The following is a 72,089-nucleotide window of genomic DNA, read 5'->3' as shown; positions in this document are numbered from 1 at the left end:
CTGGAGCGCACAGCTACGCAAATGCGCTAGTTTTGCACAGAGAGCGACGTTAAACGGCGCGCAAACACTGCTAAGTGCGCAGTTCCATTGCAAATGCATGTGAAAATAACGAGCGTACACGCTACGGCCGCACTTAGCGTTGACTTCTGGAAAAAAATGGCGGCTGACATCGGCTCGCGAAAGTGCCAGTTTTTAGTGAGGACATGTTTTCATAATCCACGAACATCGGAAAAACCGTGAAAAATACACTTTTTTAGACCCCTTGTTTCCTAACTACGATGTTAAAAATTACCGGTGGTGATATTTTTGACGCGAAATATGGTTATTTAGGTAAGAAAATTTCACCTTTTATTTGAGGTTTTGCCCATGTCGCCGGAAGATTTTGTAGTGTGGGAGTGAGTTAGTGAATGTGCAGTGTATGTCTAGTGTGTTTGGTGATTTCAGTGGTATATTGCTGAGCTTCTGCGCTGCCTAGCGCTGCATGCTGCAGCTGCCGAATGGCTGCACACCATACCCCCGCGCCGCCCGGCCAGCCGCGCACCGACGCTACTCTAAGTTAGATCTATCCCAACGCAATTTTAACATTGATCTATACTTTATTTTTTGAATAGTTGTCAAATTTTTGAGGAGGAAAGGAGATTATCAAATTTCGATCTCAAGTTGAGCCTTCGGAGCCGAACGCCAAATCTACTTGCTTCGCTTGCCTAAGCTCCCGGCGCCCGCCGAGTTGCTGCGCCTCAGCCTCTCCGTCTTAGCTCACCGGCGCACCGCAAGTGCGCAGTGCGGGTCGGGCGCATGCAGCCGTTTAGTTTCGGCTTTGTTTTCGTCATGGCTGAAAATCTGCTCTCTCATACCAACAAGCACTTATCCAATTTAGGTTTTGTCCTCAGTCAGTAACCCCTGTGCGGTGAAATAACATGAATATGATTGTCAATGTTTGGCTTATTTTCTCTTGATATAGGCTGGATAAATGTTTGATTTTTTGGCACGTCAGTTTTTCATACAGTAAGTTAGGCCCAACTTGGATCTAAATTCATCATAAAAATAGGCCTATGCCTTGGCCCATAACTCAATTGAATTAGTGAAATTAATTTTTTCTAATTAAAAAGAGAATCTGTGGAGATGAAGATCTGCATCAATCTCACTTTCCACCAATAGAGGGCTCTCAAAAATATATTCAAAATTAAAGTTCTTGAGAGCTCTGGTGAACAAGAAAAATTCATAGATTTAAATGAAAACAAATCACACCTGCATGAAACTGGGTGTTTTTTGTCACAAAAGTGATATTTAAAGACCTTCTTTTAATTGACAAATGATATTAAATTACATAAAGGTAGATTATGAGGGTATATTTGCTTTAAAAAGTGTAGGGAAATGCGCTACTCTTACATGCTGAAAATGCAAAGAGCCCCTAGGCCTACCGTTAAAACGGGCCGGACACCCACTCGGTGCCCTCGTAGTATTGATACTGATTTTTTATTAAAGGTTGGCAGGTATGACCGTATACTGTACATATACTGCGATCCCGTTCTGTTGACCCAGTTTTTCACACCACCCAGTATATACTAAGTTCCCAAGACCCTGTATTTTACCCATGTGATCTGTTCCTTTGACCCCCATTTCAGGGATTCGGGAGGCACACCCCCATCAAAATATAATTTTTGCCCCCCTCTGGGGGTATAACAGTCCTCGGTCTAACGTTAGCTGTTCTGTTTGATCTTACGAGTACATCTTATGTAGACTATTTTTGAGACTTACAGTACATGTATTATTAATTTGGTTCATAAAAGATTTGCTTTGCTCTGATATTTGAGATACTGTATGGTTGTTTCTTTGGGCTCTAAAATACCGCACTGGCCAGACCATGCATAGTACATGTAGCATTGCAGTCCCCTTGAGCCTCTAGAAAGTAGAAACAATCGTGCCTCTCATAGCAGTCCATATAGTTCACGAATGGTTTATTGGTAATAATTCACATGATTGGTAAGCAATGACTACAACATGTTTACAGGCAAGTTAAAAAAATGTCATCCTAAAAGACAAAATTTCATCTACCGGTATATTTTAATAAAATATATTTGTTGGCACAAGAAAGCCCAAATTTCAAAACTTCATTATGCAAAATCATGTTAATTTGGAGCACCTAAGGTCTGCGTAATTGGCAAAATGGGTGTTACATATGGGGCAATTAAAAAAACTCATACCACATGTGAGATTTAATCAAGGTGGGACATGGACCCCCACATCTTATTACTTTTCTTTTGATAAAAAAGTGGTTTAGGTCTTGTCAAAGGATTTAGTTATTTCTCAGAATACAATACTTGCATTGTAGCATCTCTAGGAAGTTAGTATGAAAATGTTACATAGTACCACAAAAGTTTCAAAAATATATCTTACCTTTTATTAGAAGGTTTATTTTTTTTAAAGTTACATATGGGACATGTTATGTATGGGACATTTGTACACAATGTCAATTGGGAGTGCTCCAAAAAAGTGATTTATTCACCTTTTCTTGAATTTCTAAATATTGCTTTGTTATAGATATTGAAAATAATTGAAGCAAAAAATAGTAAAAATGGAAAATATGATACATAAAATCATTACAAATGAGAAAACTGTTGAAATGGCTAATTTCCTTTTCAGTCATATCAAATGTGTCTCAATAGAATATTTTAAAAGAACAAAAAAATTCTTGTTATTTCTATATTCGAATTTTTTTTTTTTTAATTGTGGGGAAAATTGTGTACGTTCTCGATGGGGACGAAATGTCCCATACGTAACATGTCAGTTTGTTTAATTAGAGTCTGTAATGAGAGGTTTTTGCCTTTATTTTGCCTTTGATATACTGGAGTGTTCTGATTTTTACCATGTGCACTGCATTACAAGTTGTCAATGATTATACTTTCAGATAATTTCAACTTGAAAAAATGTCTAAATATTTTGTTTTTTATTTTGTGTCCCATATGTAATGGCACATCACTTTTCTCTAAAAGGTCAAGGTCATTGTCACTTTTTTAACATGATTATTCTCCTATATCAACCATCATGAGCATATTAAATCAAATCATATTCCCTTAACAACACTATTTTCAGGTCATTTATATACAGCCTCTGAAATTATTCAGCGTGTTACAGTGAAAGATGCCAGATATTTGATGTATATGAAAGAAAAGAAAAATATCTATTTTTTTATATGCCCATCCTACGGAATGTATTATGGTATCACGCTCAGTGTTCGTCCGTCTGTCTGTCCGTCCATCCATCCATCCGTCTGTCTGTCCATCCATTAACTTTTCTTTGCAAATGTGATAACTTTAGTTTACCTTAGCCTAGGCTCATATAATTTGGTGTGTATGATAGTAGCATGAATTCCAGGAGACCTATTGATTTTTAGGTTAAAAGTTCAAAGGTCAAGGTCACAGTGACATGCTTTCATCTTACCCTTTGAAGTCCTTGTAAGCACGATAACCTAGGCTCATATAATTTGGTGTGTATGATACTAGCACAGATCCGAGAAAGTGTTTTGATTTTGAGGTAAAAAAGTCAAAGGTTATTAAAGGTCACAGTGACATGTTTTCATCTTACCCTTCTGAAGTCCGTGTAAACGCGATAACTTCAGTTTAACTTAACCTAGGCTCATATAATTTAGTGTAGTACGATACTAGCATGGACTCCAGGAATTCTATTGATTTTGAGATCAAAAGGTCAAAGTTCAAGTTGCCACCTTCCACTTTTCTTGCTTGACCAATAACTCAATTTTCCGCATTATACAGGCGGTTGTATTATGTGCTCACCCACGTGACACTCTTGTTTATTTGATCTGTTCAGTTCGAAAGATATAATGAAAATACCCTCCCCCCCAAAAAAACAGGCGAAGATAGACATACATTACAGTCATAAAGACATGTTTTTCTTGTTTGTGTCTCTTCTTCAAAGTTAGAACATTGCTGACACAGATTTCAATAATGCCTTTTCTGAAGAGTTTTATGAATATCAAAGCAAAATTTCATGAATACAATGATATGATAAGGTATAAGGTACATAAGGTGATTTTATTGAATTTATAACCCTTGTCAATCAAGTAAACCATCACGTTGCTTCTAAAATATTCGACCCATCATAACTATCGCCTCCTAAATTTTCGCCACTAAAATCTTTTTAAATGAGCTAACAGTTTAGATTACCCATAACACTGTTCCCTGAATAACCAGTTCGCAATAAAATGAATGAGGTCTTTATCCATTTTTCATTCCCTGTTTTAAAATTGCTTTGTTACAATTTTAATTTTTTTTTAAATTTGAAATCCTTTGCCCAAGATCATTCTCATGCTGTTTTTTACTGCTTTTTTAAAGTGAAATGATAAAACTATCATGCACACTCACCTTGAAAAATCACTTTTTAATTCTTAACTACATGTATGCAAGAGCTTGTAACCCCAACGAGGGAGCCTTGGACTTCGGCAGTGACTTTGCTACCCTTGACTATTTTTCATATTTTTTTTTCAGAGGGGAATATCATGCATGGTTTTAGAGCACCCATACCCAGGTTGAGTAAAACATGTGATGTCTTGGGCATAATTTCTAGTTTGATTTCTGAAGTCGTACATGTATGTGAGCAGCATCCCCATATATCATGTAGTAAAAATCAATGAAATGTCATTTAAAAAAAAAAAATGAAGTGTTTTTTTTTCCTATCTTCATTATATTGACAAATTATTCACACCCTCTCCTGAAAGAAAAAGAAAATTGTTATGAACCAAGGAAAAATTGAAATAATTGCGTTTTATGTTTTATATTGGGCAGATGCTCATATATGACGTCACAAAAAAACAAAAATTCTGAAAACTTTCTGAATCATTGAATGAATTTTCCTCAAATTTTGACCAATATGTTTAATCTTTTCTGGTATTTTTACAGCAATCTTTTCTTCAGGGTGAACTTTCACTTTAAAAAGAGGTGTTATTGTGGTGTCAGTTGAAGCTGTAATTCATTTTCGAAAAAATGGCGAAGCAATGATCTTATAACAATTACATACATGTATGAAACTTAAATTTCAATATTGAAACTGTTATTAGAGATAAATTTTGTCTTGATTTGCTGAATAATTTAAGGAGTATCTAGTGGAGTACTGATGAGAGGGTGGGGCGTTTGCTCCCTCAAATATTTCACAACCAAGAAAAAAAAGAAGAGGAAAGAGAGGAGGGTGAATATGATGCTTTTTTCTGAATATTATGTCAAAATACTTCACTTCGCTCGCTTGCTCACTCACAATTGTTAAAATAAATTTTGCTCGATATGGCGTATCTGGCCCTTCAAAATCGTTGACTCGTTATTCCACTGGGAGTATTATTCTTTGTGCTGAAATTTAATTAGCATTTGATTCTTTATCATACATGTACGTATTGGTCCTTTGTTTATCAATGGTTCCCTACCTACTAGTGCATGCATGCTCATGGGCTTGAATGATTCAAGTGGGTCTGTTTTGGCTTGCATTTCATTGATTTATATCAAGGAAAATGTCATTATAATTTGTTAGAAATTTTCAGCATTACTCCTAGTTGTTTATGATCACTATGCTTGATCTGTAATGAAAATCATAAGTCAGAAAAATTGGAACCAGTGGGATTGGAACTTGCCATCTACTGCTTTCTGGGCAGCGACTTAACCACCAGGCTATTCTTGTTCAAGGCAAAGCCATGATGAACTAGAATTCAAATACCCTCATTCCTCTTTTTTCTGACTCATTGATATACAAATGCCGTCCGCCATGGACAATAGAAAGTAAAAAATGAGGTTTTTTAATAGGAGGAAATTATAAATAGTTAACAAATTTTCGGCATTACTTCTATTTGTTTACAGTAAACATTTTTCGTTGTAAAAACTATTCTCTTTCTTCTTATGTACACTCCCAATGTGACAATCTTAAGTAAGGGATACAATAAGAAGTTTTGTCAATCAAAGCAAGGTTTATTTTATGTTGATCGCGTCATGATTTTCCTTTCCATCCATTTCGATCTGGTTTAATTATTAAAGGCAAAATGCGCATGCGCGATCGATGATGATAAATTCCATTCATGAATTCATCATGCATTCCGGTAAATTATCTCATGAACAGACGAGTAAATACTTGAACTGGGATCAAAATAAACTTCAAATTAATGGCGAATAGGCACCATAATTACACAATAGGTTTCATTCTGGGGGAATATAATTCAAGTAATTAAGTTACACATTACTGTTCATTTTGATGATCAATGGTGTTTACTAAACGAAAAGGCCGTAGATTTAGTCCTTCACACTGTCTTTTTCTTTTTCTTTTGATGTACTGATTTTGCAAGATCTGCACCGGCGCTTGATGACATCGATGGAACACCAATTTTAAAATTGATTCGACTCAGGCTTAAAACATAAAATGGGCAATGTATTCTACATTGGAAACTGTGTTGTCCTGTACTGTATGACAAAGGGTGTGTTTATGCTTCCATTGCGAGGACAGAATCAGCGTTTTCAAACGTTGTTTCAAAACGCCGATCGTAAACGTGGTTCTGGGAATGCTGTTTATGCTTAACTTTTCAGAGGCGAAATCACAAACTCCAGCTGGCTTTGCATCGTAATTTTCATTGAGCAGGAAAGCGAGGTCAAATTGGGCGCGCCCTTTTTCGAAATTTTTTTTTCCGAGTGTTATGGGGAAGGTACGTCGACTAGTATATAAACATCAAACACTATCCGATATTTTAGTCATTGCATGGAGCCACTTGACATAGCCATATGATTTCCACCATGGTGAGGATAATATTAAAGTATACATAATAAAATGATAAAACATCTATTTGTTTATGCTACTGGGGCATCTGGCGATGTCTCATTATAACTCATGTTCCAGTTTGTTGTTGTTGTAAATCCCTCAACATTCTTCGTGATAACAAATTGGAAGAGTAATACTAGTGATAGTACTTAAATCAATTATCACACATGCAAATGTAACAAAGGAGATGAGAGGTAATTCCATGGAGGTAACGTGCGACCATGGTGCTATGTTAATGCATAATACCCCAGTAGCTGACTGTACCAGACTGGAAGAAGAAGAATGCGACTGCATTTGCCCGCGGATTTTCATCTCACCGGAAGCATGTATCAAATGACGTCATTTAAACATGTTTATGATCGTGGTTCTGTTTATACTTCCCCAGAAAGCCTGATTCTGGTCAAACGACGTTTACAAATGCACCTTATTGTGAGTTACGATCGGCGTTTTGAAACATCATTTAAATGAAAGTAAGCATGGACGCAACCTTGTATTGGACTAATCACGTATGGAAACGATGATTCTGGCCTGAAAAGTGGAAGCATAAACACTGCCAAAGTGTGATGGAATGGGTACCTGGTTCATATGAGTGCAGATAGAGAGAGAGAGGGAGAGAGAGACAGAGATAAAACTTTTGACACCATGCATGGTGATACCAGGTCCATGGTGATACTGTACATCTGTGAAAGCCCACTAAAACAGGAATACGCTTGAAACATGAAGGGAGACACATCATAGCCCTCCGCATGCACATCATTTAATATTATCTTTTCCTCTCATATCAAAAGTGTTCACTAGAGCTAGTCAGAATTGATGATGCAAGCTTAGCTCAGTTGAGTCATTTGAATGTGTTTCGAATTTCTTAAAATTCTATGTGACTCATCCACTTATTTGGCTTACATTCTGTAATGGTCATGTGTAAGATTGCTTTAAATAGGGGAAAGATGCTGTGCACTGCATCTTTTTGTCATCTTCATTCAAGCTACTGTATTTTGCTATATTGACATTGATATAAGATTGATTTGAGGATTGAATGTTTATCTCACTAATAATTTGTTCTATCTTGTAAGGGGAAAAAATGTTTTCTGTACATTACTTCTTTCACTCATGCATGTACATAGATACCATGTGTGAATTGTATCGAACATACCGATGGTCATTATGAACACGTTTCTAGTTGGGAAAGGGAATTTGGACAGCTATTTTATTATACGCCCGTCTCGACGGGACGTATTATGGTATCACGCTCGGTGTCCGTCCGTCCATTAACTTTTCCTTGTAAACGCGATAACTTCAGTTTAACTTAACCTATGCTCCTATAATTTGGTATGTATGATACTAGCATAAATCCCAGGAAGCCTATTGATTTTGAGGTCAAAAGGTCAAAGGTCAAGGTCACAGTGACGTATTTTCATCGTACCCTTCTGCAGTCCTTGTTAACGCGATAACTTCAGTTTAACTTAACCTAGGATCATATAATTAGGTGTGTATGATACTAGCATGGATCCCAGGAAGCCTTTTGATTTTGCGGTCAAAAGGTCAAAGGTCAAGGTCACAGTGACGTATTTTCATCGTACCCTTCTGCAGCCATTGCAAACGCGATAACTTCAGTTGAACTGAACCTAGGCTCATATAATTTGGTGTGTATGATACTAGCATAGATCTCAGAAAGCCTATCGATTTTGAGGTCCAAAGGTCAAGGTCACACTGACAAGTTTTCATCGTACCCTTCTGCAGTCCTTGTAAATGCGATAACTTCAGTTTAACTTAACCTAGGATCATATAATTTGGTGTGTATGATACTAGCATGGATCCCAGTAAGCCTATTGATTTTGAGGTCAAAAGGTCAAGGTCACAGTGACGTATTTTCATCGTAACCTTCTGCAGTCCTTGTAAACGCAATAACTTCAGTTTAACTTAACCCTAGGCTCATAAATTTGGTGTGTATGATACTAGCATAGATCCCAGGAAGCCTATTGATTTTGAGGTCAAAAGGTCAAGGTCACAGTGACATGTTGCCACCTTACCCTGCTGCAGTCCTTGTAAATGCAATAACTTCAGTTTAACTTAACCTAGGCTCATAAATTTGGTGTGTATGATACTAGCATAGATCCCAGGAAGCCTATTGATTTTGAGGTCAAAAGGTCAAGGTCACAGTGACATGTTGCCACCTTACCCTGCTGCAGTCCTTGTAAACGCGATAACTTCAGTTTAACTTAACCTTTAGGCTCATATAATTTGGTTCGTATGATATTAGCATAGATCTCAGGAATTCCATTGATATTGAGGTCAGACAGTCAAAGGTCAAGTCGCCACCTTCCACTTTTCTTGCTTGAACAATATCTCCATTTTCTGCTTTACAGGCGGGCGCCTTAGCGACACTCTTGTTGTATTCTGGTACAGTAGTTGAAACAATTCAGGGGATTTTTTTCGCATTTGGAAAGAACATGTTGATATTTCATTGATGTCCTTAAACAAGCATTTTTAATTTATAATATCAACACTTTTTTTTGTCTCGCCTGCAGCCAGGGTAATAATATCCAAGTCATTATTTACCTTTATTCTATTTCATTGAAAATCAGTATTATGGATGACATTATGACTGACTTTTTGTCTAAAACCAGTTTGGTCTAACCTTCAGATGGGCTAGCAACATTTGAGCTTAACCCAATCTGGTCTACATGCCTTTTTGTCTAATAGCCACTTGGTCTAATGACTACTTGGGCTAATCATCACTTGGTCTAATTTGCTTTTTGTCTTATGTATTTTATTCCCACTTGGTGTAATTGCATTTGGTCTAATGTATTTTGTCTAATTGTCAGTATTAGTCTATACTAGTTGATCTAATACAAGGTCGTCTCATCTCCACTTGGTCTATTATTCATTTGGTCCATATTTATTTGATGTAATGTACAGTTGGTCTAATTTCCAATTTGTTATCCCTTTGTATATTTTCCATTTAGTCTATAAAAAAAATTGCATTTGTCTGTTATCCCTTTGTCTATTTTCCATTTAGTCTAATAAAATAGCAAGTAAGTCTTTGCAAACTTGTCTAAATATCACATTTGTCTAATCATTATAGTCTTAATTTCCAATTGGGCTAATGGCCTGTTGTGCTGCATTTACTACTCCCATTAGGCCTTTTCATACAGTTCATTTTTGCTTTGTGGGCTGCCCAGCGTGCTGGAAGGCACACTTAACATTCGCTTTAATACATGTACATGGATGTCTCTCATCAACCATTTCACCACATAAAGGTGAAGGGCCATTCTTGGTCATGTGTAAAATTATGACCAGGGTTGGGCTCAATTGCAAGGTAATTGATCAATTGCGTAATTAATTACATTTTGTTTGGAGTAATTGTAATTGAAGTTTTGAGAGGGAAAGTAATCGTAATTGTAATTGAAAAAATGTACTTGACCTCAATTACTGTCATTAACGTTTAATTACATTGAATTACTTTACAGCATCAAAGAGAGTAACAGGCAGAATCCGTGCTCTTTAAACCTAAACATTCATCTTGTCAATTTCTCTGTAGCTTAGAATTATGTTGAAATAGGTGGTACTAATGTACAGAATAAAAATTTGTTTCATTTATGACTTTTCTAGAAAGTAATTGAAATTGTATTTGTAATTGAGAAAAGTAAATGGTAATTGTAATTAAAATTTTTAATTTAATTGAAATGTAATTGTAATTTAACATTTCTTCAATTTCATAGTTGTAATTGTAATTGAAGGAAGTAATGAGTCCAACGTTCTCGCCAGGTTCATTCTGACGCTTGGCGGCGCGAAGCGATGATACGCAAGCCGCGCAGCGGCCTTGGTGCGTGCGAAGCACGCACGGGGGGAGGGTTGCGGGAGGGGGGTGTCCCCCCTCCCTCGCGGAGCGCGGTAGCTATCGAAAATATCAATATCGACGAGCTTAGATTGCTGCTAAATGCACCACATTTTATGTCTATTTAATGCTTCTCCGGCCACACAGCCGTAACGGTTGCGCGAATTGCGATCGATTGAAGCAGAAAGGCAAGTACTGATGAAAAAGGTCAAAAGAAAAGATTTAAATTCAATCTCATTTTATACTTACAGTTTATAGATTTATTCACATCAATGACATCGATAATGTACTCCATACTTTCCAATGTCTAGATCGCTACGTCCTTAGAAAGTGCGATTCATTTTGTGAATGCGTGTCAATGACCGACTACATCTACGGACCGCATGCGCGCCGCGCCACGCCCTTACTCAATCCAAAGATTGTTCCGACTTTGTTTGGAAGCCTCGGAAGAAAACTTCCGAGGCTTCCAAATAATGGGCATCGGTATTCATGAGACGATATAATTTGCATGTTTGTTTTGTTTTCAGATACTCACTGAAACTATAACTCTCATAATTAAGACTTCTGCTGATGATGTAAAATACTAATAATATCCAATCAAGATTCGTTTATCACTGTCAATTATTGCTATGTTCATTTGTATTGTTCTATACTCGCCTATAAAATAATGAACGTGTCCATCACGAGCGGGAGAAATATTTTTAGTCATTCATCATACTTTAATATTACGATTTTGTTCTTATTATAATTAATTGCGATTTAAAATGTTTTAAAAGTAAAGCTTAATTGACAGGAAAGCAGATTTGTATTTTTGAATAATGCACTATGTAGGCCTACAAATACAGCGTGTGTGAAAGAGAGGAAGAGGGGGGGGGGGAGGGTTGTAGCTAGGATGGTCGAAGGGGGAGCGCGAAAGGGGAGGGGTCGTGGCGTGGACAATGACAAGGGGATGTTGAGATCGTACGTGTGTGTGGGATTGGTGAAGAAGTCAATATTCGAAGCGAATGCATATTTATAGACATGTCTATACTACTACTGATGATGACGGCTGAATAATCTTTCTTTACATGTATATTTTGGCGATTTTGAATTTTAAAAATATTTTCTTGCACCATGAGTGGGAAGATCGAGGTACGTGATTCAATAAATTGCATCAGTTTTCAAGTTACAGAAATTCACGAACAGATTATTAAAATTGAAAAAAAAAAAAGAGTCAGAAAGATCTTTTTATAGCCCCCATCCAGCGTAAACAACATGAAGAATATTTGAGGTCACGAAACCAGCTGATTCGCATTCATACAACAGGTTAACAGGTCACGCACATGGTACACAGTCATTCCAAGGGCGGGAATTCGGGGAAACCCGTTTTCAAGCACAATGATTGGCTCAACCCAGAAAGTGAATACTAATTAGATCACGTGCCATCGGCTTTGGGGCGTCTCGTTCACATTCCAACTCATTTCATAAATATAATCCACTCGCAGTAATTAGGCTAACGACGTTGTAAAGATAACTCTATATATAAAACACAATTCCGATATAAAACATATATAACGACATAAGTGAAATTGAAAAATTCATCCAGCGATATTCAAATTATACTAGCGACTCATGTGGGCGTGGGCAAACGAAATACATATCCTCTAAAACGTTCACACATATCAACTTCAATAATTCGTACTTGAAATGCAGGGGCCGCGGAAAGGTCTTGAAAGTGGGGGGGGGGGCTGACCATCATGCAAAAAACGCAATCAGGTGGTCCTGTTTTTGTACACGGTTTTGGAAAAAAAAGTGGGGGAGCTGAAGCCCACCCAGCCCCCCCCCCCTGTTTCCGCGGCCCTGAAATGAATATCTGTGAATTGTCAATTCCACTTTGTTGAATGTGTACTTTTATTGAAATCTATTGAATCACGTACCCCTCCCGACCAAGTCCAAGGGTTAATTTTCCACTCGCCATAAAGATTATGCAGCCACAATCACAGTAGACACATCCATAAAAGAATATTAATTTAATTCGCTCCGAACATTGACTTCTTTTCGCAAATCCCCTCCCCCACAAAGTCACAAACACCCCATCATTTTCATTTATATTGCCCACGACCACCTCCCATTATTCTCTTTCTCCTTTACACAAATTAATTTCAAATAATATTTTATTTTAAATCGTAGTTGTTACCGGGAGTTGTTAAGCAATTGTATAACAAATTCATGAAGCATTCACTGTAATGACTAAAAACATTTCTCAGGACGGTGACAGGTGCGTTCATTATTTAATTGGCAGGCAAAGAGTAATAAAGAACAATACAAATGAAAATACACTGTACGTATAACTCACATTAAAAAATGAGTCGTAATATGATAAAAAGCGTGAATAAAATTAATAAAGATTATTACTTATGAAGATTATAACAGATTCAATGAATATCTGAAGAAAAAAAAACATTCAAATCGGTTTTGGATCCCATCTAATTTTGGAAGACTCGGATAGATTTTGGTGCCATGTGCGATTTGTATTATGAATGTGGCCATGGCGAGCGCTAGTGCAGTGACACAGAACTTGGTAGACACACCGTCGCGAAATTAATCAACACTTTCAAAAGATCGATGTAGAGATCAAGACTTTGGAAATTATGGAGTAAAATTGGAATATAAATGTGAATAATCATTTTGCTGTAAGTAAATGAGTTGGACATTATATCAATCCATTCCTGTGGCTGTGGCTTTGTCATTATTAACGTGATCTTTTAATAATTTTCTCAATTCGTTCTACGGCAGTGTCATCAGAAATGCATTCAATGAATTCATGTAGATGTAGCTATAATAAGGCTGGGGCCTGGGACGAGATGAAACTAAATTTCGATCGAATTTTCATATTATTTTTTGACACACTTTACTTTTGACAAAATAAATGACAATATCAACTGAAATTCGTAACATCTAAATTACATTGCCCAACCCAGTAACCCACGGTACCCCTCTCTTCTCACTTTATTTTTGAGCGTATTTTACTACCATTTTAAAGACGTAAATAATGAGAGCAATGCGATACGCAAATGCGAGGTAAACATCTTCGCACTTCCCATATAAGAGAGAGAGAGAGTTAAATTGGGCCTCGAGTCGAAGTCGTATCGTATACAGCATAGTAGCGAAGCAAAGAAATCCCGGGAAGAAATCGTGGAAGAAATAATCGACAAGTTTATTTTAGGATCTGAAAAGCAGATTGTTTTTATTTTAAATATATTATTCAGTTTTTTGTGTGGATCTAGGCCTGTTTTACAGTTGTCGGCCACGGTTGTCGGGGAAGTTCACGGTTGGCGGATTTGCCCTGAAAATTTTCAGGGTTGTCGGCGCCCGCCAACCGTGACGCGTGGTAGCGAGAACGTTGAATGAGTCCAACCCTGATTATGACAAATTTTGACTTAAATTCTAAATCTAAACATTTTAGAGATGTGTAACTAATTGTGATGATTTTGAAAGTTTAATCATTTTTAAATTCCTGTGAATTTCAAAATGATTAAACTCATTTTTAAATTGATTAATCATTTCAAAATGATAAAACTCATTTTTAAATGATTAAACTCATTTTTAAATTCCTGTGAATTTCAAAATGATTAAACTTTCAAAATCATCAAACTTTGAAAATTATGCTTCTGTGTGAAGCAGGGTGACCAGGGCTCCGTAACATAAAGGTTTGCAATCAATCGCTAAATACCAATGACCAATCAAGATCATCATTGAATGTGCACACTGACCGGCAGCCAATGAGTGCGGTTCTTTCATATTTACAATTCATTGCATACCTTTGTGTTACAGAGCCCAGATTTTGGGCAGTCGAAATACAGGACACTTCATGATGTCAGATCAGTGGTGGAATAAGCCAAACATTTTTAGAGGGCAACATTTTTAAGAAGCTAAGAGTGAGCAACAATTTTTGGCCTTTTGAATACAAAAATCAAATTTTTAAAACAAATTCAACTTAATACTAGACAATCGTATCATATTTAATTTTTCCCTACTATACATTTGGATTTTTAAAAATGTTTTAATATTCTCCTACATGTATTAATGTGTTCAAAATGGTTAAATATGGGACAAAGCAGCATTACTGGTTGTAGACAAAATGGGTTTACAGACCTGCCAACCAGTACGTTTTTGCAACCAAAATACGGCAGTACGTTTAAAAAAAAAAAAAAAAAAAAAAATTGAGTTTTTTTTTTTTTTACAAAATCGTAATTTCTTGAAAAAAATCATCTCTATAATATATATGTCTCTATTTCATAAAACGTACACAAATATGGTTATTAGATCAATGTAATTTCAGGTAACTTGTTTTTTTTTCAATCATTTTGTAAAAACCAGGGTGAGATATACACAAGTTTCAATGTTTTTTTTTTTCATCTGCAAGAGCAGTGCGCATTTTAGCTTGCATGCAGCTTGAGCGCCGTGATGGGCGAGTGCGCCAAGCATTTTATTATGAAATACGCTTTTTTTGGGAAAAATACAAAATATTTATCTCACACGGTAAAAATACTGATTTTTTTGTCAAAATACTGATTTTGGGGGATAAGAATACTGAAAATGCAAAATACAACTTGGCAGCTCTGGGTTTAGACCATGTGAAAATGGACAAACTAAAAATTAGACCAAACTTGTGGTAATAGACCAACCGATAATTCACTGTCATATCATACACTAGTTGACTAGTACTTCATTAAATTGTGACAATCATAATTATGATATCTGGTGTTTTTTATTTGTCTTCCCCCTTTCTCTTTTCCATTCTCTGATACAGAGCCAGACGGGGTGGTATTCCTAGGGTGGATGAGGAAAACTTAGCTGGTTTACTTCACAATAGAATGGAAGCAACCTTGTTGTCGGATCAGGTATGAACGCTATTAAGATACACATTCTTGATTAATCATACATCCTGTATTGGAAACTAAATTTCTCTTGTATTGGGTTTGTGACATTTACCCCTCTTGTAATTTCTAAAGGGCACACCTACCAGAAGATTCATTTTTAATGGAAACACAGAAATTAAACAAGTGTGATGCTGAAAAATTCACTGAAATCTGATGTAAAATAAGAGAGTTATGACCTTTTTAATGTTATGCTTAATTTCACAAAAACTTATTTTCAAATCAAATGAGGGAGGAGGAGGGAGAGGGAGGAGGAGGAGGAGGAGGAGGAGGAGGAGGAGGAGGAGGAGGAGGAGGAGGAGGAGGAGGAGGAGGAGGAGGAGGAGGAGGAGGAGGAGGAGGAGGAGGAGGAGGAGGAGGAGGAGGAGGAGGAGGAGGAGGAGGAGGAGGAGGAGGAGGAGGAGGAGGAGGAGGAGGAGGAGGAGGAGGAGGAGGGGGGGGAGGAGAATAGAGAGAGAGAGAGAGAGAGAGGGAGGGAGGGAATAGAGAGGGAGAGAGGGAGGGAGGGGAGTGGCATTGCATTGCCTTTTTTAATATTATTTCGTCAAGGTTCCCCATTCACCAATAAGTTTTGGTCTTCCACGGAAGACCACTTCCATATGACTATAAATTTTCAAATATAATAGTTCAAGATAGACATGAGTTGTGATTGGCAACTATTAAAAATTATATCCAAATTCTAGTTACAAAATACTCTACTTTTACTTTTATTTTTGTCTCGCCTGAACGTAGTATAGACGAGACCTAGTGATCACTTTTCCTGTTAGTCTTTTTGCTCTGTTACATAAATGTTTTTTTCAACTTGCTCTCATGCATATATTATTCCTGTACCAATTATGTTCATGATCCTTGAGTAATACCACATGTGTGCTCATGAGTATGGTGGGGTCAAAGGTCATCTAGGGGTCAAAAGGTCAAATGATGTAAGGTCATGTCCATCCTTTTTTGAAGTTTTTGTTCAACCTACACTAATTTCTTTATTTCTTCATCAATTTCGATCACACTTAGCTCGAAGGATCCTTGGGTAATACCATATGTGTGCCCATTATGATGATGGGGTCAAAGGTCATTTAGGGGTCAAAAGGTCAAGTTATTCAACTATCCGTCAATTATGTTCACACTTGGTACATATGGTCCTTGGGTAAAACCACATGTGGGTCCATGAAGTTAATGGGGTCAAATGTCATCTTGGGGTCAAAAGGTCAAATAATAGGTCATGTCCATCCTTTTTTGAAATTTTTATTCAACTTACTCTCATTTCTTTATTTCATCAAGTTTGATCACACTTGGCTCAAAGGATCCTTTAGTATTACGACATGTGTGATGTTGACAATGATGGGCTTAAAGGTCATCTAAGGTTCAAAAGGTCAAGTTTTTGTTCAACTCGCTCTCATTTCTTTTTTTTTGGCATCAGTCATATTTTAGTGATCAAGTACCACTGATCTTGCACAAGTTTCAGGTCACATAATCAAGGTCAGAGGTCATTTAGGGTCAATGAACTTTGACTATACTATGGTATCAACAGTGAAATCTTATTAAACCAAAGTTAAGTTTTGAAATGATATTGAAATGACTTTGAATGTACTAGTAAATTGCATGAAACTTGGGCATATGGGTAATCAAGTATCACTGATTATATAGCACAAGTTGTTCAGTCACATGATCTGTTTCAAAGACAGCACTGCTGGTATTGTAATATCTAATTGTGTACATGTATTATGCAGGCGAGACTGCCAGAGACATTCCTCTTGTTTATTTAAACCCTGGGTTATTAGTCTTCAAACTATTTATAGGATAGCCTCAATCAAATGAATTAAAAGGAATTCTGAAGTAAAGTTTTGTTTTTAACTTTGTTCAGATTGTGGCTATTGCGCAGAGCTAATTTTCTTAATGATAAGACATTTGGCTTGTGGATTAAGTATTGTCTTAATCTAGAATTTTCTTTGTAAGTGGCACATGTACATGTGAGAAATATCAATCACTTAGAACAAGTGCCTATGATAATGTTAATACGATTCTCTTTGTGACAATATGAAATTACATTTTTTAAACAACTTTTCAAAGCACAGATAAGAATGTATTATGATTTCTCATAATTTCTGAAGAATAATTTTGGTGGTAGGTTAATAATCAATAACATTCAATAAGTTATTAGCTTTATTTAATCAACTATTTTTACGCTAAGTACCCCATATGAATTATGGTATATTAAGGGAAAAGTGGAATTTTGTTTATAATACCCTTGTACATGTATATAATGATATCACACACATAAACATATTGCATTGGAATCAACATTCTTTTGATTTGGCATGGAATTATGTTTAATTCTGACTCAGTTGAAATTGAATTATTTGGCTCTAACTGTATTGTATGCTATAATCCCTAACCTAAACATTTTGTCACATTTGCTTGCCTGTTCTCATGACTACCCACAAACAGGAGGTGAGTCTTTTCTACATGTATGTTATGCTATATTTCTTTCTTCTTGTCAGCTTTTATTGAATAGATTAAAAATGATTTGAAGGTGCTTTAAAACTGCTTTTTGTTATTGACTAATGAGTGTGTTTGGTGATGTGCTTATTAGTTGTGACCCTGTTTGATTAATATTTATGGGGAAATTGGGATCATACTAATTTGCTTAGAACTGTGTGTTATGTACGCTTTCATGTACAGAATGTAATTGACATGCTTGTGATGTTTTGTGTGGTTTGGGTGTGATAATTAACAATTTCACTGTAAAAGGCCTGTTCCGACATGATGCAACATAACTTTAAATCTCAGACCCACAAACTTTCACAGAGAAATTATTTTTGTCGCTAGGTTTCATAAACAATGTGGCTCAACTTACATGTAATTTGTGAAAAGGTAACATTACATGGTATTGACTTCTTTGTTTTTTTCTTTTTAACTTTTTATAGAAAATTTCCTTATTTGAAGTTGAGACATGTATGTATAATGCATGTTTACTCTCATATCTGTATCATGTATAAAAGAACAATGCTTTTTGCAACTTTTTGTTAGAGAACTCTGCTTTTCTTTGGTTTGATGATTTGTTATGATTTTATTAAGGGATCCAAATGTTGTCCGTCCGTCCGTCACAAACATTATCACACATAGTTCCGCAACCGTTAATCACTTTTCAACCAAACTTGGGTGGTAGATGTATTAACGGGACTTGCATGTAATGCTGCAGTTGGAGGTCACATGGTAAGGTCAAAGGTCATTTTCAGGTCAACATTAAACATTAAGTGCCAGACTCTCTTATGACATAGCTCGCAACCGTTAGTCACTTTTCAACCAAACTTGGATGGTAGATGTACTTTAATAGGGGACCTGCATGTTATTTTGCAGTCGGAGGTCACATGATAAGGTCAAAGGTCATTTTCAGGTCAATGTTAAAGTTTGCGTGCAAGACTCTCTTATGACACTTAACTCCACAACCGTAAGTCACTTTTCAGCCAAACTTGGATGGTAGATGTAGTTATTGAACGTGCATGCTATGCTGCAGTCAGAGGTCACCCGGTAAGGTCAAAGGTCATTTTCAGGTCAACATTAAAGTTCACGTGCAAGACCCTATAATGACACATAACTCCACAACCGTAATTCATTTTTCACCCAAACTGTGGTTTTAGATGTACTTAGGGGACCTGCATATCATGACGCAGTCAGAGGTCACATGGCAAGGTCAAAGGTCATTTTGAGATCATTGTTATGACATAACTCCGCAACTGTAAGTCACTTTTCACCCAAACTTGGGTTGTAGCTGTACTTAAGAGACCTGCATGTTATTTTGTTCAGAGGTCACATGGTAAGGTCAAGTCTCATTTTGAGGTCAACATTAAAGTTTGCGTGCAAGAATCTTATGACAAATGTTTTTCCATCCCACTTATTTTACAATGAACCTTTAATACAATTCTGTTGCATGCCCTTGCAAATCCCGATATTTCCGGTTACTTTCACAAGTGGGCGAGACACAACATCGCTTATGCCTTGTTTATCCATGGGTGCATCTTGGTTTAGTGACTGACTGTCGCCTTTCAAACAGAGGGTCACAGGCTCGAATCCTAGCCATGGCATGTTTTCCTTCAGCAAGAAAATTATGCACACTGTGCTGCACTTGATCCAGTTGAGGTACTAGTATATTGTAAATAGGTACCTGGCAGGATTAATTCCTTGAATGCACTGAGCGCTGTTGAAAAAGTGGTAGCTGGAGCTGAAGTCACGGTAATAATAGCAGTGCTTTGTATATTTCTCTGGCAAAAAATGCTGTATAAATTCAGCTATTCTTGCAAATCCCGATATTTCCATTTACTTTCACAAGTGGGCGAGACACAACATCGCTTATGCCTTGTTTATCCATGGGTGCATCTTGGTTTAGTGACTGACTGTCGCCTTTCAAACAGAGGGTCACAGGCTCGAATCCTAGCCATGGCATGTTTTCCTTCAGCAAGAAAATTATGCACACTGTGCTGCACTTGATCCAGTTGAGGTACTAGTATATTGTAAATAGGTACCTGGCAGGATTAATTCCTTGAATGCACTGAGCGCTGTTGAAAAAGTGGTAGCTGGAGCTGAAGTCACGGTAATAATAGCAGTGCTTTGTATATTTCTCTGGCAAAAAATGCTGTATAAATTCAGCTATTCTTATTATTTTTACTTTCTTTGTTTTCAAAGGGCAACAAGAATTACATGCAGATCAGATTTAGAAGTATGAATATTTATTTAAAATTAGCTTTGAATTGAAAATACCATGTCTCATCAAATTTCTTCAATTGCTTGTGCTTGCAAGTAATTGCTACAAGCATGAGCAGTTGCTAGCCAAGTAAAAAGATCATGACCTAGCCATTGCTTTATTTTGTATGCATAACACTTTGCTTGAACCCTTTTCTTGCCTTCAGAAAACAATTTGCTAGCGGTTTGAATAATTGCAACATCGCGCTGGTGCAAACATGCCTCACAGAACAAAGGCAGGACTCGAATGCAAAGGGGTGGCAGTCCAAAATCCTGCATCTCTCATGTACATCTAACATCTGTTCCTTACAGGTGGTGTCAAACTATTCCTTTAACTTGTTTTTAATTAATGAAATCATATACAATTGGCAATCGGTTTGTACTAGGAAGAAAACGTGCATGTAGGCTACTGTACACCTTGCATAAACACGATTAAACACGCGAATGCCCTTATCATTCAAGCAAACGCTCAAGCCGCTATAAAAACCCTGGGCTAATGCTTAAAAGCCCCAAAGAATGGTTTGCTTTATGCGTGCGCTGTTTAGCAAGAGGTTAATCATCAAGCAAATGCTAGCTGGCAGTTAGCATTGCTTGAGCTTACTAGCAAAAGAATTTGCTCTCTCATTTTTATGCATATGGAATCAAGCAAAAGCCAAGCAAAAGCCTAGCAAAAGTAGTTGCTACTTTTTATGCATATAATGGTAGTAATTAAATCTTAATCATTTTAGCACTCGTTTTCTGTTTTATTGTAATTGTACTGTTTGTTGTGATGTGTAGCTGTTATTGTCCTTGGTTAAGTTGTGTACATAGTATGTATATTCAAAACATACATTTGCTTTCTCATGTTGCAGAGGGTTGGGGGAAAAAGCTGGTTAGAAAAAAAAGATTTTTGTTCTTAATCAATTGCAGTTTTATGTGTAAATAGAACTAAATGCCTAATATAGAAGACATAATTTTTGGGTTGTTTACTCAGCTGCTTATCGCAGAACTTTGCTGGTAATTTTTAGAATTCCATATAGGCCTACTTTCCCCTTTTTTGTAGGATCTACAGCAAAAACAGCAGAAATGTATGTTGTGTTTGCAGTTAGAAATTTAATGTATGGCAGCGAGTCCAAACTTTGTGTGTGTCCATTCTTAGCAGATGGTCATCTAAAAAAAGGATTCAGTATCTTTAAAATCTGACATCATCAACTTGTAAAGTGACCAGGGTTCCCACAGTCATGGAAAATTTGTGAAAAGTCATGGAATTGCATTTCCCTCGTGGCTATGGCAGCTTTCCAGTTTGTCTCGTCTTGCTACTCTCATACTCTGTGATCATACTCTGCTAATTACAATCGGTGTACATGATTTCCATTTTTCCCAGTTTTGTGACATCCCAAATTTTACATACATGTAACTCCCAGGATGTCACGGGAAGTCATGGAAAGCAGCAATTTTGTCATGGAAAAGTCATGGAATTCAGTTTACAAATTTCTGTGGAAATCCTGGTGACCATATATTACCCTTTACTATAGCGTAACTTTCTTCAGGATGAGCTCAGTAGTCATGAATATGTTGAAAAAAAGATCAGCAGCAGATTGGTCACCGTAAGCGCCCTTTCCGAAAAAATCCGAACTTCTCAACAGCATCACGATATCATTTTGCAAGCAAATATCATCAAAAATGTGAGTAAAACCAAAGGTACTACAAGGGGAAGATCGGACACTTCGGCGATTTTTTGAAATGCTCGAATAATGCTTGTGGGGAAGGACGCCCACTAGCGTTGAGTAAGTAAACCTTCGCGCATAGGCATGCAGCTGTGTATAAAAAATATGGGGAAAATGAGAGAAGGGATTTGGGAGAGGGCACAAGGGCGGCTTATGGGAATAATTCCACCTCTTATTACCCAGAAAACTCTGAAACATATTCATCTCTAATTTAAGAAAAAAAATGTAAAAATCGTCTATTCCTTCACCCCTTCACGATTTCTCTCTTATTTTTTGTGCACTACCAGATCGCGATATGCAAAGGTAAAAAAAAAGTTGTTACATACTCAACACTGTAGGGTGCTCTTCCCAAGCGTTTCATTGCATGCTCTATGTACTTTTGATTTCCCCTTGTAGTATCTTTGGTAAAACATGGTACTGACCGATTCTACAGTGCGTATAAAAAAAACCGGGACAGATTTGAAAAGTCTATAAAATTTTTGTTTCAAATTATGATGTCTATATTTTGGTGTTAATAGGTGCTCTAAGGTCTTATCTTTGAAATGCAATTAAAAAATAAATTTTGTACATGCGGGACGTTTTAGTTAGGGGTTCAAAAAGAGGTTTGCGCCAGAATTGCAGAATATGAGTAATATGATGATCAGACTTCTTGGAAATCAAAAGACTTCCTCTTGACTTTTTCATTATCTGTGCCACATTTTTTAAATTGTGCTGTCAAATTTTATTTACAAATTTATTTATTTCCGTGAATTATTTTGTTTTTTCATTTAAACTTGTCTTACCTTTTAATTTAACTTCATAAGTAACTGAGAAAAGAAGATTTTTTTGTCAACCCAAGCAAGAAGATTTGCATTATTAATTGGGAAAACTTGTGATTATTCAAATCCTTTTATTATGTGAAACAAATTATGTTATGTACCTTTTAAAGACATGAATCTATTTTTCAAGGGGTAATTGATTCCTTGACCAAGTTTAATTATATGCTTGACAGGACAAACGGAGGGATTCATGTTTTTCAATGGCAATGGTTTATTGAGTCAATTTTGTAGGAGCTAGATATGGCAGATCGGGTAAAATGTATTAAAAAGTTGTGAGCGAGCGAAGTGAGCACACAAATATTCCCACTTTTTTATTACAGTATCAAATTTTGTGATAGATTATGACATAATATTCAGAAAATAATATAATATTTTACTTTCTATCTTTCCTTTTATTTCCTGTCCACTTTTTTTCTTGGTCATGATTTGTTTAATTGAGGGGGAGCATCCCGAGCCCCCGCCCATCTGTGTGGCACTGTTCAAAAGGCACCATAACCTTTGTAGCACACAATGAAGGGATTTGAAAAAAATCCACGCTCTCCCATACTTCGGTTGAAACAAAATTGTTTTAGCTTGAAGAAGGAATATTCAAAGCTAACAGAGAGCATATTAAAAAGAAACAACAATAGAACAATTCAAGCAAATAAATAGATCTGAAAATGAATTTTGACTGCATGATTTGAAAATTATGGCAAAGATAATGAAAAGGTTAAGAGGAAGTCTACTAATTAGCAAGAAGTCCGATCATCATATTTATAATTTTGGCACAAGCCTCCTTTTTAATCCCAGACAAAAACATTCCGTGTTCGCTCAAGCATGAAGGAAAATTATTTTTTTTAAATAGCGTTTGAAAGATAAGACCTTAAGCCCCGGTCACATATAGATCCCGGACCACCTCGGACCATCCCGGATCTGATCCGGGGTGGTCCGGGGAGAGATCCGTGTTGGCGCCTTGGGCATCCTTGGAGGTCCGGGGTGGTCCGTGTTGGTCCTTGAACGTCCGGGAGGCCAACACGGCAGTTTTTGACTGTCAAAAACATCCGGCGTCATCCGGGACTGCCGGGTTGGCAAAGCCATCCGGGATGGTCCGTATGGCTGCCGTGTAGCTGCCGTGAGGCTGCCTGGAGTATCCTTGGCAGTCCGTGTTCTTTTTTCCCATCAAATCTTTACAACGCTATTTACTTTATGAACTTTTCAGGAGTTGTTAAACAGTTGACACAAACATGCTTAATTTATTTATGATTGAATGGATGATTTAACGATTCAGGATATTTTCTTACGCTTTGGAGATTGGCCCCAACCTAATATTTGTAAACTTAGTGCATGTATCAATAATTCTTTTTTTTAATTTTTTTATTTACCCCAACTTTGTCTGTTATTACTATTTCACATTTCATTTTCTTAAAATAAATGTTATGTACCTGTTACATCAAAATTGTACATTAAGTTTTATACCACTGCCCTGCATCGACAGTTATATATGCGTCATGACCTGGGCCTATCTTAATTTTTATTATGTTTTCTATTGACTTTGTAAATTTCTTTCCTTTACTGTGATTTCAATAAAGTGATATCAAATCAAAACGAAATTAAATTTGTCGTTCAATATTTAAAGTACTTAACAACTACTGTTATAACAGTAAACTGCGTTGTATAAAAAACAGCGTTTTTACTGGTTAAGGAAGTTTTAAGTTTTGATATCTTTTTTAAAAAACAACATAATAAAATGTTGCGACAAGGATGAGAAAATTAAATAAATATCAGCTCATTATTATGAGCAGATTTTCATTTGCCGTGCTGGTCAATATAGCTGCCGTGTTGGTCCTTGAGCTGACGTGTTGGTCCGTGTAGCTGACGTGTTGGTCCGTGTTAGTCCTTGTAGCTGACGGGTTGGTCCGTGTTGCTGACGTGTTGGTCCGTGTAGCTGACGTGTTGGTCCGTGTTGCTGACGTGTAGGTCCGTGTTGACGACGTGCTCTGCCGGCATGGTCCGTGTAGATCCGTGTGAAGATGCCGTGTAGATACCGTGTTTACAGTCATCAACGCTTAATCCGGGGCAAAACAATCCCGGACCTCCCCGGATCATGCCGGCGTTGCCGTGTTGATCCGTGAGGATCCGTGTCTATATGTGACTGGGGCTTTAGAGCATCTATTAACACCAAAATATAGACATCATAATTTGAAACAAAATTTTATAGACTTTTCAAATCTGTCCCATTTTTTTTTATACGCACTGTATAGCATTTTGCCTCCCATCCGATATAAATATCTCGCCTTTTGAGCTTGAGGTTTTGTTTAAATCTCCACAAAACTTTGGTCCACGAAGTCAGATCACACTTTTTCAGAACAGTTTACCAGCACAGCGCAAATACATTTTTGGAATAGAATTTTCAGATCGTGATACTGGCAAAACCCCTTGACCTACTTTACATTTTTCATCAATAATTTTATAGATTACGATCTTGCCGTCAATTTAGTAGCTACTATTTTAATTGTTTTTGCATAAAATGTGAATATTTTGTGAATGAAATTTAGCCTGATGATTATTTTTTAAATGTCCGCAAAGTTTGGACTCCCCATCATAAATCTGGCTTTCATCCAGTTCAGGGCAAGTCAACCCCAGTAAAAGGTTGACTTGAATGAAAAGATATAATCAAACCAGCAGAACACTGAAATTTCATCAGAATCTGATGTACATTTGAAATTAGAAAATTATGACTTTTTGATATTTGGCTAATTTCGCAACAAAAGTCATACAAATGCATGCACATCCTAGTTGCTATGAAAATGAGGGAAGTGATGATGTCACCCACTCATTATGTCTTTCCTTGATATGAAATATCTTAAATTTTTCCTCATAATATGAATACGCCATTTGATATCATATGCTAGAATACATAATAAATATCGGGTGTCATCATCGAATCTCTAATATGCATATCCTAAGTTGTGCATGTATACATGTAATTGTTTTTTTTAAATATAAGTGATAATTCATATTACTTTCTTTGACTAACTCTCAGTATATAGTGGGTACCGGTTCAGTAAACCAGTTCGGAAGATCGCTTTGCTAGCATTCCCATCTGATCACCCAAGAGTGGTTTTCAAAACCACATCTTGTAAAGCAGTCTTGTTGCTACGGTACATCCTCAGTGGGGTGACATGTTTCACACAATATCTTCCAAGACCGCTGTGTGTTTTCCCATTACATGTTTTAGGACTGTAATGAAAACAGGGTCTAATTAGGTGATCTGTCAATCGACAGATCAACTATTAATTTTGTACGAATTTTCTTTTTTATTTCTTTATTTATTCATTTATTATTTATTTTTATTTTTTCGCCCTTGTTAGCACAAAATCTCCATATCTACATCATCAATTATCTTCAAAATATTATCAGATATGGGGACTTATCATGTCACGTGTATAAAACAAGTTCAAGGTCAAAAGGTCATCATGACGTCATCTAGACGCCATTTTGTAAAATCACATTATCAATCATCTTCATTATCAATTATCAAAAATTAACAATATTTACATCACATTAACTTCAGGTCAAGGGTCAACTGTCCATGTCATCAAAGGTCAGTTAAACGTCATGATGCGGGCGTCAAACTTTTAAAATGCTCAAAATCACTTTTTGACCAAAGTGGAGTATGAATCAGGTCATTTTAAGCATTTCAAAAATTTGCGCGCGTGCACGGTTACTTGCGCGTTCTCGCGCGTAACAGCACTATACAACAAAGGATTGCCACTTTTTTCATATCAATGGATTGATAATATAATTCTGAGTAATTTGATACCTTGATCAACCTTCTACGACAAGTAATAACGGAATTAGCCTCCATCAAAGTTTGCAGCACACGCGCGCGCGCACTAACCGTAGACAATATATGTGCAAAAACATGCCTAAACAACATTCATTATACAGGGACTCGATTTTAAGGCGCGCGAGAGCGATCGCGCGCTACATGCGCGCCTTAATCCATTTTTGGTAGCGCGATTAATAGCGCGCCTCGCGATAGCTGACCTGCGCGAAAATGCCTAAAGTCGCCCTCGAAATCACCAAAAATCATGCTTTCGGGGGCGACATAAAATCTGAATGTCGCCCCCGAAATTATTGCCGAGTGATAACAACTCAACGGCCCACTAGTGCCATATGCTCGAGCTCCGCTTACCATTTAAAAACCATCCAAAATCCACACTCAAAATCACGAATAAGCCTTAAAAGTAGCGAGTAGCGCAGTTTCAAATTCCGAAGTTGCGTTATTTTTTCTGTACCACGTACCGGTATTTCCATACACATGGTACCAGGTATGGAAAAAAAATCAACGCAACGGTCGGGAAAGAGTTGCATGTATAGGGGTCCATTATGACTACCACCGTGTGCCATTTCGAATGCACATGTTTCCCCTACAGATATCACAATTCTGTGATAAAATAATTCGAATTACACAGGAAATAAATCCCAGAGTCTAGTAACCTAGCATTGGTGAGTTGTCATTCGGCTTTGCTTTTCAAAACGGCTTATTAACTTCCAAAATAAGTTATCTAATTTATCAATTATAACTAAAAAATCATTTGTTTTCTTTTTCTAGGGGATGAGGTATTATATCAGACAATAAATCATCAAACAAAGCTCCATCTTTTTTACAAGGACGGCGGCAGGCTCACGCATTGGCGCTTTTACTAGCTAGCCAGTTGGAGCTCTGTCTCTCTGCCAGAGCTCTGGGGGACAATTCGCTCAGTAAAGGCCTCAATGATGGTGATTTTCTGTTTCAGACAGAGTTTACATTTCAGGAATATTATTCAAAACTGCCAATAAAGTTTGATGATTTCTTCATTGTCATGTATATTTAAGTTCTTAATGAATACATTCTCACCAAATTTAGACTCCCCCATAGAGAAATTAAATTTTCATGGAGATCTGCGTTTTCAAAGAACTTCAGGAAAAGTTAGGGTAAGTGGGCCTTTATTACATGTACATGGCTGACTAGGGTATTGTACTGGAATAAATGGAGTAGAAATTAGATATTGAATTCATTTATATCCAAGTCCAACTCACAGTCACACACACCCACCCATCCACACACACCCACATCCAAGATTCTAAACATGATAAATAACTTTAAAAATCATACAATATTAAACAAAAAGTAATAATTCCTTAATTAGTGAACAGGTATTCCTCAAAATACAAAAAAGTAGCATTTAAAAAGAGCCCCCGAAATTTGACAAAAAAATTAAAATGGAGCCCCCGAAAAAAAAAAAAAATTGTCAGTGACTTAACTTTTAGCCAAAGTCAAAACCTAACTAAAACAGGTTTTACAACACACAATCTAATTACAATACATTGTAAAACAATTATAAATACTTTCTTTGGTTGTTGATTGTAATTTTATAGTACATACATTTCCTCCATCCATTTTGTTAATTGGGCAAAAAGCTCCCCTTGTATGTTGAAGAAGAGCTTTTTGAAGTGCTCCTCTACCGCTCTCCTTAACCACTTGACTGCTATAGGCTGTAATGCGCACTGACCCCCCTGGTGCTACTGAATGGGACTAACAAGTTAGATCTATTTGGGACTACAACCGACAGCAACTTGGGGGAAAAAAATTCTAAATAATCACATCACTTTCCTCATCACTATTTCCAACATCCATTAATAAAATCATCCTCCCCTTCTGACCCAGATCTTTCATTTAATTTATCACTCCTATTGTCAAAAGTTTCTTCAAAATCCTTCTGATTCACTTCTCCACTGCGAGTCGCCATTTTGAACTGAGCGTCGTACACTTTCACTATGGCAGAGTGAATACAAACATTTATAAATCACTGCAAAAGTTTCGATAACTTTTTTGGAATGGCGCCATCTGGTGTCCATAGTCAGAAATTTGATATACACACGCTGTTTTCATTGTAGGGGCTTTAACAGCGTGGTGCTGACGCCTCAAACAGAAGATAGGTCAAGCACGTAATATTACGTGCCTCGCACAGATCGTACGCTCGCCCAGCACGTAATATTACGTGCTACGCAGTCAAGTGGTTAAAAGTTCTAGGAGAGCATTTTATTGCTCCCCTTATAATTATAAAACTGAGTCCCTGCATTATAGCCCTTCAGTAAGTCCGTTGACCCCCATTTTTTTTTCTTACTCAAATAGAGTATGGATGGGAGATATGATTTCATGCTACATTTGACCCTAAATTTCATCATGACGTCATCAAAATGGCGTCGGAACTCAAATTTCCATTTTGCTACTTATGACGTCATCATAGTTATGCAAATTTGACTCTAACTCCGTAAATATAGGTCAATTTTCGCTCAGTTTTTTATATGTTGTAGCTGAGAACATACTCTTTCTAATGTGATGGCTATATTTACATTTAAAGTAACAGATCATCCTGAAAAATGGCAATTTATAGAGGCATGTCATTTTTGCTCATTTTGTGTGCAATCTCTATGGGTAATGACTTTTTCTCAAAACTGGATTTTACATTCCTCCATTTCGCGAGCCATATCTCCATTTCTTTTTGTTGGTTTTCTCTGAGCTTGGAGTATGTTGTAGCTGAGATTCTAAGCTATCGCAATGTGTTCTCCATTTTCCGACCAGATGCCGGGATCATGCCCGTATTTCTTTTGCAAAATTGGATTTGAGATCCTCTTAATTTGCTTATAAATGTGTAAAGTCTATGGGAAATAGTGTAGCTCAATTGGTAAGGCATCAGACTTGCGTCTCAAGGGTCCACGGTTCGAGCCCAGGGGTCAACATGAGATTTTTTTCTTTTCAACATTTCGCATATGGTCCTTTTATGACCATTGCAAGGTATATAAGTTAAAATATTGCATGATAAAAGAGATTAAAATTCCTTTTAATACATTTAGGCCTATAACATGTACATGTACCATGTGTATCGCCTACACCCATTTCACATAACTTCTCAATTTCCCTCTTTTCAAGAGTGTTCTTTTCGTAATAAAAGTTCAATTTTGATCATGATTCATGATCATATTGATCTCAATAAACATGGTGATTGTATTCGTGATCATGAGAATCAGAGACAGCTCACCTAATTCGTCCTCATGACGAATTAAAATTCTAGTTTTATTATAATTTCAACATTATGCTTGTTTTATTCCGATCCACTTTTTGTTTTTATTCTAATCCACTTATTTTGGTTGCTTGCCCTTTAGAAATATTGTTTCTAAATATATTATTTGAATCTTTGGAAAAAGACTTTTAAGAAACCTTTTTAGGATAGATTACATAAAAAATAACTGTATAGAGTTTTTCAAATTCTGTTATGTACAATTTCTTGATAAAAAGAAAGAAAATTATGTTTTTTTTAACGTCACATGTAAAATATCATAAAACATCCTGTAGTCCAAATGCTTAAATATAATACTTGTGATACTGTTGAGTGTTCATGTGGTTTGAACACTTGTCTAGTCTTATACATCACTGCATCAATGATCATTCACTTGTATGCACTCTTAAGAATGCCCAACATGAATGTTCATTTCACTTGAAAAAGATAAATGACTGTGGATGGAACTCCTGATGTGCTTATTGTGTGCCTGAAAATGTGGCTATGAGCTACACATAGATTCTTAAAGGACAAGTCCACGGTCCACCCCAACAAAAAGTTGATTTGAATAAAAAGAGAAATCCTACCATTATAACACTGAAAATATCTTTGAAATCAGATGTGAAATAAGAAAGTTATGACATTTTAAGTTTTGCTTAATTTCACAAAATAGTTACATGCACATCCTGGTCAGTATGCAAATGAGACTGATGACATCATCCACTCTTTTCTTTTGTTTTTTATTTTGTGAAATATGATAATTTTCTCATTGTCAATTGAATCAATTAATTCTTTCCTGAAAATGTGGAATTTATGAGGAAAAATTAACTGTGTTTGATACTCTATGGTTCAGTCAAGTTGGCCCTTATTGTCAACTCTGTAAATAATGAAGTAATGTATAATTCAAACAATAACAAACAAAACAAATGGTGAGTGAGGGACTTAATCGACTGTCTCATTTGCATGTCATTGAGTTGTGCATATCACTTGTTTGTGAAAAATTAATGTTAAAGCTATGTATTCTGTACATGTTTCAAATTCTGTGTGCTAAACAAAAACAAAACAAAATTGCACACACACTCACCTGCGCGCATGCACACACAAAAAGAAATCCAATCATATTTAAGAAAACCCATTGTTTTGAAAACAAAACATTTTCAATGTGGCATTCTTTTTATTTTTAGACCAAAGAGTAAATAGGACTATATATATCGTAACACTTTTGGTGCAAATCGGTGTCCCTCCACCCAAAATGAATATAGTCAAGTTTGACTTAAGTCATTTTACTCTTTCTAGATGGGATTTAAAAAGATGAAAGTATAAAATTGGTGATCTGCGAATACTACTGCTGTACATTTACAGTAATGAGTTATGACCTTGGCTATCTTGATCTTTGATATAATTTGTAATAAAGTGATATCATATGAAAATCCACATAACTTTGTCTTAGTGAAAATAAAACACAGGCTTTGCAATCTGACATGAGAGTTGGTAAATGATGTAGCAAATTATTTGTATCCATATATGTATGCAAGCAATAAAATTTTAGGTCTCCATTCTCCGGTTTTATAAGGGAGGCGCAACAAAGTATAACTTCACTCTCACTTCGGAACAATGACCAGCAAATCTTAATCTACGTTTTATTACGATGGTAGAGATAGAAAGGTGGAAGAACTCCATAAATTTCAGCTTTTGTTATGTGATTTCGGACATGCATGTACTGTATGTGCCATCTAGTCTTTCTTTTTAGGACTTGATTGTCCATGTTTATGAACCATAGAAACGGATACTTTCTTACACATGCCTTAAACAGGGAGAATTTAATGCGCGAATTGTCTAAAACTTTCAATCAAATCGCGCGGATATTTATGGTATCCGCAATCACCGCAGAAAGCAACATTTTGCATGCAATCAAATGGGGATCTCAGCCAAATTTTGCTATGCCCGTAGTTAAGGGGCGGGTCAGGGGGCAACAGGCAGAAATCTTGTTAACTATGCCCGTTGCCCTTGGTTACCACCTTAGTTTGTTGTTTTGAAGGCATGGTCGTTTACATGACCTCAGTTTTGACCAATCAGAGGAACGGATTATTCGACATTCTTAAAGAGAGGTTTATAATATAGATATATGGACTGCTTTGAGAGGCATGGTTGTTTCTAGAGGCTCAAGGGGACTGCAACGCGACTATGCCCGAGGGCATGGTCTGGCCGGTGCGGTACCCGCGAGCCAAAAGAAACAACCATGTCTCGAATATAAAAGCAGTCCATACACATTTCATGAACCGAATTAAACATTAGATCTAGTTGAGGTCTAGATCTTAAACAAGTTAAGCCTAAAAGTCCTAGCCCAAGGCTAAGTTGGGGCCTAACGTTAAGTCGTTAGGCCCTAACTTAGCCCTGACGTAGCCCTGACGTAAGGTCTCGTTGTTGAACTCGAATATCAAATCAGTCTATTCCGGGCGTTATAGATCTAACGTTACTAGATATTTTAGGAACCAAATAAGAAGACCTATAACATAATCTAAAATCGAGATCTGGTCTAGATCTAGGCCTAATGTTGTTAGTATTAGGCCTCGATCACCCTAGATCTACCGTAAGTAACGGTGTATTAACCGCACCTTTTTCTCGGCGGGATATAATCAAAAGTCGGGGGTGCGGTTTATCCACGGTGACGGGTCTGAGCCCACCCGCGTAAACCCTCCCGAACATGTAAGAAGTCTGCCAGTTCACAACACATCGAGTGGCCGGGCGTAGCCGCCCAGGGCAATGTCGTTTAGAGGGGTATGAGCCGCGGGTAATGGGAAGCGATTATTACGATCTTAATCAAATAGTGTCCATAACAAATGCACCCACCTTCATGACACTAATTTCGACTTTATTCTCGATTCAAAGCAGCGAAGTTCCCTGTCTAAGTTCAAAGAGACGCCAAGCATTCTCAGTAATAATTTGTCACAGCTGAGCAAGAGCCGAGAGCTAGCTTGCGTTGTATTGTGGTTTTAGTGCGACTTAAGCTGGCGCTATTCATTTAACCCCTCAAAGTCCCGTTTCGCGGCAGCTTATTTTTTTCTTTCCTGTTTGCTTTTCATAAGATACCATGTACACCGTGCACCACGTATAGAGACGGCACGAAGCGGTAAAACAACTGGAAAAAATGCCAATTTCTTTATTTTGTAGATGAATTGATCAAGAACAGCAGATTTCCGCATACCGGTAATCTCTTTGAATACTTTGAAATCTTTGACTTAGTTTTTGTTTCTTCGTACCTCAAATATGCATGTAAATGTGAGAAGGATTTTTTTTTTTTTTTTTTTTTTTTTTTTTTTAGTCCAAAGTTGGGGGTGCGGTTAATACACAGGTGCGGTTAATACACCGTTACTTACGGTAGTTGTATTAAGATCTAATAAAAGTTTAGGGCCTAGGATCTAATTCTAACGTTAGAGTAGGTTCTAGATCTAGGTAGGCCTAACGCAGGCACGAGCAATGATATCTATAACGTTAGATCTAGATCTAGCCCAAGTAGCCCTAGAGCTCTTGATCTGAATGTAATACTCATCTAGATCTAGATCTCTAGATATCGAGATTCTAGACTCTACCCAGCAAAAAGGTTCTTTGAACGTCAAACGTAATTTTTTTTATCTAGGCCTAAGTGAGACTCTAGTCTAAGTGTAAGAGTAAGACAATTAAGACTATATCTAGAGCGAGGACTATTAGCCCGGCCTGTTATGAGTTCTAGGTCTAACAGTTAGATCTAGATTATATTCTAATAGCCCTGGACCAAAAGCTTCAGTCTCTGTAGGGCCGTCTGCACCATCCCGAGTTTTCAAATTAGCGCGCTATTTCTGATCCGGCAAATTATCCCGATCTGAAAAATCTCGAGATAGTTGGCGGTGGAGACGCAATTATCGCGCTAGTTCGTAGGATTAATCTCGAGATTGCAATCCCAAGTCAACTCGGGTTTATTTGCAAAATAGCGCGCTATTTTACGAATTATCCCGCTAATTCGTCGGTGCAGACGCACTCGAGATTGGACTCGGGGTAATTTATTCATGACGTCAGTCCATAATGCAATTCGCGTTCCACTTCCGCCTTGGTCAAAACATAAACACGTGCGAAAGTCAACTTTATACATGCGAATAGCGTTCATCAATTGCCTAATAAGCAACGATGGTGTCCCACCAGTGAATGGATTTTGGGAGAGACCAGGGGGGTGTTTCATGAAGGACTTGTTGGACGTTTTATCCGACAAGTCCCATTTTATCCGACAGTTACCATAGGAACAGTGCCTCTCAGCCAATCAAAATCATGGAAAGATGTCAGATCTGACAACTTGTCGGATGAAAATATTGATGAAACACTCCCCTGACCGAAGGGGGAGGCGCTCATCGACGATGGTCATATTCAATAACAACACTGACAGCAGTGTTTTCTTATTCCTTCGCAAAATGTGAGCAAATAGCATTTCTTTCCTCCTTCTCTCCCTCTCTCTCTCTCTCTGTCGTTGCCTCCTACTCCGCCATCATATTTAACGAAGAATACATCACTTCTTCACTCGCTGAGCTGAGAGGATTGTTGCATAACACCGGTCGAATTCGGCGAAAGTGCTAGTGAAAGGAGTACATTGCTTGCATATCGCGGGAAGTTATTAAAAAGCGCGGGCCGTTGAAACTCCAAGATCCGAAAGTGCGCATGCTCGAAATATCGGGTTTGTTGCCTCGCTCGAGCAGGAATCGCTGTCTTGCGATGGTGCAGACGGGGTTTCTTGAATCTCGAGATTAATCGCGAAGTGGGCCGATCGGGCTAAAATCTCGAGATTGAGCAAACTCGGGATGGTGCAGCACCACCTTGTTTCGTCAGTTGTTCCGCTGGACTACGTCTAGAATAGGTCTAGATCTAGATCCAGATTAGACTGTAGTCTAGATCTAGAAAAATAGGGCCTTAGAAGTCTGTTAGATCTAGACCTAGGCCTAGATCTAGATCTTCTGTGTCTTGCTTCAGTTCAGTAGATCAAAATCTAGACTAGACCTTGAGGATCTAGATCTACTTCTAGTAAGATCTAGACCTACTTCTAGTAAGATCTAGACCTAGATCAGTTATAGATTAGATCTATACGCCGTAGGAGAAAGTAAACAACAAGATCAAGTAAAAAATGAAATTAAATCTAAATCTCCTCCAAAGACCAAAGACAAGTGATGATTTGAGCTGTGTAACTTAATAGGGCCAGAGCAGAGGCAGAGTCACGTACGACTTATAATATACTAGAATATTGATTTGATTATTCTGTCTGATTTGCATTTTTGTCGCGTGCGAATCATACCCTGAATTATTTTTTTTCCTCTGGAAGAAGTGAAAGGACGACAGAAAGACTGGAAACAAAATTTTTAATAGGAATACGACTTATATACTCATAGATAAAATATTGGTCATTTATAACAAAGACAAACAGGGAAAGAAGTAAGCTACGTATTATTTACAACAAAGCGTAATATAGCGTATAGACTCTAATGTAAAAAGCATGCCTGCATGGCAAAAAAAGTAAACACGACTTGGACAAGAATCTTTTTAAGAATACGTAGACCTCAGAAGTTTGTGTGTTTGTGACCAATAGGCCCTTACTTCAGTTCAGTACCTTACGATCAAAATCGAGCGTGCGGAGAGAGAAGTACATGTTGGAGTAAATGGGAGATAATGATGTGGGATGTACACAAAATTCAACAGAAATCAGGTCAAATATGTGGAATGTGATTATGTTAAAACAGTCAAAATTCGCTTGTTATGTTAAAACAGTAGCTAGTTCATTTTATTTAAGGCACTTGCCGGCTTGAAACGAAACTCGAATTTCAATTTCATTTTATTTTCCTAGAGTGTTTGTCCCATTGAAGACAACGTAAAAAAAAAAAATCGCAAAAGACCGTATCTGAAACCCACAACCCGAGTGATTACGAACACGCACGCGACCCTAGTGAATAGCAGCATTGTGCGTGAGACTCATGCATCCAAAGTCCGTCTAACGATCTCACGCATGGCATCCATTTTTCTCACGCATCGGGACCCGACAGAAAAAAAGAGAGAAAAAGTAGCATTATTCGCTAGATTATACGCACTGGCCGACCGCCTTCGCACGCCATCGCGTCTACCCGGCATCGGAGACGAATCGAGAGTGCAGTCAGCTCACAGCTAGTACGTGATACGATGAATAGCGTGCGTGTATCGCATGGTTTTGTAGCATGGATTGATATCATGATGAAGCCCATATCTCAACGCGCGCGCGCCTTTGCGAAACGTTCAAGTGTAAGTACTGGCCGCGCGTGCGCAGAGACGCCGAGTCATGAAAATCTCACGCATGACATTTTGTTGAACTTGGCATCTCTGGAATAGTATAAGCCTTAGAATCCAGGGGTGGTATTCTGGAACACTGTCATAACTTTTGTCATAAATTTTGTCATTTCTCTCCGAGATGTGACACCTCTATGATTGTCACAAATCGGTATTCTGAACATTGTCTTTTCCCTGTCATATCTTTCAAAGTTCCCGCCCATCTTTTCGGAAGCAAACCAATCAAAGTCATCGTTAGATCCCAGTGAGAACATTTCTAGCCAATAGGAAGGCCCCGGTGCAGGTAGGGCGTATCCCCAATAAAGTTGCTGGCATTGCGCAACTACCCGTATATTGATGCGCTTAATTACAAAGAGAGACAGGGAGCTATGAAGGATTAAGAAGAGAAATAGAAAAAGAAGAAAAAACAGAGAAAAAAGGAGGAATTAATATGTAGGGCCTAACTTATTGTATTATGAAAAAATAATTTTGAAAATTGTCATGGATGATGAGTGAAACTAATACCATAATCTAATCTAAATAATATAATTATATGCTTGACCTTCAGTCGGCAAGGTATCGGGTTATTTGGTACAAAAAGATATGACAAAATTTATGACTGCTACCCCCTGTCATAACTTTTGTCATATCTTTTGCTTGTATACAAGGATTACGCGCATTTAAAGCCGCGTGTGTTTGTTGCGCGCTAAAGAGAAGAGACAAAATTTATGACATTTTTTGTGACAAAAGTAATGACCTCCACCAGAATACAGATTTTGTCATATCTCTGAGAAAAGACAAAATATGGAGAAAAGACAACGTTCAGAATACCGCCCCAGGTTTGAACCAACATATAGATTAAGAATACATGAACAGTCTAATATTATTGTACCCTGTGAGTAATCACTCTAACGAATGATAATTAAATATCTATTGGAAGTTATGTTCCAAAGAGTTACTCGTAAGATTTGTTGTTTCTCTATATTACAGAACTCAGTAGGCCTACTAATACACGATTAATTGATCATTTACAAATCTATATATACATGCATGATATTGCTGAATGTACGTGTAGGAATTTGTCATGTACAAGTCCCTTGTGTACATTGTTAAATAGTATCCAGAAGGCTTACCATGGAAGACTTCCTCTTTTGATCATGAGCCATGCATGCTCTGTGTTTCCAGTATAACTGTGATCACAGTGCTCTTAATATACATGCCTTATTTACAGTTACTTGGTTATACCAGCCTTCATTGAAGGTTGATTGAGCTGATGTTAAGACAATGACAATTTTTTTTGCAGTCAGATAGCCTTGCTGTCATATGTAATATAAACAAACATAATGTTATTAGCACATAGATATTTACTACAACTTTCCTGCAATAGTATGAACAATATATAGAAAATGAAGCAAAAACTGGGGAAAATTTGTAGATTAAATGTAAATATAGATTATCTCGTCAACATCCATATGATAAACATCACATGAAAAAGGTGGTACAAGGTTCATTGATATTATAGTCGTTGCTTAACCAAATCTTTTGAAATAAATTTGATTGAGTCTTGAATGTAAAAACATTTGCCATTTCAGCCCACGTAGCACTCATGTATGCAAAGCACCAGCCTTTCCTTTCCTAAATGTTCTGTGTTTTTTTGCATGTCAAAGTTGTCAAGTAGCTCCACGCAAATACATATCATACGATAGAACTCAATGTGCTCTGGTGGGTGGTTCATAAAGCTGTTCTTATAATTATTAAAGAGTGAAATTAAGAACGACTGGTGATCCTTTCTTGTGGTAAATGGTATACACCAAAATGTTCATTGGCGATGGTTTAGTGCCTGAGAAACCCGGGGGGGGGGGGGGGGGCACTTGCATTGACGAGTGGATACCATGTGTGACCCCCAAAACACGTAAAAAGGATGTCTTTTTCAAGATAGGGCACGTTATGTACGTAACGTAATATTTAGGGGTGTCAAAAACACTAAAATAATGAAAAAAAGGTATCTATTTTCACTAGGAAGGCTACATTGTATGTGTTTAGGGTCAAATTTGCGAGGGTATGAAAAATTAAGACTACATGTTTTATAAAGGATGTACTTTTTGCCCCAAGATTCAACACTACGTGTTAGAGTACGATTTGCGAGAGGTGTGGGAGTTCGGGCTGTACTAAACCCAATGATGTAGGTAAAGGTAAAACCGACGTCCGTGACATAACAATTGAAATATCGCTGTACTTGTTTAGGGGTTCAATTCAGGAAATACTTGCAAATAGTATCGTTTTGTTTACAATACTTGTTAAGGTAGGGTTTCACACGCCAATACTTAAAGGGTGCATTTTCAGAATATGGAAAATACGTGTTTAGGGTGTTTTTCGAGGCCCATGGTCGCGCATGTTATCCACTCGTCAATGGAAGTGGCCCCTACGGGCTAAGAAACGTTCACCAGTTGTTCTTAAAATCACTCTTAACTTACAAACAACTTTATAAAACTGCCCCCTAGTATGTTAGATGTAAATCCACTCATGTTAGCTGTAAACAAAAACAATTATCACCAATGTGTTTTCATTTAAATTCTTTGTGGTAGAAAAAGCATTTGCTGATCATAGGGATTAACAAGCATAACAAGCATAGCAATCTGTCATGTTAATTGATATATGCCCAAATGTTTTTTTTATCTGTGTTGGTGATTTTCACCGTACTCTTACCTCTCTCTAATATGTTTCCATTTTCTTTCTTTACTTTACTGTGCCATGAGCATCTTCTCTAACTTGGTGTATTTTATTCAGTCCTATTGTGCACTTTGAGAATATCCATTTGTAAATTAGCGTGTAAATGTTATAATTTAAATGGATTATTATCTTCTCTCCCTTGTCTCTCATAGTTGACCAAACAACTGACTGATCTTGTTGATAACTTTACCCTCCTTGATATACTGAGTAAGGAAGAACAAGAAGACGTTCTCAACCAAAAGATTGATGACATCAAGAAGAAAAATGAAGAGAGAGCTCGACGTCACCAGGTATTATTATTAACAACAACAATAAAAACACCAACAAGAAGATGATAAATGGATCCTAAGTTCCTGACTGAAGGTGCTAGGTGTCCTATTACCATGCGGAAACAACTACAGGGGTATAATGAAGCACAATATTCTTACTAAGTACCTGTACCCCAACAAACCATATATTTTTGGAAAGCTTATGAGCTGATCTACACAAATAATTGCTTTGTAGCATGTATGCTTTACGCATAAGCAAAATATGGTCATTCAAAATCAAGACTTAAAAATCATGATTTTTATACGCTCATCCTACGGGACGTATTTATTATCATGCTCGGTGTCCGTCCGTCTGTCTGTCTGTCTGTCCGTCCGTCCGTTAACTTTTCCTTGTAAACGCGATAACTTCAGTTTAACTTAACCTAAGCTCATATGATTTGGTGTGTATAATACTGGCATGGATCCCAGGAAGCCTATCGATTTTGAGGTCAAAAGGTCAAATGTCAGGATCCAGTGACAAGTTTTCATCTTACCCTTCTGCAGTCCTTGTCAATGCAATAACTTCAGTTCAACTTAACCTAGGCTGATATAATTTGGTCTTTATGATGCTATCATGGATCTCAGAAAGCCTATCGATTTTGAGGTCCAAAGGTCAAGGTCACACTGACAAGTTTTCATCTTACCCTTCTGCAGTCCTTGTAAACGCGATAACTTCAGTTTAACTTAACCTAGGCTCATATAATTTAGTGTGTATGATACTAGCATGGATCTCAGAAAGCCTATAGATTTTGAGGTCCATAGGTCAAGGTGACACTGACATGTTTTCATCTTACCCTTCTGCAGTCCTTGTAAACGCAATAACTTCAGTTTAACTTAACCTAGGCTCATATAATTTTAAGTGTGTATGATATAAGCATGGATCCCAGAAAGCTTATCGATTTTGAGGTCCAAAGGTCAAGGTCACAATGACATGTTTTCATCTTACCCTTCTGCAGTCCTTGTAAATGCGATAACTTCAGTTTAACTTAAGCTAGGCTCATATAATTTTTTGGATCCCAGGAATTCTATTGATTTTGAGCTCAGAAGGTCAAAGGTGAAGTCGCCACTTTCCACTTTTCTTGCTTGACCAATCTCCATTTTCTGTGTTACAGGTGGGCATATTATGTGCTCCCTTAGCGACACTCTTGGTTTAACTTAACCCTATCTAGGCCGGGGTATTCGGGGAGTTCATATGGCTGGGGGGGGGGGGGGGCCTCCCAGGCCCCCCTTGAGATATCGGCCGTCAACTGCGCGATCATGCCGAAAATTGGCACACGGGTTGTCTGGGACATAATCTACAAAATTGTATAGTAATTTATTTCATGGGAATTGCTATTGAGTGATTATGCTAATTTATGAATAATTAGTATGCAAAATCATACTTTTTCCTTTAACTCCCTATTAAAATAAAGCTCCAAATGTTCTAATTTTTGGTATAGAAACTCTTTGTGGTGTTCTTAGCAAGTGCACATGAACAAATTTGCGATATCAAATCATTTTCTTATGTATTATATTGTTTTTTGCAATTTCTTATGTATTTTTTTGTTGTTGACCTTTTGTTTTTCTTTGTTTTTTTAATGAAATTTGTTGGGGACTCTTCTGAGATCATAAAAAGCATGAAAAATGTACATTTAGACCAGCAACACTAAAAATAATACATTTATGATTTTTGGTTGAAAACACAATTTGCATTGACTTTGTACACAAAATCACGTTTTTGAGCAATTTTTGGTCTGACATGCACTTACATAATGTTGAGTAATTTTGAAATCACGTACCTGGGTTGGTCTCAAAAGTTGCGCAAGACTTGAAAGTAAAAAGTCAGCGAGCGACGCGGTCAAAAATTTCATGTGGCAAAGATATTGCGCGAATCGTTGAGGGGGGGGGGGGCCTCTGAGGCCCCCCACCCCCCGGCCTAGATAGGGTTAACCTAGGCTCATATAATTTGGTGAGTATGATACTAGCATGCCTATTGGAAGCCTATTGATTTCAAGGTCAAAAGGTCCAAGGTCAAGATCACAGTGACATATTTTTAACTTACCTTCTGAAGTCCTTTTTAACAGGATGGCTTAAGTTTAACTTAAAGGGGAATCCAACCCAAATAAAAACCCAAATAAAAACTTTGTATAAGGAAAAGAAAAATCAGACAAGTTGATAGGTGAAAGTTTGAATAATATTGGACAAACAACAAGAAAGTTATACATTTTTAAAAGTTGTAAATATTGGTAATCACTATACCCATGGAGACTTCAAATTGGCCGCATATGGGATGGCATAGTGATGTAAGGCAAGGACTACTCTTCCATGTACTCCAATACATATTATGGCTAAAATGTCATTTTTCCCAAATGTTTTATTTTAAAAATTATATTTTTCTTTCATGAGGACATAAAACAATATACTACCTGGGTTATATTTAGATTACTGCCCCAGGGGAATGGGTACTTAGGAGAAAACCACATATCCCTGATAATAAAGTACATGGCCTATGGGAAAGTTGTCCTTGCCCCTTGCCCCTTGTCATAATTTACTTACCCAGTTGCCAATTTGAAATGTACATAGTATTAGTGATCTCAATTTTAAAGCAGCTATAACTTTCTTATTGCTTGACCGATTTCTTTAAAACTTTCACCAATCTGTTTAATTTATTTTTCTCCTTCCCAACACAACATTTTATGGCCAAGGCTGGATTCCCCTTTAACCTAGGCTCATATAATTTGGTGTGTATGATACTAGCATAGATCCCAGGAATTATATTGATTTTGAGGTCAGAAGGTCAAAGGTGAAGTCACCACCTTCCACTTTTCTTGCTTGACCAGTAACTCCATTTTCCATGTTACAGGGGAGCGTAATATGTGCTCGCCTTAGGGACACTTTTGTTTAATGTAGTTTGCTTATAATTCCACAACACTGGTGGTTACATATGTTTTTATGTATTATTTGTAATTTTGATGGATTCTTTATAATGAATTAATGATGGCTTTAAGAAATATGCAGAGTATATAGAAATAATGGATTTAACAAGAGATCAGATAGTTGGAAATTCAGGAAAGCATTTTATACACTACTCCACCTGTGGGGCTATCATGCACAAAAACTATCATTATTTATTTTTTTTTACTCTTTTCAAGATACAGATTTCCTAAAAATTTCATGCAAATCCAATGATTAGAACTGAAGTTATTACATTTTTCATGGGGAAAAACCTCATTTTGTGCAATTAAATGATAAAGCAATGGCTATAATACTAATTATGACACTTATTTTAAAGTCCCATGTGTTTTACATAATAAAACTCCGTGGGCTGTTTTCAGATTATTTGATTATACGTTTTGAGTTGGAATGTTGAAATAAAACAAGTTGCATGATGAAGTACACACATGAAACTAGTTCAGAAGACAAAAAATAAAATCCTTACAAAAAAGTGTTTAGGGCACCTGGCACCATAAAGGGATGGTCCGGGCTGAAAATATTTATATCTAAATAAATAGAGTTAAATTCACAGAGCAAAATGCTGAAAATTTCATCAAAATCGGATAACAAATAGCAAAGTTAATGAATTAAAGTTTATCAATATTTTGTGAAAACATTTATGCACATCGTCATGAATATTCATTAGGTTGGCTGATGATGTCACATTTCCACTTTCCCTTTTCTTATGTTATTACATGAAATCATAAATGTTTCATTTTTTCATACATGTGTAATTGATGTTTCTCCATTATGATGAAATAAGTTGCGGCAATAAATAACTAATGCACTTAAACAGTTTTCAATCAATTATTTTAGTTCTTGGTAGAAAATTTTTGAATAAACCTAATTTCATGTAACAAAATACAAAAGGACAAGTGGGGATATGACATCATCAGCCCACCTAATGAATATTCATAAAGACATGCCTCGTAGAACTGTTTCACCGGAATATTGCAAATCTTTAAAATTCAATAACTTTGTTGTTTGTTATCCGATTTTGATCAAATTTTCAGCATTTTGCTTTGTGAATTTTTCTCTATTTATTGAGATAGAAATATCTCCAGCCTGGACCATCCCTTTAATGATTGGTTGTGCATGCACACATGACCTGACAATTATTTTGACCTATGCAAAATTATGACTGGCCGTGAATGGTTTTAAAAATATTAATAATTGAGTATCATTCAACTAACTCACCTCAGTCTAGATGTATTATTTTTTTTGGAATTGTCCTTTTCAATCAACAGGAAATAGAGGCAGACAAGAAACTAGCCAGTAGTACTGGATCTACTGTCACTAGTCCACCTTTGAGTACCTGTTCCTCAACATCTTCAACATCATCATTATCTCACCAATCGCCAACCCAAACCAACACCAATAGAAGTGCTAACTCATCTCCATCGCCAGCTTCTCAACAAAGATTGCAGGGGAGATCACAGCCTTCTCTCTCACATCAGGTAGGAAGTCACATTTACCATTCACAATGTTATTCTAGGGGAGGAGAAATTCCTGCTCCTTTAATAGAAGATTCTTGTTAATTGAATGATTAGAGAGTTTGCTCCTTTTTTTTCTATTGATTGGTTCAGAGAAAAAATTACACATACTTCTTTCAAAGTTAGCACTGCTGGGCCCCGTTGTATAAAAGTTACTATTGTAACTTTGCATAATACCAGTGAGATGCCAGAGACATTCTACTTGTTTACATGAATGGAGTTATTTGTTTTTTTTAATTTCCCCCTTGTTGAAACCTTTTATTAGAATTTGCCATCATCAGGTCCTAAGCAGCAGGGTCAAAGGAGTGATACCGCTTCACCTTTGACCTTTACCAACCAGTCAACATCACCTCCTGACATAGCAGCAAGGCAGCAGCAGCTTCTTGAACAAAGGAGCAACTCATCTTCACCATTCTCAGAAGCAGGCAGCATAGGAGAAAAGATGGCTGAACCCAAACGCACTGTAGTAGGTGTCTCATTAACTTAGAGCAGGGATTAAAATCCTCTAAGGGGTGGTATAATGAATTTTTTTACAGGTACTGGCTATCATGCATTATAATTGCATTGATAAGTAAATGAGTTACTGTATTTAAACCTTTAAAATGCTATCATATCTGTATTATGAGAAGCATTAATATTTGTGTTGAAATCATCAAACCACTACTATCACAAACATAATATACAGTTGGAAAACTTGTTAGAATTAACATCCTGAGGCTTCAACCAATGGGAGCACTCAGTAGGGGAAAGGCATGCAAAATGAGATTGACATATAAAAGGATTTTGTTGAAAGCACAATGTGTCTTGCAGTTACAAGCAGAAATGAACATAACCACATAACCTCAATCAATATGACATTGAAACGATCAAAAGATCTGTTTTCAGTGCATTCAAATTCAATATAGAAGAATAGACAAATGCTAATGAGTTTTATATCGCCTGTCAGCTATAAATAATACGCCACCATTCTAGACAGAGTGCCCATGAAACGAATACATTCTAAACAAATAGTCTAACTTTCAGGTTATTATAATAAAGGCAAAAGCTTTGCTCATAGTTATGATGAGAGGAGAGATTGTAGTTGTATTTGTTGTGCATGAATCATTTCATCTCATAATCTTGCCCTTATTTCTCTAGACAGAGGTAAAATTCTTATGAAACATCCATTTCTTCTTTGTATACTCCCATGGAGATTAGAATAAAAATATCCTGAGCAGTGCAATTGCTTCATCAACGTACGCCAAAGTTGAAACACCATCTTGCCTTTTTTCTTTCTGGACCATGATTTGTCAGGGTGAAAGTGTGAGATGACATGAAAGTTCAATCAGGACACATTTTATAATGATTATACTTTCAGAATACTAATTTGCCAAAATAGCATTATTACAGAGGTAACTTTTTATAGAATATCATTTGTGCCACCACGAATGTGTATCATTGCAAACTTTCATACACAATTATATTCTTTATGGTGTAAACATTTATAGCTGTTGTGATTTGTATTGAAGGAGGTGTATGATTATCAAAAACTGACTGAATAATAAATACTGACAAATCTCAGCACTTTACTGTAAACTGACTAAATAATAAACAGTGACAAATCTCAGCAGTTTTCTGTATGCTCTGCCTTATTATATTTAATTGAAACATTTTTTAATGTAACCTTTTGGTTCTGTCTCTTAATAGTCCAATCCATCTGCATCAGGTAGGGATCAGTCTAACTATGAATTCATCAACATTGAGCTTCAGAATACTGGTCGTGGTCTAGGTTTTGGTCTAGTAGGATCACATGGTATTGGAGTGGTTGTAAAGACCATTGTACCTGGAGGAGCAGCAGAACAGGTTAGCTTAGAGTCATTCAGTAACAGCCCAAACTTTGTTCAACCCTATTTAGTTTTTAGCTCATCCGGCCCGAAGGGCCTGATGAGCTTATGCCGTGGCGTCCGTAGTCTGTCCACAATTTCAAAATGCTTCTTCTTCGTCATTTCAAGTCCGATTTTAATTCTGTTTGCTTTATATGATAGCACTAGGTGGGGGATTCAAAACTTCTACACAGAATTTTGAAACTCATTAAATATGCTAATTTATGCACATTTTTAAAAATTCACAAAAAATGCTTTATTTATTGACCGATTTTGATATTTTTGCTTCCATCTGGTAGAGCTTCATGAGGTTCACCAAAGATCGGGCAGGATTTTTAAGGGAAAGAAATGAGTGCGCGTGTGGTGACACGAATCCTGCATTGTGGCATCACTGATTGTCAGCGCATACAGAAAAATTAGAGCTAGATAGAGACGTGGGGAGGGGTGATTGTGGCAATTAAGAATGGATTATTTCAGACAGCATAGGTACGAGATTATAACTGGTGACAGAGGCCTCGATCGATTGTGGAGGGGGCGATCACCCCATGAAAATATTGGGGGGGGGGGCATATCTATTTAACATGCGAATCAAAATTTAAAGCATGAAAAACACTCTAAGAATCATTAAACTTGACTTAGAAGTATTATCCAACATAGAGCTTTTTTTTTAACGATATGGTAAAAAGTAACCAAATAAATAATTCATGAGCATATATAAACAACGATTTTTAAATAATCCAAGTTGAAGATGCATATAAAGGGTATTTTTACAGGAAGATTATAGGAAGAAATTGTTGTTTAATCATTGTTAGTAGAGAGAAAGGTATAGTAGGAAACTAAAGCTGGAAAAATGAAAGAAAATTAGAGGAAGTTCTGCCAAACCCTGGGTGCCAGACGATAGCTATATGCCTGTATTTTTTACGTTTGTGTCAGCTAGAAGAAGTGCAGCCATTGCCTTCCCCAACTTAACCTCTCCTTAACGCAGTGTTAAATTTTTCGTGTTATCTGTGAATTTTTTTTTAGCCAACACCATTTTCAGAATACCAAATTTTTGTTATCTTCCACCTAACACCGCGTATAGGGGTTGCGCACTGCGTATTTCATGGTCATTTGCGGTGCTACCACTTAGGCCACATGTTTTTCATGCTAACATGATTTTCAGAATACCAATCGTGTAAGCTAACTCGGTATATGTGCTAGCACGGTTTTCAGAATACCGCCCCTGGTGTACTCCGCAAACTGAATTTTGTTTTACTTGGACATTTCATTCATTTTATTTATTTCCAGTTCTCATAAAAACATATAAATACAATCAATATACAACATATGACATAATATAAATACAAAGAATATGGGGGAGCCATCAGAGGCTATTGGCCTTTCATAGCCTGGGCTCAAATTCTTTCAATATGAAAATCTTGCCAAATTAGGTATTAAATAGCACACTGTGAATAGAACACTATGAATTTATAATTATTAAAGCAATATTGACTGGCCTCGGGGCGATACGACATATATCGCCCAAACTAGATTTATATCGCCCGAGTTGTAGACGAGGGTGATATCAATTTAGTGGGGGCGATATATGTCCTTTCGCCCCCAGGCCAGTCAATATTGCTATTATTAACCAAATCAGACATCTAGAGCAAAAATTGTTAAAATTTAGATATTGTAAAGTTTAAGAATGAGAATCTAGTTTGTCATGTTGAGCAGACTGGGCCTCTGAACTACCATTGTGACGTAATTGAAATGACGCGTCCCTGGCCTTGGGACGCAGTATCCAGCGTTGTCTCAACTTGATTACCATCGTGACATACAGCACTGCGCGGTTCAAGGACACGTACAATAACGCGTAGAATACCCAGATGTTAGCTCTGCTTTATTGCCCGCTACATTTTCCACGCATTTTCTCGTTGACTTTCCTGAGCGGGCAATAAATTGGGCCCGTGGATAAACGATTGGAAATTTATTGACCGGCCATTCGAGCCCAGTCTTAAGCAGGCAACAATGTATCAAAGTTGCCCTGCTCAGATGTCTGATATGGTTAATAAAATTTTTTTATTTGTTTGTTTGCATTAGTCCAGTGTCTTTGCACTGTATTTCAATGTTGTTATTTGTTGTTTACTTTTTCTGTATGTGTTATATTTATTTGTAATTAATTGTATCATGGTGGTGCCCCCACAAGTTTTTTTTTTTAGCTTTCAGGGGCTCCCAATTACATGTTTTTAGCAAGATTTGTATATATTGAATTGATATTGTAGCGCAGATCAATGATATTAATTGAGAAGGTAAACCCAGAAATGAGGTATGCAACATTCATTCAGTTAACCCTAACAGGACTGGGCTATTTGAGATGTATTGAGGATGGGGGGGGGGGGGGGCATGAAGGCCCTCCTTCTGATCTCGGGCGCCGTTCGGGTGATCGCGCCAAAATTTGGCACACATATTCTTTCTGAAAATTATTATTTACATGTATATGCATGTCTAGGTCCTAGATGGGACGTATTGTGGTATCACGCTCGGTGTCCGTCCGTTAACTTTTCCTTGTGAACGCGATAACTTCAGTTTGACTCAACCTAGGCTCATATAATTTGGTGTGTATGATACTAGCATGGATCCCAGGAAGTCTATTGATTTTGAGGTCAAAAGGTCTGAGGTCAAGGTCACAGTGACATGCTTTCATTTTACCCTTCTCAAGTCCTTGTAAACTTGATAACTTCAGTTTAACTTAACCAAGGCTCATATAATTTGGTGTGTATGATACTAGCATGGATCCCAGGAAGCCTTTTTGATTTTTAGGTCAAAAGGTCAAAGGTCCAGGTCACAGTGACATTTTTTCATCTTACCCTTCTGAAGTCCTTGTAAATGCGATAACTTCAGTTTAACTTAACCAAGGCTCATTATTTGATGTGTATGATACTAGCATGGATCCCAGGAAGCCTATTGATTTCTAGGTCAAAAGGTCAAAGGTCAAGTCGCTACCTATCACTTCAGTTGCTTGACCAGTAACTAGATTTTCCACGTTATAGGCGGGCGTATGTGCTCGCCCTAGCGACACTTGTTATTTATTATGAATAAAATATGCAAATATATTCCTGAAAAACATTTGCAAATTTAACATCCAATTTCACTTCAAATTTTTTTTTTCTCAGACGTCATCTTTTTGATCTAATTTAAAGGTTTCCATAATAAAGAAAAATTGCGAAAGCAAATTTTTTTTCTTTATGTATCTTTTGTTTTTCATTGTTTTTTCAATGGAAATTATTACAGACCATTCAGCAACTGAAATAAACCCTAAATTAAAGCAGACCAATTATAACGAAAAAAATTATCACCCTTTAATGAATTTGATCTCTCATAGTCTTTGTACACAAAGTATAAAATTGAGCCATTTTTGGCACGACATTGTCTCGTAAAAAGTCACGTATGTCGCGAATTTGGTCTCAAAAGTTGTGGGAGACTTCAAAGGAAAAAGTCCTAAAATTTTGCGGCACTATCTTTGTGCATTTGGGAAATATCGGGCAAAGCGTCGAGGGGGGCCATCATAGCCTCCAGTCCTTTTAGGATTAATACAGCTTGTTAAATTTCATTTTTCAGGACGGTCGACTTGACAGTGGTGATATTGTATCTCAGATCAATGATATCAATTTAGAAGGAAAGACACGGGATGAGGTCTACAACATTCTCAAAACCACCACAGGGATGGTACGCCTTAAAGTCAAGAGAAATTTAGCAAAGGTAAGTATAATTTCTTTGTAATGATAATAATAAGGATAGACATTTATATTGTGTCATCTATCTAGAAATAATCTATTCCGAGGCGCTTTGTTATTATTACTTTTACCTGGGCTATCCATTGTACAAGGAATTAAAACAGTGAGTTCTTTTTCTTCCTCCGCCCACCATAGGTGGTGCCGTATGCATTATGTTTCTGGGTCATTCTGTTTGTATTCGCGATAACTCAAGAACCGTTTTAGGGATTTTGATCATGTATCCATATTGGAGTGACAATGAACTGAACAATTTTGGGGTGTGAAGATCATAGGTTGAATTGAATAGAATATATTCATTGTCCTTTGAAGGTAATTTCTTCCACTTCGGGTTTACGAAATTACAAATAGATATACATATAGAAATGAGTGAAATAAACTTACAATACCATTGGGATTACAAACACAAATGCAGTTTACGTTATCTTTAAATAGAATATATACAATTGCAAATATAGCAATTTATTCATTATTCAATTATCTAAGTATTTATGGGTATGTTATTCCATCTCCAGCCAAAATAAAGAATAGGTCTGTACTAAGGCTAGGGATCAAATGAGTAAGTGAGGTAAATAGATATTTAGTGGGAAAAGGTATTAAAAAATAGGAGCTACAATACCATTCTTCATGGTAAGAAAAGTGCCCCCCTTCTCCCAGCCCGGGAGGGGGTATTTTGATTATGATTGGATGGGATGTGAGGCTCGGGGCTTGAAACCCTTACCCATTTCTAAGGGTCATTTGACCGTGGATAGGTACCCATGTCTAAGGATTTTTCTCACAATACAGACCCATGCCTAAGGATTTTCTTTAAAATATAGACCCATTTCCAGAAAAAAAATAGATCCCTACCCCAAAAAATTACATGTAAATATACTTGGATTCGAACTCACATCCCAAGAAAAGTGAACAGAGTGCGTATCACCGCACGCCGCCAATCCGTGGTAAATCTTCGGGTAATCATAAGAGATATATGGCAATGTACAGCAGTGCAACGCAAGTTGACGGAAGAGATATATTGCAATGTACAGCAGTGCAACGCAAGTTGACGTAAGAGATATATTGCAATGTACAGCAGTGCAACGCAAGTTGACGTAAGAGATCTATTACAATGTACAGCAGTGCAACGCAAGTTGACGTAAGAGATATATTGCAATGTACAGCAGTGCAACGCAAGTTGACGTAAGAGATATATTGCAATGTACAGCAGTGCAACGCAAGTTGACGTAAGAGATATATTGCAATGTACAGCAGTGCGACGCAAGTTGACGTAAGAGATATATTACAATGAACAGCAGTGCGATGCAAGTTGACCAATCAGAATGCTTGATTCTCACTTCAGCGATCGTGCCTATTTCCAATGGGGGTTTACACTAACTTTTCCTTTTGTATTTGCACTAAACCTTTCGGTGGCCACTAGCACAGACATTTCTGTGGCTTTTCCTGGGAATTCTTATAAGTACTAGTATATGTTTTTTTTTTCAGAAACGGACCCATGTCTAAGGATTATTTAGTTGAAAAATAGGACTCTTGTCTAAGGATTATTCAGTTGAAAAATAGGACCCTTGTCTAAGGATTTCTTGCAATAGCAAGACCCATGTCTAAGAATATTTTTGCAAAAAACGACCCACTGGAGCGGCATATCCCTGTATGCGATATACACGCGAGTATTCCTGCTCCCCCCCTGCCCCCGCCCCCGCCCCGGTCCCCCAGCCTATCTGGTAACTGTCTATTAAACACACATTGAGAATTGGGGAGGAATCATTGCCTAGAAATTGCTCTGTTAGTACGGGAGACACAGAGGCAGACTCCAGACCTATTGAAGTTATAAAAGCAGTGTAGAGGATGAGTTGTCTCTTTTAAAGGTCAAGTCCACCGCCACAAAATCTTGATTTGAATAAATAGAGACAAATCAAACGAGCATAACGCTGGAAAATTCATCAAAATCGGATGTAAAATAAGAAAGTTATGACATTTTGAAATTTCGCTTATTTTTAACAAAATAGTTAAATGCATAATTTAATCACATGCAAATGAGAGAATCGATGATGTCCCTCACTCACTATTTCTTTTGTTTTTTATTGTTCGAATTATACATTATTATTGAGGGCGCTCTGCAGAAGCCAGGTAGCTAATTTATTAACTCTGATGTTATGATTTGATTTTTGCCTTTTACTCGCTTATTGACTGTTATATTGTTTCTATCTTCATCTGTGAGTGTTTTTGTCAAACCTGTGATTGAACTGAGCACAAATTAGGATCTTAGCCATGCACAGTTATTGGAACTTGAATAGCTTATTTCTCCTGTTTTCTGCACTGCTGCGTTGGCTGTACATAGTAGCAATGTACGTACACACATTGTTGATTGCACCATCGGTGCTGGGGCCGGACCCCGTGACTTCGCTATTGCATTCCAGCTCCATATATTCACAGAGAATTGCGTACACCCGAGCCGAACTTTATAGACTACGGAATCTGAAATCTCACCTCTCTCCAGAAACCATTAGAACTTGTAAAGAAGGTGGTATTTTAAAGAAACGTGGATGCAGAGGTGGACGGAAAGTTCAATGCAGAATACAAGTATGTGTTACTACTAGCCATCAATGCTTACCTCATAACTTTAGAAGTAAACCTACCTATTAGAATTTGAGGCAAATCTCTAGATCAGAATCTTACTGTATTCCTTTACCCTCAATCTTACTTTCTAATTTGCGCTCAATGAAAAACAAATTTGAGGATTTACTTGGCACATTATCTGTCAATAAATGTGATATTGCTGTTATTACTGAAACCTGGCTTCAGGATAACATTCTATCAAGTTCACTCAGTATACCTGGCTATGACTTGTTCCGTAATGACCGCATTGGCCGTGTTGGTGGAGGTGTGGCGGCTTATGTTCGTTCTGACATTCAGACTGAGCGGATTGATAATCTTCATGAAGATGATTTTGAGATTTTATGGTTGAAGCTGATTGTGCCACTAAAACGTATAATTTTTGTGGCTGCTGTGTACTGCCCCCCCCCCCAACCTGGGCGTGATTTTGAACAACGTATATTAAACAAATTGATTTTTTCTTTTGATCAGCTCAGAGTACAACATCCCATCAGTAATTTTATTATTTTTGGTGATTTTAATGACTTAGATACATCCTCCCTGTGCAATGACCTATTACTAAAACAAATAGTTACATTGCCGACGAGAGGTGATAACATTCTCGACAAGATCTTTATGGATATGGCTGATTATTACTATGTTCCTGAAGTAATTAATCCAATCTCCAAAAGTGATCACAAAACAGTGATTATGAGAGTTCGAACAATCATACCCAAGAAGTCTTCAATAGAAATTGCCTTCAGACTTTTCCGGGAGTCTAACATCCGTGCTTTTGGTGAGGAGATCACGTCTACTAGCTGGAGTCACCTTCTCGAGCACCAGACTGTCGAGGATATGGCTTCTAATTTCCAGGATTCTCTTTCTCGGATGTTCCATCTACACTTCCCATTAGTTAATGTCAAACGCAGATCTCAGGATAAGCCGTGGATCACTAAACGCATCTTATCGCTAATTAATGAAAGGCAGTGTGCTTTCAAATCAAATAGGATGGCACACTATAGGAATCTTCGCAATCGAGTCAAACGTGAGGTACAAGTGCAAAAGGATCACTTCTATTCTCAGAAAGTCATGATTTTACGGAAATCCAACCGCAAAAGTTGGCATCAGCAAATTCGTAGCATCACTGGAATGAATAAAAGAGCTACATCCCTTCTTGGTTGTGAAATGCGCCCTATCGATCAAGCTAATCTTATTAATGACCATTTTGCTTGTATTTGTAGTCAACTACCTCCGCTTGACATCTGTACTCTACAGTCTTTCTTACCTGCATCACAACCACCCCCTAGAGTGGAAGCCTATCAGGTTCATCAAGAATTGCGCAATCTCAATGCTTCTAAATTCTGTCATCATGATGATGTACCTGTCAGACTCATTACGGAATTTGCCTAGGAATTAGCTGAACCATTGGCCATGATCTTCAATAGTAGTCTGGAGTCTGGCATCTTCCCTGATTGTTAAGAACTCTGACATTGTCCCTATTCCCAAGACTTTCCCCTGTAACTCTGTTGATCTTTTAAGACCCATATCTCTTACCCCCACCTTTGCTAAGGTTTTTGAGTCATTCTTAACCAAGTGGTTGTATCAGGATATCAGTAATAAGATAGATAAGCAACAGTTTGGTAATATTAAAGGATCATCAACCTCCCACTATCTGATAAGCTTGATTGATTCAATCCTCAAAGGTACTAATAAACCTGGTCATGTTGCCACTTTATGTACTATCGATTATGCTAAGGCGTTTGACCATATAAATCACAATGTATTAATTGAGAAACTGATTGACCTTGGCATTAATCCTAACCTTATTGTATTGCTATGTAGCTATCTAAGTAATAATCTCAAAGTGTTCGAGTTGGGTCTATTCATAGTAATTTAGCAAGAACTACCTGTGGCGTCCCGCAAGGGACAAAGCTCGGACCCATTATTTTCTTGATCATGATCAATGACGTTGCTACGTCTACTCCCCTAAGATAGAAATATGTGGATGATTTGAGTATTGCTGAAATCAGATACAAATCACAACCCTCTACCCTACAGGAACATATATCTTTGATTTCCAAATGTTCTTCTGATATGCAAATGACCCCAAAACCAGAGAAATGTAAAATAATGCATATATCCTTTTTAAGAAAACCTACTCCCATGCCGGAGATCAGTATTGGGGATGATGTTCTTCAGTCCATTGAGTCTGTTAAGCTACTTGGTGTCTACTTACAATCCGACATGAAATGGAATATACATGTAGCTTATGTCATCAAACAAGCATCAAAACGATTGTATATTCTTTGTGTACTTAAGAGATGCAGTGTCCCAATGAATGATTTGGTTGCTATTTATAGCATGTATATTAGGCCACTGGTCGATTATGCCTCACCAGTTTGGTCATCCTCCATAACTGCCCAGCAATCAGATAAGATTGAACGTGTACATAGGAGGGCCTGTCGTATAATGTTATGTTATGGTAACTACTGTACATGTATATTGATTATCTTCATGCCCTTGAGTGTTTGGACATCCCAAGCCTTGCTGATAGATGCTTACAATTACTTACAATGTTTGTCAGATCTTTTGTACAATCAAGGTATGTATGCATGCTTCCATAACGTAGAGACGCCTTGCCAAATTTCCGTCAGTTGAGGAATTCTGACCCTCTTTGCTGCATACCTTGCCGTACTTCTAGGTACCAAAATTCATTCCTACCTCAAGCAGTAAAGATAATCAATGATTTGAAGCTTGTTTGATTTGATTTCCTTTCTAACTTGTATCTTTTGTTGATGAACAGTACTTTTCCATTTTCTCTCTCCTCATTTGTCTTTTTTCTATTCTTTTCCCTTCTGTCTTCTGTTATTCTTTCTTTTCTCTCTCCTCTCTTGGAATTCTCTGCCCCTCCTCCTTGCTTCTCCCCCTTTCTTTTTCCTCTCTCTCCTCTCTCCCCTCTTCTTCCTGTCTCTCCCCTTTCCTCCCTCTCTTTCTCTTTCCTTTTTTCTTTTTTCCCTCTCCCCTCTCTCCCCTTCTTTTCTCTCTCCTCTCTTGGAATTCTCTGCCCCTCCTTGCTTCTTCCCCTTTCTCTTTCCTCTCTCTCCTTTCTCCCCTCTTCTCCTTCCTTTCTCTTTTTCCCTCTCTCACTCCCCTTTGTTTTTCTTTAACTGCTTCTTTCTTCTTTTTCTGCCTTTTCTCTCCTATCTTTCTTCAGGAATTATTTGTTGTTGTACTGTTTCAGGTTTTGAATTTAGATGGTTTGCAATTAATCTCCTCATGTGCAATATCAACACAGTGCTTGGACTTCTTTTGGGAGTATATTTCCTCAGCTCTACTTTTCCCTTTTTTGTGCTCGATTCGATTCAATTACTACTTTATTTACATGTTAGTGACCATTGTTAAATGTCTTGTATTGTATAATGAGTTTTTTATTCTTAAGGTTGCCTCTTATTCTCTTTTCAATTTCCACCTCTTGCTTTCCCTTCTCTTTTGTCTTATCCCTATTTCTTTCCCTTTTCTCATCTTTTTCCTCTCCTCTTCCTAATCTTTCATTCCCCCTATTCTTCATTGGTGACACTTTGTAGTAATTATGTTATGGCCTTTGGTATTTACTTATGATACATTTCTTTTTCATCTGTATGAATTTGTATTGTATTTAATTTCTGTCTCACCTGCATAGCAGTGTGAGACTATAGGCGCCGCTTTTCCGACGGCAGCGGCGACGGCGGCGGCGCCAACATCAAATCTTAACCTAAGGTTAAGTTTTTGAAATGACAGCATAACTTAGAAAGTATATGGACCTAGTTCATGAAACTTGGCCATAAGGTTAATCAAGTATTACTGAACATCCTGCATGAGTTTCGCGTCACATGACCAAGGTCAAAGGTCATTTAGGGTCAATGAACTTTGGCCAAATTGGGGGTATTTGTTGAATTACCATCATAACTTTGAAAGTATATTGGTCTAGTTCATTAAACTTGGACATAAGAGTAATCAAGTATCATTGATCATCCTGTGCGCATTTCAGGTCACATGACCAAGGTCAAAGGTCAATGAACTTTGGCCGAATGGGGGTATCTGTTGAATTACCATCATATCTCTGTAAGTGTATTGGTCTAGTTCATAAAACGTGGACATAAGAGTAACCAAGTATCACTGAACATCTTGTGCGAGTTATAGTAGGTTTCAAAGTCAGCACTGCTGCTATATTGAATCGCGTGATGCAGGTGAGACCGCCAGAGGCATTCCACTTGTTATTTATAATGTTTACTTTATATTTTGTTATATTTCTATTTGTACATGTAAACATTCACTCATTTCAGTCTTTGACTGCTTGTGATTGTATTTTGATAGTTTTTATTGCAATAAAATCCAATATATATAATTATTTCAATTTTTGCAGATTTGACAATGAGGACCAACTTGAATGAACCATAAAATGTTAAGCAATGGTAATTCATCATGTTCAGGGAGAAATAAAACTTTGTTTCACAGGACAATGAGAAATAGTGAGTGAGTGATGTCATCAGTTCCCTCATTTGCATACTGACCAGGATGTGCATATAACTGTTTTGTGAAATGAAGCGAAACTTTAAAATGTCATGACTTTCTTAATTTACGTCCGATTTTAATGAAATTTTCAGTGTTATGCTTGTTGGATTTTTCTCTTTTTATTCGAATAAACTTTTTGTTGGGGTGGACTTGTCCTTTAAGATAGCCTGGACTTAGCAAGTAATCTGTCATTGTACAGAGCTTCGATTGGGTAATTCATGACCGATTATTTTCTGGGAAATTTTCTGTGGATGTTCAAGCTTCTCTTTGTTATTACATTGAACATTACAACTGACTGGATAATAGACTTGTAAAACAGGAACAAGATCAACCTATCCAACAGTGGCGGATCTAGCTTTCGTTAGTTGGTTTGACTAGATAAAGATGAGCTGTGACGTAATGCGCCCCCCATCCCGATTTGCCAATGTCCAAATGAAGCTTTTTGAGTTGGCGAATGAAAAAAAGTCTTTGATTTGCCTTCTGAATTGAGATTGTGTTTACGGTCGAGTCAATAGTGTTTATGATTGTGGTACCATGTCATTGACCTATGAGAGCTGGACATTTATTGGTTAGTTAATGAATTCACTCGCATGTGAATGTCACTGTCATCTGAATAACATTCTCTTCATATTTATCTATTGTGATCCTATCATGGTCTCCGTCAATAAGGACATGAGTTTATAAAAGAAGCGTTCGTTATTAGACAAAAATATTACACAAATTGTATGCGCAGAAGATAATACAATAGACATAAGAAGACGATTACAAAAACTGAGATTTTCACATCAATACAAATATTTCACCCCTAGAATACCATCTACATGTAACTCCATCCAGGTAACAAAACAAAAAGAAAATACCGAATTTAACCAATGAAACGCCACCCAAATCTGAGAGCTGGAAACGCAATTTCACTCACGGAGAAAGGGCCCGTTCATGTAACGTCACGCAGTGGTATTGTGTTACTGGGTTTTGTACAAGCACAGTTCAAACCCACATACTCTCCCAACAGCGTGGTTATTTTTAAGATTTTTAATTTATTCAGAGAAAGAATAACGGAGCAATATCATGCAGTCGATATTTCTTTGTATTTCATCACAAAGATTACTAATGACTAGCTAATGGAATAAAATGTGGAACAAGGTTAGAAATGTGTACACAAAAGTACATACGGTGTATGAGGGATTTGGGAAGTGTCTAGTGAATTGATGACTGAACTGTGATCATATTGTTCTTTTCATCATGCTTGACTGCCTAAAATACTGTATCATGAAACAAGCTTCATACTCTGATATTTGTAAAATAAATCCTCCTAATAAGCCGATTAGCTCGAGTTTTAGCCAAGTTTCCCCGTCTGTTGGTTTTGTCTCGCCCACCAGAGGTGAAGGTGAGACTTAGGGATCCAAATGTCTGTCGTCTGTCGTCCGTCCGTCACAAACCTTATGACACATACATGTACCTCCGCAACCGTAAGTCACTTTTCAACCAAACTTGGATGGTAGATGGACTTGGGGGACCTGCATGTTATGCTGCAGTCAGAGGTCACATGGTAAGGTCAAAGGTCATTTTCAGGTCAACATTAAAGCTTACATGCAAGACTCTCTTATGACACTTTACTCCGCAACCGTAAGTCACTTTCCAACCAAACTTAGATGGTAGATGTAATTGGGGGACCTGCATGTTATGGTGCAGTCGGAGGTCACATGGTAAGGTCAAAGGTCATTTTCAGGTCAACGTTAAAGTTTAAATCCAAGACTCTCTTATGACACGTAATTCCGCAACCGTAAGTCACTTTTCAACCAAACTTGGATGGTATATGTACTTAGGCGACCTGCATGTTATGCTGCAGTCGGAGGTCACATGGTAAAGTGATAGGTCATTTTCAGGTCAACATTAAAGTTTACGTGCAAGACTTATGACAAGTGTTATTCCATCCCAGTCATTTCACAATGAAGTTTTGATACAATTCTGTTGCGTGCCCTCGCAAATCACGATATTTCTGGTTATTTTCATAAGTGGGCGAGACACAAAATCGCTTTTGCCTTGTTTCAAATAGATTCAATAATGCCTTGCCTGATTTGGAAAAAAAATTATCATAAAAAAGATCTGCAGTCATAGTGTTACAGCTCAAAATCAGGCAAGACATTGTTTGAAGTTGGCGCAAATGGGTTTTCAACTAGTCAACGTAATTCCCTCGTGTTTAGTCAACCATATACAAAGTATTACAAATTTGGTATTAAAAGAAGTGGGATAAAATACTCTATCTAAATCCCAAAAATATAAAAATGATAACCCATCTCCCCTTGTGAGTAAAGGGTCATGATAAAAGTGTAAAGGTTTTTTTTCTGACTCACTGTAGTGTTAAAACAGGACATTTGAAGTATCTCTTTTACATGTAGCACCAGAAAAGATCTCCAAGCAGCTTTATGAAATAGCCCTTATATAATGAAAACAAGCTATTGCTGATAAAGTTGAAATTCAAAGTCTTCCCTATCAATTGTTCACATTTTGTATTGATAGTACTTTCACAATTAATATTTTATTAACCTATTGACAGTCGTCAAGTGAATAGCACCTCATGGTGATTTATTATTTTGTCTTTTACTCTTTAGTCCGGCAAAGTTCAGATGAAGAGAGATGTCCAACAGGCAAGAAAAGATAAAAGACCAGTAAGTATGAACACTAATTTGTAAAGAGAACAAACTGAAATCATAACATATCTATCCATCTCACTGGACTTTAAACAAAATTTTGTTTTCCTCATTTTTTATTTATTTGTGATATAAACAAGTAAAACGATACTTTTTTTTCAAATTATGAAGCATAAGGTGACCCGCTTTTATTGTTTTAATGGGTTCAATCGTTTATGAGGTATTGTGTCAATTGCTTGATTTTTCAGGGAGAACACTGTTGAACTGAAATTAATTTACAACATTGGTTTGTGAACTGTCTGAAAATATTATAAGACATGGGCACAGTGAACATTCATTAAGTTGTTGCATATTACATTCTTCATCAAGTTATGCCTAAATATTTGTAAAAATAGTGAATTAGGAAAAGAGATGATTGGACAGGATTGGCACCTCACTTATTGTTAATAGTAAAAAAGTCAAATTATGGGAGCTTCAAGGATTTTCAGTTCAGAGCGAGACTAAAGGCGCCGCTTTTCCGATGGCGGCGGCGACGTTGTCAACATTGAAATCTTAACCAAGGTTAAGTTTTTGAAATGTTATCATAACTTTGAAAGTATTTTGACCTAGTTCATGAAACTTGGATATACGGGTAATCAAGTATTACTGAACATCATGCCTAAGTTTCAGGTCACATGATCAAGGTCAAAGATCAAATAGGGTCAACAAAATTTGGCCATGTTGGGGTTATTTAAGGAATTGTAACTTTAAAAGTTTATGGATCTAGTTCATTAAACTTGGACATAAGAGCAACCATGTATCCCTCAATATCATGTGCTAGTTTCAGGTCACATGACCAAGGTCATAAGGTCACTTAGGGTCAATGAACTTTGGCCATGTTGGGGGTATTTAACCCTATCCAGGCCGGGGGGGGGGGGGGGCCTCGGAGGCCCCCCCTAAACGAATCGCGCAATATTTTTGCCATGCGAAATCTTTTGACTGCGCCGCTCGCTGACTTTTTACTTTCAAGTCTTGCACAACTTTTGAGACCAGTTTTGTGTCACCCAGGTATGCGGTTCCGAAATTACGCAACATTATGTAAGTGCATGTCAGACCAAAAATTGCTCAAAAACGTGATTTCGTGTATAAAGTCAATACAAATTGTGTTTTCAACCAAAAATCATAAATGTATGATTATTTTTAGTTTTGCTGGTCCAAATGTATTTATTTTATGCTGTTTATGATCTCAGAAGAGTCCCCAACAAATTTCATTGAAAAAACAATGAAAAACAAAAGGTCAAAAAAACAAAGAAATACATAAGAAATTGTAAAAAACAATATAATACATAAGAAATTGATCTGATATCGCAATTTTTTTCATGTACACTTGCTAAGAACACAATAAAGAGTTTCCAAACCAAAAAATTAGAACATTTGGAGCTTTGAGGGAAAAGTATGATTTTGTATACTAATTATGCATAAATTAGCGTAATCACTTAATAGCAATTTGCATGAAATAAATTACTATACAATTTTGTAGATTATGTCCCAGACAACCTGTGTGCCAATTTTCGGCGCGATCGCGGGGCCAACGGCCGAGATCTCAATGGGGGGCCTGGGAGGGCCCCCCCCCCCCCAGCCATATGAACTCCCAAAATACCCCGGCCGAGATAGGGTTAAGGAATTGTCATCATTACTCTGAAATTTTATGGATCTAGTTCATGAAACTTGGACATAAGAGCAATCAAGTATCCTTGAACATTCTGTGCGAGTTTCAGGAACATGGCCAAGATCAAAGGTCATTTAAAGGTCAATGAACTCTGGCCATGTTGGGAGTATGTGTTGAATTGGCATCATAACTTAGAAAGTTCATGGATCTAGCTCACGAAACATCGACATAACAGCATAAGGGCAATCAAGTGTATGAATGATTGTTTTGCACATGTCTTAGGTCACATGGACATGGTCAGAGGTCATTTTTGGTCAATGGACATAAAATTAGCTGTTTTCAAAGGCAGCACTGCTGCTGTATCGGATTGCGTAATGCAGGCGAGACTGCCAGGGGTGTTCCACTTGTTAAACATTCACATTCATATCACTAATAATATTGTACAACGCCTACTTAGCTTGTTGTACATGAGCAAATGGGACACTGAATGTCAAACATTTGTACCGTTGCACACATACCGTCTATAATGTACCATTGCACGGTTATGTGACGTCACAATTAGAAATTATGATTCAATGCATTGCACTTCTACCTCAGTCACATTTCCCCCGTGGTACAGTGAGTTGAAAACGGCAGATTTAACGTTTTTTATACCAGCAACATATGGGTGGTCTGAATAAGATAAAATAAAATGGCTGTTTTCGACTCGCCGTACAGTAGCCGTAGAGGAAATGTGACTGAGGTATTGGTGAAGGCAGGTGCAATACGAGTAAGGCTTACTGGCTACATGTGCATTGCTACTTCAGATTAGATACATGTTTGAGGGATTTTGCTTTTCGCTGTCAATAATTCTTTATTTCATACATTGGCAAAGGAAAATATGGATTATTGTTTGTATTTTAATCCTTACTTCAGAGGCGTTGTACATCACAAATAGCGTATATTATTCCTGCAATGTTGCGACATTTTACATTCTGTGAAATAAAAAAGACACTCTATTCAACTCGGCGATGAAAGAGAGCTGCATGGTTCATGGAACGGTTGTTACTTATAAATAATAGTGTTCATTCTATATATTGTGACTTGAGTATACTATGTATTTCCACAGTATACACAAGTATACACAAGTATACAATTTGGAGATGCTGTTAGTTATTTCTAGACAAAATACTAAGGATACATGTTGTATGTGTTTATTAGAATTTTAAACCCTTTGGACTTATCCATAATAAACCTAGTTAATACATGTAGGATGTTTTTTAGGTGATCTGTCAATCGACAGATCAAATATTAATTTTGTACGAATTTTCTTTTTTATTTCTTTATTTTTATTTTTCCACCCTTGTTCCACCAAAATCAACAAAACTATCAATTTTCATCAAAATATCATCAGTTGTGGGGACTTATCATGTCATGTGTATAAAACAAGTTCAAGGACAAAAGGTCATGATGACGTCATCTAGACGCCATTTTGTAAAATCACATTATCAATCATATCTTCATTATCAATTATCAAAAATTAACCATATTTACATCACATTAACTTCAGGTCAAGGGTCAACTGTCCATGTCATCAAAGGTCGTGTAGAGGTCACAACGTGCGCGTAGAGTATGAATCAGGTAATTTTAAGCATTTCAGAAATTTGCGCGCTTGCACTATACAACATATGATCGCCATTTTTTTCATATCAATGCATCCGATAATATAATTCTGAGTAATTTGATACGTTGATCAACTTTCTACGAGAAGTAATAACGGAATTAGCCTCTATCAAAGTTTGCAGCACGCGCTAGACAATATATGTGCAAAAACATGCCTATACAAAATTCATTATAGCTCTTCAGGAAATCTGTTGACCCCCATTTTTTAAAAATATATTTGTATAGATTATGGATGGGAGATATGATTTCATGTCACGTTTGACCCTAAATTTTATCATGTCATCAAAATGGCGTCGGAACTCAAAATTTCCATTTTGATACTTATGACGTCATTATAGTTATGCAAATATGGTGTAGCTGAGGACTTGCTCTATCTGATGTGATGGCTATATTTTCATTTCAGGGAACGGATCATCCTAAAAAATGGCGATTTATAGAGGCATGTAATTTTCGCTCATTTTGCATGCAATCTCTATGGGAAATGACTTTTTCTCCAAACTGGATTCTACATTCCTCTATTTCGCGAGCCATATCTCCACTATTTGTTTTCGGTTTTCTCTGAACTTTAAGTATGTTATAGCTGAGATTCTAAGCTATAGCAAGTGTGGTCTCCATTTTCCGATCAGATGCCGGGATGCCTGTATTTCACTTGCAAAATTGGATTTGAGATCCTCTTAATTTGCTTATGTGTAAAGTCTATGGGAAATAGTGTAGCTCAATTGGTAAGGCATCAGACTTGCGTGTCAAGGGTCCACGGTTTGAGCCCAAGGGTGAACATGAGATTTTTTTTTCCTTTTTTTTTCTTTTTAACATTTCACAAATGGTCCTTTATGACCATTAAAATGTATATAAAATAAAACATTGGACAAAAAAAGAGATTAAAATCCCTTTTAATATAACATGTACCATTATGTGTATGACCTACACTTTTTCACACAACTTTCTAATTTCCCTCTTTTTCAAGAGTATGCAACACATTCTTTTCGTTAGAAAAGTTCGGTTGTCATCATGATGATCATATTGATCTCAATAAACATGGTGATTGTATTCGTGATCATGAAAAACAGAGACAGATCACCTAATTCGTCTTCATGACGAAATAAAATTCTATTATTTTTTGTTTTGCCTGTATAGCAGTGAGACTTAAGCACCACTTTTCTGGTGCATGTGAGGGTGGCATCGTCAACATTAAATCTTATCCAAGGATAAGTATTGAAATGCCATTTATAACTTTAGAAGTATATGAACCTATCTCATGAAACTTGGACAAACTTGAGTAAGCAAGTGTCACTGACGATCTGGCATGAGTTTCTGGTCACATAAAGTTAAAGGACTTTTAAGGGTTAATGAACTTTTACTAGAGCGTAAAGAAATGAGACCTGTGAGATATGTGGGGGATTGGCCACTGAGGATTTTGTAGGTAAGGAGAACTTTGAAAGAGATATGGTGATGAATGGGGAGCCAATGAAGGATTAGGGTTATGTGCTTGAATTTCCTACTGGGAAAGACTAGCCTAGCAGCAGATTTTTGTACCCGTTCAAATGGAATAAGGTACGTATGAGGGAGGTTGGAAAATATTGAGTTGCAGTAATCTAGTTTACAGGAAACAAATTATGTATTAGTTTGGCAGTTGTGGGTCGGTCATGTAATTTCCTAATCTTTCCAATTTTGAAAATACCGTATGACGCAGACCTGCAGATATGCTTGATATGATCTTGAAGAGTAAGATTGTTGTCAATGATCACACTAAGTTCACATACACACTCACTACCCTTCATGGAAACATTATATATAAATCGGGTAATGGAGTAGTGTTTTTTGTATTTTGAAGTGATGTGTACAATCTAAAATTTTTGTTCATTAAGGCAGAGTCTGTTATGAGACCAAACCTTAATGCCCTCAAAGGAGCTATGAAGTTTTTGGGCTGCTTCAGCCTTCGCATTGGGTTTAAGTGTAACATAAATTTGTGTGTCGTCAACATACATTACATGCTGAACACCTTGGTGAGATTCTATGGGTTTGGAAATTGATTGATTTTTGATTGATTGATTGATTGATTGATTGGTGGGGATTTTTTACCTGATTGCTAAGAAAGCATGAATGCTTGTAAGCCAGCAACCAGAGGACTGACGGCTTAAGGTCCTCTCCGAAGGACCTGGTAATGAGGATTAATGCCTTACCAAAGGGCACTAGCTCACCAAGTGTGAATCGAACCCGGGTCACCAGAATACGATTCCCCCGCTCTACCGACTGAGCTATCGCGCCTCCTCAAATTGGACTGGTATAAAGGATAAAAAGGAGTGGGCCGACTACAGATCCCTGTGGAACTCAACAAATCAGAGGGAATGGTTCAGAAAGCGTGTCATTAATGATTACTTCTTGGGAACGACCATGAAGATGATAGCGAATCCATTTCAGGATAGTTACAGTGATGGAGAATTCCTTCTCAAGGTGACTGAGTAGCCAATTGATAAATGGAGGACTGAGAGGGGGTGGAGAGTTTCTGTACAATACTGAATAGCTGTTTGGAGTCGGCGTTAGCGATTTCAGACCTAAAGTATTTTGATTTGGCATCAGTGATGCTATTGTAAGTAGGTTTCGCATTCTTGACGATATAACGTCTTATCAACCTGCAGGCCAGACTTCATCATTCGACGTTCTGCGCGTCGCCTCAGTCGCCGTGCCTCCCTAATTTCAGCAGAGAACCAGGGAGCTTTTGGTCTAACTGTAACAGTCACAGTCTGCAGAGGGGCATGCTTGTCCATCAGTTTACCAAGACAGTCGTTATACAGAGAAGCTGCCTCAGATGGGCAAGAGGGAAATTGAAAGGAATCCTTTAACATCCAGACTAAAATATTTAGGGTCAATGTTAGAAAGTTTCCTGAAAGTCACTTTCTTCTTGGGGTTTTGGGGCCCTTTGAGATTAATAGTACAAATAATAGCAGAGTGATCAGATGGCAGAGATGGTGAAATGCTATGCTGGGAGATAATATCTTCGGAATTTCTACTAAGGACAAGGTCGAGTGTATGACCAGCCTTGTGTGTAGGCCCGTTGATGTGTTGTTGGAATCCAAGGGCTTCCACTCCATTAAGAAAAGATCTAGCAAAATTGTCTGAAGAATCATCCACGTGAATATTAAAGTCACCAAGAAGAATATGATGAACATCCACAGCAGCACTTTCCAGAAGAGTGAGAAACTCTTCAAGAAAATCACCACTTGAAGAAGTGTGCCGGGAGGATTGGGGTGGGCGGTAAATGATGGACGGTTAGATCCAAAAAATTCAAATGAGGAACAATTGAAGGTTTCATTTACAACACAACGTGGTGTGGACCTATAGAGGACACATATACCTCCTCCCCTAGTCTTCCTGGGACGATTGATAATGGTGTGATTTGGAAGGAACAATTTCAACTGCGCAAGAGTAGGGTCATCTCTGTGATCACCTGAAAACCAAGACTCACTGATAACTAATACACTGTACATCAATATCATTATTTATGATCAAAGAAGTCACTACATCAATCTTGTTTGTCAAGGATCGTGCATTCCATAAACCTAGATGAGTACCAGTAGGCCTCGAAGGAAGGGGATGCGGCCTTGAGACCATACACCTGTGTCCGCGATGAGTAGGACCATGTCGGCGGATACCAAGGTCACAAATCCTTTTCCAAACAGAGGAAGATGATGAAAAGGCTTCCTATCTAACTGATGGAGAGTATGAACATCATATTGAATACGATCTGACTGCGAACTGTTACAATATTCATTAGTAAATTTAAATGAATCAACTTCATAGCGTGGGCCTGGATTCATATGAATATCACCTGATAATAAAATGGCTAACTGAAAACAGGCACTTGTATTGCTATAGTAAGCAATAGGCCTACTACAGTACTTCAGGTGCCTATCTCTGGCATCAGAAGGCAGAGTGAATACATGGTTAACATTCAAAAGAAATACAATCAATGATACACAAAAGAAGAACCTAAGGAACTTAATCCCCTCCATTGTAGATGGAATGTCACTACTGTCTGTGATTAAAGAGGCAGAAGTGAAGTACAAACTGAACTGCCTGAACAATAAGTAAAATAGACAGTGAATAGAGGCATGAGTGCAACACAGGACACTGAAAATGGCAGTGTTGAGCAAGTTCAGATATGATACATAAAATACAACTTCTAAGTACTGAGCTAAATCACCAAAATATTGAATGAAAAAGGTCTAGCAAGATCCTTGACATATACAGAGTACAGTGTTAACAACTAAATTCAAGATAACCTAAAAATAAGGCAAAAATCAACAAAATGAACAGAGCCCTAAATGAAAGAGGCTACCTCTATGGAGGCGCAAAAAAAAGAAAAGGTTGCATTTGATGGATGGTACAGCAGCTCTGTATCCCAGAGAACAATGCCACTACGTAATTAAGTCTGGCCATGATACCAAATTCTCATTTTTCCAATATTTTCCCTTTCATTTAATGTACTACTTATACCTTTATTTATCCTTTCTTCCTGTTTGTGGTTATTCCACTGTTACTACATGTATTTCTCTATAGACTTTGATAGTTACGTTCCCCAATGATTGCTCTCTGGGTGTGGAGAGCCCTCGTCACAAGGTACATAATCCAATGCATGGTGAGGTATACACCCCTCCATCCATCCTTCATGCATCTACCCTCATTTTGGTTATATAACATTACTATTATTCCTACCTCCACTCATAGTTATACTCTAATATTGACCTTTACAATCTGATGACAAGCCTGTTGAACCTTACAATTTGCATTGTGGCTCCTTGAAGTAGTGTGAAGAGCATTTATTATAAATGTCTCCACATATTGTTCAGCATCTTATGAAGACAAGTTCACATCAGCTGTTTGATTTTAAATACATGTTGTCCACCATTCATGTTTCACAATCTTTTCTGTTTCATGATGATTAATAAGCTTTTTCTGCTTTTGTTTTAATAATAATGATTAAAGTAGAACTATAATGAAAATCATAAAAATGGAGAATCATATATCAAATTTAAGGAGAAAATAAGGAAAACACGATGGTGTAAATCATTTATCATGGAGACCGATGGAACTCAGTTAATTGATAGTTTAAAGTTCTCTCTCTGAATGCTTCAAACACGCAGAATTTATGTCCGCGAAATTGGGGATTTTTTATGACGTCACTTTCTGTACGAGAGGCGTGATTGGCTCTCCAACGTGAAGCTCCACTTGCATGCAAAACCTGTTGCGAGGGTACGTTTTCTCCACATTGTCACTGAATACTTCGATCCCGAAATGAAAGAAAACCCAGAATTTTATCTAGATTTGGATTTTCAAATTGATGATTATGAAGATGAAGAGAATGATGATGAAGTTTCTAGCTCTAGAAAAACAAAGTGACGTGGATAGAGGTATACATTAGGGGAATTACGCCGGTGATTATGAGTCGGACAATTCAACTTGCATGCCGATTTGCTACCAACACATGCAGCTGATAGCTGCTCCGCAGGTCAAATCCATGAAAATGAATTCCATCACGACCACATCCAGACAGAGTCTCTTTCTTCTATCAACACCATAATGAGAATGAAAATAATGATATAACTGTACTTACAAACAAGTGAATATATCCGAACCTAGGCTGAAGGTAAATCAACTCAAGGAATAACAGCAGACGATATGCACCGACGATGAATTTCACGTGGCTGGGAGATTGTCACTCGTTCTGTTAGATAAAATTTCTATCTCATTATTTTGACTAAATTACGAAACTCGGAGGATTAGTATTCTACATAAAAATTAAGTAACACCTGGTACTATTTCTTGAATTACGATAAAACCTTTTTGAAGCAAAGAAATTGAGGTAAATTAAAATTAGATATAAAAGATCATCCGCCTAGCTCGCATTCGATTGTAAACAATCAGCAAGGCGAGCACATAGAGTTGGATAAAGCTACGCTCCAACTCTATGGGCGAGCAAGCCACTGAACTGAAAATACGTATTTTCAGTTCAGTGGAGCTAGCTGGCCATGTGCTTTTGATTGTTTGTTTACAATCGCATGCGGCTAAGTGGATGATCTTTTATATCTTATTTTAATTTACCTCAATTTCTTTGCTTCAAAAATATTTTATTGTAATTCAAAAAATAGTACCAGGTGTTACTTAATTTTTATGTAGAATACTAATTATCCGAGTTTCGTAATTTAGTCAAAATAATGAGATATAAATTTTATCTAACAGAACGAGTGACAATCTATTCCAGCCACGTGAAATTCATCGTCGGTGCATATCGTCTGCTGCTATTCCTTGAGTTTATTTACCTTCAGCCTAGGTTCGGATATATTCACTTATTTGTACATGTAAGTACAGTTATTTTATTATTTTCCTTCTCATTATGTTGTTGATAAAGGAAAGAGACTCTGTCTGGATGTGGTCATGCTGCATGGAATTCATTTTCATGGATTTGACCCGCGGTGCAGCTAGCAGCTGCATGCGTTGGTAGCGAATCGGCTTGCAAGTTGAATTGTCTTACTCATCATCACCGGCGTAATTCCCTTAATTTACCACCATCCACGTCACTTTGTTTTTCTAGAGTTAGAAACTTTATCATCATTCATCTTCATAATCATCAATTTGAAAATCCAAATCTAGATAAATTTCTGGGTTTTCTTTCATTTCATGATCGAAGTATTCAGTGTCAGTGTGGAGAAAACGTACCCTCGCAACAGGTTTTGCATGCAAGTGGAGCTTGACGTGGGAGAGCCAATCACGCCTCTCGTACAGACAGTGACGTCATCAAATTCGAGTCAATTCAGAGACCGATGCGAGGCATATTTCGGAGAGGCATTTTAGCGCTTTTTAATCGGCGATTTCCACCTTATGTATTATTTTCGTTATTTTTGAATGACCTAATGGTAATCCTCACATCATTACCTTTCCACTGATATATAATAAGGCCATATTCATAATCAATATATTTCTCCTTTAACAATTAGAATTTCTATTAAAAAAATAATAAATGTCTATACTTGAGTAGCCCACACATCTAAAATGAAATATGATCACTTTTACTTTGTCCTTTCTAAAGCTTCTTTTCTTTTTTAACATAAAATTTTAATCAGATACTCTTTTCAATTCTTACATGTATGTGGCTCAGTCTGCAATATTGTTGAAACTTGTAGTACAACAGTGCTGTCTTTTGACTTTTCAATCATCCTCTTCCTCCTGCTTCAAATTTTGCTTTATTGTCTATTTTGCATATCTACATTGTACATGTATTTGTCAAATCAACTGCAATTTAGCATTTCATAAACCTCTCACATTCCTGATATAGGACATTTTGGGTATTGGTTACATTCTCCCTATTCTTTATTTGATGTGAACACTACCAAGAAATGGTTGCAATTGAACATGTTTGTTAAGATGTCAGCTTTATTATTTATTGTAAAACAGTTGGCTCGTCAAAATCCGCAAATGAGTAGTTTTTAAAAACCCTGCAATATTGATAATTTTGTTTTGGTTTTTAGTGGGACAAATTGTTTGGTTTTATTTATTACTAGATCTGTTTACTTCTTTTTTGTCTCTTTTTTTCTGCATTTTTGTACTTACTGGTATTTTTCTATTGAATTACTTTTCTTAGTCCTTATTCAGAAGAGAAAAAAAAATCATCCTTTCAACCTCTTCTTTACATGTACAACATTAACAGCTATGTATAAATCTAGCTTCAATCAATTTTGTAAGATTGAATTGCACAAGGATTGGTTAAAGTGTATGGCAAACTAATAGCATGATAAGTAGTACTGTAGCATACTGAACTATTTGCATTGAATTATGCTTTGCAGAAAGTATGAAATTGTCTATTAACCCTAATATGGGTGGGGGGGGGGGGGTGATGGCCCCACAACATTTTTTTTGGGTAAATCTGCTGCACAAAAATTTTTAACGTCATGCTAGCTGACTGAAATTTTGAGACCAACTTTGTGATGCCAGGAATGCAACATTTTGTTAGTGCATGTCAAACCCTACATCACTCGAAAACGTGATTTCATTTACAAAGTCAATACAAACTGTGTTTTCAGCTACAATTCGTCGCCTTCCCGCACAAAGGCCGTTAGAACGCACTACGCGTCGCCTTCCCGCGAAAGGGCCGTTAGCGCGGACTGCACGTCGCCTTCCCGCACAAAAGCCGTTAGCGTGTACTGTCCACTGCATGATAACGGCCCTTCCGGGGGAAGGCGACGTGCAGTGCGCACTAATGGCCTTTGTGCGGGAAGGCGACGAATCCATAAATTATTGATTATTTTTACGTATATTTACAACAGCCATTTATTCAATACTATTTATGGCTGAAATAATGTCGCCGATGAATTTTGTTTAAAGAAATAAAGAAAAGAAATACATAAGAAATTAAGAAAACCCCCAATCAAATACATAAGAAATCAGTTCTGGTACCAAGATTTTTCCTTTATGATAGTTGAAACTGCTAAAAAATTTCACAAAAAATTAGCATTCTCGGAGCTGTAGTGAATTATAGAAAACAGTTTGATTTCATGAATAAATTAGCATAATTAATGTAGAATAAAATATTTAGTGCAATTATGCAAGTGCGTAAACTGTGTCATTCTCAGCTATCATACAAATTTTTGTCGTGATCGCTTGATCCGTGGCTGAGCTCTTAAGGGATACTCCGGGCTGAAAATAATTATAAATAATAATAATCTAACTAAGTAGATTAAAATTCACCAAGCAGAATGCTAGACATTTCATCAAAATTGGAGAACAAATTATTTTGTGAAAACAGTTATACGTAAGCCATCTTGAATATTCAGGGCTGATGACATTTCCCCACTATCCTTTTTCTTATGTTATTACATGAAATCATTATTTCATATTTTCATCCATGTGTGCAGTCTCCATTATTACAAAATAAGTTGCAGCAATGATTATCTTACACATTAAATCAGTTTTCAATCCAATTTTCACTTTCATGGAGGAAACAATTTGCATAATCATAATTTCATAATACGAAAGAATATGTGGGGATGACATCAGCTGCTTGCTCATAACCTTGAAACATGCCTGAAAATAAATGGTGATTATGATGCCCGTTCATCATTACTAATATGTGACATTTTTTGCAGCCTTATAAAATGTCCGGTGGAACAAATATTTTAAAGATTCTAGTTTGGTATTTATCTGGGTTGATATGGCGGAATAATTGATAAAAATAAAGTAAATATGATTTTAACCTTTGCCTAATGACCTGAAATTATATTCATCCATGTGCTGATTACAAAAATTTTAGGGAACATAAATGATTATTACAGTGCCCGTACATAATTCCTAATATGTCAGTAGTGAAATGAGAATATAATAAAATTAAGGAAAATTCAAAATAACTGTCAAAATTCTTGTGAAACTTGAATTAAAATTACTTTTAAGACCATACCCTCAAAATGGTACCATAAACAGACCTTTTACATCAATTCGAAATGAAAATAAAACATACATGTACATGCATCCCCCCCAACTAAATCAAAAAGTATTCCTTTGCAGTGGAAAACTTTTTTTTTATGATTCTTTTCCTTATTGTGGTTGAAAGAATTTCTTAATTGGCAATGATTATATCCATCTTTCCCACAAGTT

The 72,089-nt window shown here is 37.1% G+C and overlaps 1 protein-coding gene across 1 annotated transcript; it reads left to right on the top strand.

Annotated features, from left to right (window-relative positions):
• The first annotated feature begins 18,000 nt into the window (after positions 1 to 18,000).
• LOC129265636 (inaD-like protein) lies at positions 18,001 to 60,390 on the top strand. The gene is made up of 8 exons (XM_054903609.2): positions 18,001 to 19,713; positions 20,072 to 20,269; positions 39,093 to 39,230; positions 43,469 to 43,678; positions 43,980 to 44,180; positions 45,401 to 45,556; positions 49,174 to 49,314; positions 59,099 to 60,390. The coding sequence occupies exons 2-8, from the start codon at positions 20,183 to 20,185 to the stop codon at positions 59,177 to 59,179; spliced, it is 1,014 nt and encodes a 337-aa protein (XP_054759584.2). The 5' UTR covers positions 18,001 to 19,713; positions 20,072 to 20,182; the 3' UTR covers positions 59,180 to 60,390.
• Positions 60,391 to 72,089: the final 11,699 nt, after the last annotated feature.

Source organism: Lytechinus pictus, chromosome 7, assembly GCF_037042905.1.
Source record: "Lytechinus pictus isolate F3 Inbred chromosome 7, Lp3.0, whole genome shotgun sequence".
Classification (NCBI taxonomy): Eukaryota; Metazoa; Echinodermata; class Echinoidea; order Temnopleuroida; family Toxopneustidae; genus Lytechinus; species Lytechinus pictus.
This window is presented reverse-complemented; position numbering and strand designations above follow the sequence as displayed.

What these genes read in the sequence shown, in the direction of transcription:
- LOC129265636 (XM_054903609.2), top strand. Translation starts at nt 20,183, where the DNA reads ATGCTGTATAAATTCAGCTATTCTTATTATTTTTACTTTCTTTGTTTT. An exon ending in AGAGAGCTCGACGTCACCAG is followed by an intron (nt 39,231 to 43,468) that starts GTATTATTATTA and finishes TTCAATCAACAG; the next exon opens with GAAATAGAGGCAGACAAGAA. An exon ending in CTGGAGGAGCAGCAGAACAG is followed by an intron (nt 45,557 to 49,173) that starts GTTAGCTTAGAG and finishes TTCATTTTTCAG; the next exon opens with GACGGTCGACTTGACAGTGG.